Source organism: Ursus americanus, chromosome 25, assembly GCF_024610735.1.
Source record: "Ursus americanus isolate L20-20 chromosome 25, mUrsAme1.1.p, whole genome shotgun sequence".
In the NCBI taxonomy this organism is placed as follows: domain Eukaryota; kingdom Metazoa; phylum Chordata; class Mammalia; order Carnivora; family Ursidae; genus Ursus; species Ursus americanus.
The window spans coordinates 39,722,776-39,793,835 of NC_142151.1; the positions used below are offsets into that span (position 1 = coordinate 39,722,776).

Genomic DNA, 71,060 nt, shown 5'->3' on the forward strand with positions numbered 1-71,060 from the left:
GTGCCAGCCTTAGGTAGTCCTTGTTAAAGAGATCTTCTTCATGAACTACTCAGCTTCCTGGCAATAATTAGCTTTATCCTGGTTTGGAAGGTACTGTTCAAAGCTTGCTCTGTCTTCATTTACCTATCCACTACTTAAGAGGGCTAATGGTCAGAACATTATGAACCAGGTACTTTAGAATACCTCAACTGGTTTACTGAAGTGCTCTTCCTATCTAATGCTACAGAATTATCTTTAAACTTCTTCTGACACTTCTCTCCGCCAGAATACCTTCTTTTATAATAACTATAATGTTTGCACTTATTCTTTCCCTGGACTTCATGCCAACACCGTAATAGCTAACTGCTATCTGGAGAGCTCTGGGAGGAGCAAGAGAACCTTCTAAATACCTTCCTGTACTCTGAGTTCAATATAAAGAATATGCCTTTCATCATTTGGTACCAGGGTATGATATATAAGGTCAGATATCATTTGGTTTTTCTCGTGCAATTAGCTTTTCAATATAAAGAATATGCCTTTCATCATTTGGTACCAGGGCATGATATATAAGGTCAAATATCATTTGGTTTTTCTCATGCAATTAGCTTTTCCTGACATATCTGGAAGACCACAACCAGATAGTACAAGATAGAAGAGATAGTGGATTTTAACCACTTGGACTTCTCGGTCCAGATGACCTTCTTCTTTTGGGTTCAGTCCATTTTTTCCCCTCAATCTCTGCTAAGTCCCCTAAATCCTGACCTTCAGCTACCAACTTCAACAACTGAATAAAGCTGATTATGTTTTGGACGAAGTTCTAGATTTCCAGCAGTACCCTAGCTAATTCCCCTATTTGCATCATTACAATGGGCATAAACCCCCTTGAGAAGCCTATCGGAGGGCCCCAGGTTCTTTTCCAGTACAAACTCAGGATAGTTCAGCTCTCTCCTTTGGAGGAAGGGTCCGGGGTATCCTTTTTCAGTCCCATTAAACCATACCAGCAATGAAAATAATCTCAGAATGAGTTCAAATTCAGATGCTGGCTTAGTTTGGTTACCTGGAGAACGTGTTGGCATCATTTCTTGTTTGACTGTCTAACTTGCTGCTTTGCTCCTGTGATTCCTGGTTCTTAATTCTGCTAAGCTGTGTGATTTACTCCTGACACTTTTCTTAGGTACCCTACCTCGTATGGCAATGTTTAGACCCCTTCCTCACCTCTCTTCCATAGTCACCATACTGTATTTACATGTAGGCTTCATACCCCAACAGCCTGCCCTGAGGAATGCTGCTCAGCCTCCCCGATTAGAGGGAGGAGGGCTGGACATATGTCATATTTCCTAGAACTGCCCAGATGTCAAACACTCTCTCCCATCATCAATTTACCATCAAATTATGCATCCAAATTTTGATATGTAAGATAAGTCAACCATAGCTAGCTAAAATGACCTTTCTAAGTTTTTCAGTTTCCTTAGAAACTGTATGTGAAATTTAAAAGTTGGTTGATAAACAGAAAAGTAGGAAAAAGTGAAATGTATGGTCTTGGAGCTTAGGATTAAAATTAAAGAAAATTCATTTTTAGAGCCCTAATCATTGTTTCATTGTATCATCCATCTCTCGAATACTGAAATATTTGTATCCATTGGTGCCTTACTCTGGAATGGTCCACATGAACACCGCCAAATTCTTATTATCCAGGTTCCATTTTTTTTTACTCCATTTACCCTCAACTAACATATTCATGTCATAAGAAATTGGTGCATTATAATTGCTAATTGGGGTATTGATTTCTTCAAATATATCCCAGGTCCAGGGAAATGTAAACTTCCTGTGAAGCTTTGTTAGTCCCTCTAGATTTTAAACTCCATGAGAGTTTATTATAACTCAGTACCTGGTAGAGTGGCTGGCACATAATGAGTACTCCATATTTGTTGAATGTATGAGTTAAAAATGAATACGATTTCTCAAGATTCTTATTAGGAAGATGTTTACAGCTTTTCTTAATATGATGTGTTTCTTCCACCAGGTATCTCTACTTTGTGTTGGTTTTTACTAGTTTAATTCTCAGAAAATAACATCTTCAAGTGTGGAGATTGCATTAAGATGACCACAAGCAAGGCCTAAGTACTTCTGAGAAAATTCTTCTTTTCTAGGACTCTCACTCCCAACTGACCTAAAGGTTCCCTAGGTGCCTTTTGAGATGATATTTCCTTGATTTGTGCTTATCAAGTTTTCCAGGACTTCCTGGGGATGAGTGACGGCTGGACAGGAAAGGGAATCTAGAGGATCAAGTGTCTTTGGATAAGGCTATGAGTAACAGTGACATTTCCTTGCTTTCACCTAATTAACGTAGACTAATTAATGCAATAATTAATTAAGAACACTTAAAAAAAAAGAACACTTTCAATGAAGTCTTAAGAGTTGGTTTTGGGTAGGAGCCCCTGGCTGTCTCGGTTGGTAGAGCATATGACTCTTGATCTTGGGGTTTTAAGTTTGAGCCCCACCATTGGGTGTAGAGATTACTTAAAAATAAAATCTTAAAAAAAAAGAGTTGATATTGGGTAGAAGAGGTAAGGAATGGATTGCCTCTCAGATTTCAACCTTTATGTTGGAGTTAGAAATTCTAGAATGTTGTGGGAAGCTTTTCTAACTTTTCCAAAACTTTTTAACATCTTTCTTGAGATATAATTCACATATCATAAAATTCACCCATTTAAAATGTATAATGTGGACTTTAGCATTCCAAACTGATTCCTCATAAGTAGCTTACAAGTCACCACTCCATCCTAGCAATAAGTAAAAAGACTGAAAAATTAACAATTCTTCTTGGATCCATAAAGAAAGGGGGAGGACACAGGGCAGACTGCTAGCCCCAAAGCTGGAGAGACAGACAGGCAAGTACAACTCATCACCGCTTACTAGAGCAGACCCATGAGTAGAAGCCTTCTTGGAACCAGTGATGGGGTAGGAAAACCTGAATTGTAATTAACTGATTTCTGGAGACTCAGTGTAGACAATTCTGAGAGTTAAAAACTGCAGGGGGACCCAGTCAAAGGGAGTCACCATAGTATTGTGAGATTTCCTTTCAGGAGCTCAACCACATTCTCACAGTAAATATCAGAGAAAAACCCCTGAGGCTTCCCACAGTGCCAGGAGAAAAGGAACCATTTGAAATACACCAGAGCATTCTTTTCTGGTTAACAGGCCCGACCTTCAGAGGAAACTAATTAACCAGGGCCTTACTTAGTGGGGTATTATCAGGGCCTGACCACCTGAAGGAGAGAAATACCCAACTGCTCACTCTAGCCATTCTGGTCCTGGGAGAAAAACCTGAGAAATGCTTGTGAAGTTCATAGTCTCGGGGCAGAGGCTGAAATCTTTTTTTTTTTTTTTAAGATTTTATTTATTTATTTGACAGAGACAGCCAGCAAGAGAGGGAACACAAGCGGGGGGGGGGGGGGGAGAGGAAGAAGCAGGCTCCTAGCAGAAGAGCCTAATGTGGGGCTCGATCCCAGATTGCTGGGATCACGCCCTGAGCCAAAGGAAGACGCTTAACGACTGCGCCACCCAGGCGCCCCAAGGCTGAAGTCTAATCATAGGACTATAGAATGCATCCTCTCCTCACCACATCTTACCACCCTGTTACTAAAGGCCTATTTACAGCATTTCCTTTCACCCATTACATCATGTCTGGCTATCAAGAAAAAATTAAAAGGCATATAAAAAGGCAAAAAAAACCCACCACAATTTGAAGAGACTGAGCAAACATCAGAACCCAACATAGGGCATTAGCAGACTTGGGATTTTAAACACCTATGAATAATGTGCTACGGACTAATGAATAAAATAGCATACAAAACAGAGGAACGATGTAAGCAGACAGATGGAAATCCTAAGAAAGAGCCCAAAAGAAATACCAGAGATAAAAAAACACTATAATAGAAATGAAGGGGGCACCTGGGTAGCGCAGTCGGGGCACCTGGGTAGCACAGTGGTTAAGTGTCTGCCTTTGGCTCAGGGCGTGATCCCGGTGTTCTGGGATCGAGCCCCACATCAGGCTCCTCCACTGGAAGCCTGCTTCTTCCACTCCCACTCCCTCTGCTTGTGTTCCCTCTCTCACTGGCTGTCTCTCTGTCAAATAAATAAATAAAATCTTTAAAAAAAAAAAAAAGAAATGAAGAATGCCTTTGGTATTAGTACACTGGACATGGCTGAGGAGAGACTGAACTAGAGAATATATCAATACAATTTTCAAAAACCAAAAAGAAAAGAAAAGAAGTACTGAAGAAGACAGAATGTAATATCCAAGGACTGTGGGACAACCACAATAGATGTAACATACACATAATGGAAATACTAAAGGGAGGAAAGAAAGATAAAGGATCAGAAGAGATATTTGAAACAATGATGACTGAGAATTTCTCCAAATTCGTGTCAGACATCAGACCACAGATCCAGAAAGCTCAGAGATATATGCCAAAAATAAAGACAAAACCCTCTACACCTAGGCACATCATTTTCAAATTACAGAAAATCAAAGATAAAGTACCAAAAGAGGCCAGAGGAAAAAACACCTTACCTACAGAACAATAAAGAATTACATCTGACCTCTCCTCAGAAACCATGCAACCAACAAGAGCATGGAGTGAAACATTTGAAATGTCGTGAGAAAAAAATCCCCGACCTAAAATTCTGTATCCTGCAAAATTTTCCTTTAGAAGTGAAGAAATAGACTTTCTCAGACAAATTGAGGGCATTGGTTGCCAGTCGACCTGCCCAGCAAGAATGTTAAAGGAGTTCTGTAGAGAGAAGGAGCATAACATGGGTCAGAAACTTGGGTCTACATAAAGAAAAGAGCATCAGAAACTGAATACATGAAGACAAAGCAAAAATTATTTTTCTTGTTCTTAGTTGATCTAATAGATAATAACTTGTTCAAAATTATAGTGGCAGCAATGTATCCAATTATGTAAACTCATATATATCTGTACAGTTTACCCTTGAACAATTTGGGGGTTAAGGGCACAGGTGAAAATCCTTGTATAACTTTTGATTCCCCCCAAACTTAACTACTGTTGACTGGAAGCCTTACCAATAACAAAAATAGTCAATTGATGTATTTTGTATGTTTTATGTATTATATACTGTATTTTCACAATAAAGTAAACTACAGAAAAGATGATGTTATTAAGAAAAGCATAAGTCAAAGAGAATATATTTACAGGACTGTAAAAAAATCTGCATATACATGGACCTGCACAATTCAAACCAGTGTTGTGCAAGGATGGGCTGTATATACTTATATATGTTTACATATGAGTAAAATGAACGACAGCAACGACACAAGGGAAGGGAAGAAGGAATTAGGATTATTTTGTTATTATAGGTATTTGCACCACCTGTGAAGTGGTATAGTGCTATATGAAAGTGGACTTGAATTAGTTGTGAAAGAAATATTGCAAACTCTAGGGCAACCACTAAAAAAGTAAAAGAATATTACTGATATGCTAGGAAAGGAGTATGTAATCATATAAAATGTTCAGTTAAAACCACAAAAGAAAGAGTGGAAGACAAAAGTAGGAACAAAGAACAAGGGCAACAAATAGAAAACAGGAATGAATATGGTAGATATTAACCCAACTGTATCAATAATCACTTTGAATGTTGTGGTCTAAATGCATCGATTAATAGATTGTCCGAGTGAATCAAAAACATCACCCAACTATATGTTTGTCCGCAAGAAACTGACTATAAATATAAAGATAAGTATAGATTAAAAGTAGAGGGAGAAAAATACATTATGCTAAAGCTAATTTTAAAAAGGCAGTAGTAGCTCTATTAATTTCAGACAGAGCCGACTTCAAAGTAAGGAAAGTTATCAAAGATAAAGAAAGGCATTGCGTAATGATAAAGGGGTCATCTCCAAGAAGATGTATCTGTCCTTAATATGTATGCGCCTAACAATACAGCATCAAACTACCTGAGGACAAAACTGATAGAAGTGAAGGGAGAAAGAGATCCACTATCAGAATTGGAGATTTCAACACTCTTCTTTCCGAAAGGGACGGATTCAGGAGGCAGGGAATAAGTAAAGACAGGGTCGAACTCAGCGACGTCATCCATCAAATGACATAAATGACATCAGCGTTTCCCCAGCAACGGCAGAGCACGTTTTTCTCAAGCTCACAGGGAGCACTCACCAAGATAGACCACGTTCTGGGCCATAAAACACACCTGAACTAAAAGAACGGAAATCCTGCAACGTCTGCTCTCAGACCCCAATGGAATTAAACTAGAAATCAGTAACAACAAGATAACTGGAAAATCCCCAAATATGTGAGGATTAAACAATGCATAAATAACACATAGGTCAAAGAAGAAATCTCAAGAGAAATTTAAAAATATTTTGAACTAAATGAAAATGAAAACACAACTTAGCAAAATTTGTTGGATGCAGTGGGAGCAGTGCTTGAAGGGAAATTTATAGCACTGAATGCATATATACGAAAAGAAGGTCTAAAATCAATAATTGACGTTTCCAACTTGGGAAACTATAAGAGAAGAGTAAATTAAATCCAAAGCAGAAAAAAAAGAGATGATAAGAATTCGACCAGAAATCGGCGCACCTGGGTGGCTCAGTCGGTTGAGCGTCCGACTCTTGATTTCAGCCGAGGTCATGATCTCAGGGTCATGAGGTGGAACCCCGTGTCTGGCTCTGCACTGGGTGTGGAGCCTGCATGAGATTCTCTCTCTCCCTCTCCCTCTGACCTTCCCTCCCCCAAGCGGAAAGAAAAAGAAAAGAATTAGAGCAGAAATCAATAAAATTGAAAAGAAAAAAAAATCAGTGAAGACACAAGATGGTTCTTTGAAAAAAATCAATAAAATCTGTAAGCCTTTAACTAGGCTAACTAAGGAAAAAAGAGAGAGGACATAAATTACTATCAGAAATAAAAGAGGGGACACCACTACAGATTCCAGGGAAATTAAAAGGATAATAAAAGAATACTATGAATAAATCTGTGCCCACAAATTTAATAACCTAAATGAAATGGACCGATTCCTTGAAAGACACAATGTGTCAAAACTCATACAAGAAGAAATAGGTGATCTGAATAGGCCTAAATCTATTAAATAAATTGAATTAATAATAACCTTTCAAAAACGAAAGCACCAGTCCCAGATAGATTCCTGGTGAATTCTGCAAACATTTAAGGAAGAAATTTTGCCAGCATTCTACAATCTCTTTCAGAAGATAAAAGCAGAGAAAATACTTCTAAGTCATTCTATGTGGCCAGCATTACCATAATACCAAAACCAGACAAAGATATTAAAAGAAAAGAATACTGCAGATCAATATCTCTTATGATGTAAATTTATATTTATATCTCTTAAATGTAAAATGCGAAACTATGCAATTCTGGAAGATAACATAGGACAAAACCTAGGTGACCTTGGGGTATGGTGATGCTTTTCAGATACAATACCAAAGATACTATCCATGAAAGAAATAGAGTTGACCCTTGAACAACACAGGTTTGAACTATGGAGGTCCACATATACACAGATTTTTTTTTTAAGATTTTATTTATTTATTTATTTGACAAGAGAGAGAGGAAGCAAGAGAGGGAATACAAGCAGGGGGAGTGGGAGAGCAAGAGGGAGAAGGAGGCTTCCTGCTGAGCAGGGAGCCCAATGCGGGGCTCTATCCCAGGACCCTGGGATCACGACTAGAGCTGAAGGCAGACGCTTAATGACTGAGCCACCCAGGCGCCCCATACACAGATTTTTTATGGTACTGTAAACATACTTACTTTTCCTTATGACTTTCTTAACATTTTCTTTTCTCTAGCTTGCTTTATTTTAAGAATACGGTATACAGTACATACAACATACAAAATATGCGGCAGTCAACTGTTTATGCTATTGGTAAAGCTTCCAGTCAACAGTAAACCGTTAGTACATTTGGCCCTTGAACAACATGGGGCTTAAGGGCACCAACGCTTGTGCAGTTGAAAATCAGCATATTAACTTTTGACTTCCCCGAAAGTTAACTACTAATAGTAGTAACTTTTAACTATGCACAAGTGGACCCATGCAGTTCAAACCCATGCCGTTCGAGCGTGAACTGTAATTAAGTTTTTGGGGAGTCAAAATTTATACACAGATTTTTGCCTGCAAGGGGGTCAGTGCCCCTAAGCCTCATGTTATTCAAGGGCCAACTACAATTGATAAGATCAACTTCATTACAATGAAAGCCTACAATTCAATGGAATATAGTACGTTCATAGGGTTTTGCAGTCATTTTAAGTTTAGGACATTTCCATCACCCACAGAAGAAATCCTGTCCCCATTAGCAGTCACCCCTCACTTCCCCATAGCCCTACACAACTGTTAATCTGCTCTCTGTCTCTATAGATTTGACTATTCTGGACATTTCATATAAATGGTATCATATGGCAGATGGTCTTTTGTGAATAGCTCCTTTCACCTAGCAGCATGTGTTCAAGTTTCATCCCTGTTGCAGCATGTATCAGTACTTCGTTCTTTTTATTGCCAAGTAATATTCTATCGTATGGACACGCCACATTTTATTTACCCCTTCATCATTTGATAGACATTTGGCCTGTTTCCACTTTTTGCCTATTATGAATAAAGCTGCTCTGACCATTGGTGTACACATTTGTGTGTGTGTGTGTGTGTGTGTGTGTGTGTGTATACATATGTTTTCGTTTTCCTTGGGCGTATACCTAGGGGTGGAATTGCTAGGTCATATGGTAACTGTTTAACATGAGGAACTGCCAAACTGTTTTCCATAGTGACTGTATGACTTTATGTTTATACCAGCAATACACAGGGTTCCAGTTTCTCCAGGTCCTCTCCAATACTTGTTTTTTTCCGTTTTTTTGTTTTTGTTCTGTAATAGTCATCCTAATAGGTGCGAAGTGGAATCTCATTGTGGTTTTGATTTTCATTTGCCTAGTGATTAGTGATGTTGAGCATCTCTTCATGTGCTTCTTGGTTATTTGTATATTTTATTTAGAAAAATATCTATTTAAACCCTTGCCCATTTTTTTTGTTTTTTAATATTACAATTTTATTAGATATTTCATTGAAGAGAGTATGTTTTTTAAATTAGCAGACTTTGTTAGAGAAGTTTTCGGCTTATTACAGAAAATTGAGGAGACTGCACAGTTTCCTCTCCCCTGGTCAGTTTCCATTTATTACTATTTGCATCAGTCTGGTGCATTTGTTACAACTGATGAGCCAATATTGATACATTATTATTAACTAAAGTCCATAGTTTACATTAGGGTTCACTGTGTTGTAAGTTCTATGAGTTTTGACAAATACACAATGTCATGTATCCAGCATTATAGCATCATGGAGAGTAGTTTTACTGCTCTAAAAATCCCTTGTGCCCCACCCCTTTGTCACTCCCTCTCTACTCCAAGCCCTTGGCAACCATTGATCATTTTACTATCTCTATAGTTTTACCCTTTCCAGAATGTCATTTAGTTGCAATCATATAGTTAGCCTTTGCAGACTGGCTTCTTTGACTAAGCAATATATATTTAAGTTTCCTCTATGTCCTTTCTTGGCTTCATAGTCATTTCTCTTTATTGCTAAGTAATATTCCATTGAATTGATACACCACAATTTATCCATTCACCTTTTGAGGGACATTTTGGTTGCTTCCAGTTTTTGGCAATTATAAATAAGCTGTTAAGAACATTTATGTGCAGGTTTTTGTGTGGACCTAGTTTTTGGCTCATTTGGGTAAATACTTAGAGGAGTGTGATTGCTGGATCATACAATAAGACTATATTTAGCTTTATAAGAAACTGCCAAACTCTCTTAAAGTGACTGTACCGTTTTGCATTCCCAACAAAAGATGAGGGTTCCTGTTGCTCTGCATTCCTGCCAGCATTTGGTATTGTCAGGTTTTGTTGGCTTGCTTGTTAGACGCTAGCCATTCTAATAACATGTAGTGCTAGCTCAGAGTTTGAATTTGCAGTTCCCAAATGACATATGGTGCTCGGCATCATTTCATGTGATTATTTGCCATCTGTATATCTTCATTGGTGAGGTGTCTGTTCAGACTTTCTGCCCATTTTTAAATTGGGTTATTATCCTTTTATTATTGAATGGCAAGAGTTATTTTTTATATTCTGGATTCCCGTGTCCCTTATCACATATGTGATTTGCAAATATTCTCTCCTGTTCCGTAGGTTGTCTTTTGATGGTAACATTTGCATCACCAAAGTTACTTTTGTGTGTTCCAATGGCTTTGTCTTTATTCTTATTGTTTGCAGGCAGAATATGCAAGGGCAGAAACAAAAGTAAGAGGAGGGGCAGTAGAAGGAGCCAGGAGAGGTGCCTGCGGAGAGGCATTGCCACAAAGCCCTGGGTGAAGAGAAGGAAGAAAGAGGATTGAGGAAAAGGGGCACCTTTAGCTCTGGGAATACTCTGCCCAGGTTTCTGTGGTGGAGGCTGTTTGCTTCGTAGCCCTGTCTTTTCTCTGAGAAAGGTACATACACGTAAAAGGAGTTTTTGAGGTCCCTCTAAAGAAAGTACCAGTGTTCAATGTTCCTCCAGGGCAGGGACTCTATTTCCTTTATCTTTTCATCCCTCAGCACCTAATACAAAACCTGGCACAAAGACTTTCCATAAATGTTTGTTTACAGAGTGAAAGAGGTGAGAGACAATGCATCAGGCCGGAGGGGCGGGTTTATTAGTTGTCGAGCGTGTTTGAATGCAAGGAGTCTCAGTCCCAGCTAGGAAAAAGATGTCTCTGCGGACAACCTGGGAGGCAACTCAGTAATTTCTGATTCCCACTGTGTACAGGAGCTGATGGCTCCCAACACAGAGCTAGGGACCCGAGAACCTTCTGGGAGTGGAGACACTAAGCTGATGCCATCTCTGAGCTGTCCCTGGGAGAAGGAGCGAGGGGAGGAGAAAGGGGAGCGTGAGGAGGCGGAGCCTCCGGGCCGGCACCAGCCAGTGGAGGTTGGGAAGCCTCTTTCCCCTCCCTTGTTGCCTCCACCTGGCTCCTCCCCGCGTTCGCCAAGCTCCCCTCCCCCTTCCCCAAGGACAGTCCGCAAGGAAGCCGTGGCGGAGGAGAGCTAAGACTGAAAGGCAAGGGGGCCCTTGGGTAAAGACCCGGGGGGAAAGCCTAGAGAGAGGTGGGGATGACCGTGCTGGGAGGAGGCGGTGGGGAGGACTGGAAGGAGCGGACGGAAAAAGCAGAGGTGGTATGGCCGAAGAAGCTGGAGGGAAGGGGGGATGGGTAGGGCCGTCGTAAAGAACCCTAGCCCTTTGGCTCATCTCCCTCTGCTTGCACGCACAGCCCCCATCCCTGACAATCAGGGATGGGTGAGTGGAGCTCAGACCTCGTTGCCCTTGGCTGCCCGACTCCTTTCCTGGCACTCATCCAATTCAGATCGGTGCACCTCTGATGTTGCCTCCCTGTATGTCTCCCTCCCGCGTGCTTATCTACACACACGTGACTTTATATTTAGATTTTGTGTCTGTGTATTCTACCTATGTGTCACTGCGAATCTGTAAGGATGCTCATAGATGAGTCTGCGTGCATGCCTGTATCCCGTGCCTCTGTAAGTGGTTTAGAGCCGCAGGAGAGGAATCTGAGCTGTGTCTGCAGGTCAGCACTCCTAACCTTCCCCTCGTTCTGGTGACTTCTCGTCCTCACTGAAGCCGCCAGGGGTCAAAGAGCCCCGTGTGGGTTTGTAAGGGATGAGCTCCCAGAGTGAATGAGAGGAAAAAACTCAAGGGAAATGGGATCAGCACACTCATGTTTTGTTCTTCCGTTCCCAAATTTTTACCTTCCTATTTGCACCAGCTAGTTAGTCTTGCTTTTTTTGAGAACAGCGGATGTTTGGACACTAGGGAACACTCGAGTTAATAGGAGAGTGTCTCTATCCGGGTGTGTTTATTGTCTTCTTTTGCTGTTAGTCGTTACATGCTGTCTGAAGTCCTATTTGTATCTGTATGTGTTAGAAATAGAATAGGAAGCTATGTTTGTATCCAAGCATATTAAATAAAAGTTTCCATATGTCTGTGTGCATTTCGTATTGTTTGTCAGTTCCCTAATGCTTTCAACAAGGATTTATCGAACTGTTTTGTGCATAGACTTCACCACTGGCTTTGGTCAGCTGTGGGAGAGTTTTTAAAAACCGAACATGATCCCTCCCTGGAGGATTGTTCAGTCTAGTTAGGGAAAATGGCTTATAGCAATCATCTGTCCCGGGGTCTGCAAATGCTTTCTGTAAAAGGCCAGATAGGAAATATTTGAGCCTTTGCAGGCTCTCTGGTCTCTGTCACCATAATCTACTGTGTTGTGGTAGCACAGAAGCAGCCACAGGATGATGTATGAAAGAATGAGAGTGGATGGACGCTGAAAGTTGAATTTCATGTAATTTTCACACGTCATGAAATTGTTTTTTTAACCATTTACTTTCTTAGTTTGCCGCTGTATGAAACCATGAAAAGGGCTGGATTTGGTCTGTGTGCTCTATAGTTTGCTAACCCCTGATCTAGTCTGACATTATTTTCAATATATAAGAAGCAATTTAAATACCACATGGGGCGCCTGAGTAGCTCAGCTGGTTAAGCAGCTGACTTTCGATTCCGGCCCGGTCATGATCTCAGGGTCCTGGGATCAAGCCCTGAGATGGTCTCTGCCCTCAGCAGGGAGTCTGCTTCAGGATTCTCCTTCTCCCTCTGTCCCTTTCCATTGTGAGTGTGCTCTCTCTCTCTATCAAATAAATGATAAATTTTAAAAATACCACATAAAGTAGTGATTAAATGCTAAATGAATGATCCAGTACCAGACAATATGTGATGAGAGGAGGTCGAAAAAGAAACTCTTCTTGACCTGTGGTCATCAGTGAGGGCTTAATAGACTTAATATTAGTAAGGTTACAGTTAGGACTGGTCTTAAGTGATGGAGTGGGCTATCGAGGTATGGAAGGGCCAGTGTGGCCTCCTGGACGTGGGACGCAGTGTACCCAAGTACACACGTGGGGAGGGGCAAAGTAATGTTCAGGTGACGATGGAGCGGAAAATGCACAACAGCGAGGGGTGAAGCCCTAGGCAAGGGCTAGATCCTGGCAGCTTTGACTGCCAGTCCAAGTCAGCACGGATTATGTGTGGTGTGTCTGAGAACCTGTGTCCCTTAGTACTACTGTGTGTGTCCGTACGTCTTCATGAGTGTCCCATTGCATGTATTTTATTGCCACGTATGCGGACTTGTGTGTTTATGTGACCTCTGTCTTTATCAGCAGCTCCCCGATTTTCCCAGGTTCACGGCAGAAACAGGAGCTGTGCTTAAAGGTCATCAGCTCCTGTTCAAGCGAATGCATCCTCTCTCCACGGAGGCCCCAGTGTCCGGGGACCTTCCCGTGGAGGTTTGTTTTGTGTCTCTGATAGAGTGGAGAAGGGAAACAAACAGAGGGAGAGCAGCTATGGTGGGCAGTTCGGGTGGAAAGAGGCAGCGAGGATCACAAAGAAGAGAAGGGCAAGGGAGGGTAGAAGGGAGCACAGGATTTGGTAACCATTTTAACTCTGAGAATAAGGAGGAGATACATTTAAAAATTTAGGTTTTAGCCTGGGTAACTGGGAGAATGATGATTCCATTGACATTTTAAGGATATAAAAGTGTGTCTTGCGCGTTCCTGTGAGAGAGAGAAAAAGCCTAGCAGACAAAAATAGGAAGGTGGTCACATGCCATGTGTCCATATCTATGCAAGTGTGGCGATGATTCTGTTCCTCTTCCCACCTGATAGCATGTGTGAGGCGCAAGGCCTGAAGATGAGTCAAGAGATGCTCGGGAGGCAGGGAGTCTGGGAGGACAGGAGAAGCCGTAGAATGTCTTTAACCGTTCCTGAGCCCGCACCACTGATTTGCGCAAGCTCACATGTGCACATAAAACCTCAGACTCCAGTTCCAGCTTAGGCCAGTTGTATGTGCCATACAACTGAACCCTAATCTTCACCGTAACCCAGCCCACCCCCGCTTTTCCACTTTGCTGGCTCTCGGTCTGTGCCCCGAACCTCCTCACTCCTGATGTCTGCAGCAGCCCTTCCCTTCATCAGAGCAAGGAATCCTTGCGGCTAACTTAACTTTCCTCCCTCCTTTCTCGTTTCTGTTTGGTCAACGGCCCTTCCTCTTGACCTTAGCTTGTTCTCCGAATAGGCTCCAATTGAGGTGGGAGGGATTAGGCAGGACCTCTGCAGTGTTGGGTTTGATTACTGTGACATTTCAGCTGGTCACTTTGTGGGGGTGTGGCCCTCTTCTGGAAGAAGTCCAAAGCAGCCAGGCTGTAAAGCCCAGACTTGGCGTAGTGAGAGAGCCTGACTGCAGTGGCTCTCACCAGTCTCACAGAGCCCTTTCCCGAGCACCTCGGTCTACTTGTGTCTTACCGGGTCATTCCCTTGAATTCTAGAGTGGATCATGACCCATGAAGAGCACCATGCAGCCAAAACCCTGGGGATCGGCAAAGCCATCGCCGTGTTAACCTCGGGCGGAGATGCCCAAGGTAAGGAGAAGGCCCTGCGGGGGCGGGGGGGGGGGGACAAAAATCATGGCTGGTGGGCGCTCTGGAGTTTCCTGACTCCCTTCGCCTGTAGAGCAAGACTGTCCTCTTTCATGTCCTCCTGCTGTAGATTCACGCTGGCATCCTGGGCCTTCCCAAAAATCTCTGTCAGGTCTAAGTCCCCAAGTGCTTCTGGATATTGTTTGCTCCAATGTACTCACAACTTCATAAAACTTCTTTCCAGGTTTCTCTGAGGATTTGGGACCATTTGGGTCCTTTGGTACCTAAAAGACGGGTGTTTCCTCAAGCCACATTAGAAAGAGACCACAGAGATAAAATTGTTGAGAAAGCAGTAGATGGATTCCCTTCCAGCACCCTATAGTGGTGCGGAAAGGGAGGGACCCAGAATTGGGATGTGGTGGGTCCTAGAGCGTCTGATGTCTGTAGAGTTCCCACACTGACCAGGGTCCGGCACCTAGCTCCCACGGCGCATTTCCTTCTACTAAGCACAGTTCTGCTTCGTTCTCTGTTTTCTCTGGCCTTTTCTTCCCCTTCCATTCCTTCAGCCCCCGAACAAACAGGAACAGCAGCAGTTAATCCGTACAGACCCATGGGTGGTATGTGGGGGGGTGGGCAGAGAGCAAAGCCAGAGAGAACCCCTTTCTGGGTTGAGTCCCAGAAACCTGGAAGTCAAGAAAATCAGGTATGTGGAAAAATGAAGTGGGAGATAGAGAATGTGTGATTTTCCTTCCTCCTTTGATGGTCTTGTATATTCTAGTTCATAATACCTTAAAGAGAGGCAGAATCTCTTTGAGAGGGACACGAGGACATGGACACTGTGCTGGGACAAAGAGAGAAGGAAAGAGATTTCAGCTAGTCCCCCTTCGCTCTCCTCCGCTCGCCCTAGACTCCTAGACTTTGTGTTAAGCACCCACTTCGTGCAGAGCCCTGTCCTGTATGTTGTGAAGAAGTCGATCTCCTTGGGGAACTTGTAGTTTTAGGAGAGATAGCATCCGTTGCTAGAGTTCTATGTGAGGCTCCGAAATCACAGTAGTCAAGTGCGCCTTAAGCAAGTAGGACCCACTTACATAATGAAATGCTAGGCCTCAGTAGGATTAACCAGGGTAAAGTTCCCAGACAAGGTGGATTTCCAGAAACCGAACTCTTCATCAAATGAATTCTTGCTTCAACAGTGCCTGGTACATAGTAAGGGCTAAATAAACGTATTCCTAGTTAAATGCAAAGGGAATTATTGAGCACCTGTGTAGCAAGCAGGATGGTGGGCACTAAGGATACATCGATGAAAAGGTCACAGGTCACCTTTGCTCTTATGATCCTTCTCATTGGTGTGATTAGTAAATCTAGACTTTAAATATGCTTTTAAACTAACGTTTATTGAATTACACCTGTGGTATATATTATGAACAAGAGAATGCTAGAACAAAGACACTTAGGGAGGAGGGCAGAGAAGTGTGAGTTCAGGAATGGTGGCCAGATTAGGAATGCAGAGCCCTGCTTGAGGCTGACCTGGCTTCTCTTGCTTCTCTGTTCTCTCCTGGAAAGAACCCCATGCTACATGAACTCTGAGTGTTGACCCTAAAACCTTGGCAGGGTGGCCTGTGAAATTGGATTAAGTGTAGCAAGAGCCTGCTAAAAATCCGAGGGAGGTATATGAAGTTGGGAAATTATGAAAAAGAAGAGCTCTCTGGAGAGGGAAAGAGGTAAAAAGAGAGAGAGACAGAGAGAGAGAGAGAATGATCTAGGATTTAATTTGAGTCTAAGAGCAGCAGAGCCCTTCCAGCTTCTAATCCTGAGTAGCGAAACCCTCATTTTAGAGGGACTATCACCTGCTTTAAGGGACGATCGCCCTGCATGGAGGCAAGGGCTAGCATACGCTGATTTCTGAAGGGCCAGCTGGACCGCGGCCTGTGGGATCCTGTGACAGGCGCAGTGTCCCCAGGCAAATATCCCACTGCGAGGCCACATAACATCACAGGTGCATGGGAGTAGTTGGTACAGGATGAAACTAAGAGGGGCAGGGAAGCAAAGTAGAAAACTCAAAGTAGAGCTGAGAGGTCCCAACTGAAGGAGCAGCTCAGAGATAGGCTTAATGATCTTTAGTTCTCCCAGGGAGAGGAGGGCATGGAAATGATTTTCCCCCAGAGGCTGTGGGCCACGTGGGAGAGTGAGGTCGGGCTCTGTAAAATCCAGAGAGGCCACAGCTCTGTCATTCCCTGGGTTCAACAAAGCTCATAACTTCTTAAAGTAGAAGGGAGGCCAGAAATCAGACAGCCTGAGTGCAGAAGCTGGACTGAGTTGATATGAATCCTAATTCCCACTTCAGCCCAGGAATGGCCCCAGCTCTGCTCAGTCATACCACGTTTGGCCTTATGACATTGGTATATTCTGCTGGAAAGGATCTCAGTCGGCTGCTCTAGCCCTCTGTCTTCAGATGGATGCCTGTTTATCCTGTTTGTAAAGGTTTTAAAGGTTTACAGGAACAGGGATTCCATGACCTTTTTGGATTGCTGTTCTAGGACTTGTAATTTTAATTACATATTCAGAAGTGTAATTCAGATCTAACATTTATTTCTCATGTTGGAATTAAAGGTTTTTTTTTTCCTATTTAAAGTTCAGTTAAGGTAGAAAGAAACTTTTTAACATCTGCTTTCAAAAAGGTAGTGACTAAGTCATTTATTAGTTTTTTCTGTCTCATGTCGTAGGGACTCATCATCACCCGTAGCTCTCCCCAAAGCCTCTTCCCTACAGGCTGTAATTAGAAACTCAAAGTACGTGCCTTGATGTTCTCCAGAGCCCCTCCTGGCTGTACCCAGAATACCCCCTGGGTGGTGCCTGTAATCTTATCCTTCGTCTTGCTTCTAAGAAGTCAGACAGCTGCGAATACAGGGTTATTTAGGGCAACATGGAACAGCCAAGGAGAGCCTGGCCAGGACTGGTCTGGGGCCAGAATAGGCCAGTAATGTTAAGTAGGAGAGTACAAAGAATTACTCGGACTCCCTAGTATAAGTTACGCACACATCCCAGTCTGTGATTTCTAGGGAACGGGGGTTTGAGACACAGGTATAGGGGACAAAGGGGTCCTAAAACTTTGTTTCTAGGAAAACAGCTATCCAACTTAGAGGCAGCAAGGATGACCTCTGGAGGTTGATAGGATTGAGGTAAGAAGGTAAAGGGAGGAGAGAAGAGAATCTTCTTTTCTTGTGGGATTTTTCTTCTGCTCAATGGATTTGGATATTTCCTACCTGCCATCTATTGTTTACTTTACACTTAAAACCTTTTAAGTCATTCGTTTTTCTTAAATCTTTTCTCCCCCACCCTTACTCAGGTTGGGAGTGGGGAACAGCATTCCAACCTATACATTTCAGAAGTATGTTTTTTCCTTATCTCTTAAGATAACAAATTCATACTCCAGAACTCCAGGTATCCCATAGAGAATCCCATAGGCCTTGTCAAAGTCTAGAAAATAAACAATAGTTTCATTTCTGTTCTGATCTTACTGACTTATTCCTCCTTCCTAAGTCACTGATGGCTTTTCGTTGACTCTGACTTTGTTCTTTTCATACATACAGGCTTTTCCTAAAGCTTCTGAGAAGCCTGCTCCCATCAAAGATTTTTCCGTTTTGATCCCTTCAATTTGAGGGTGTGAACCTAGACTTGTAGACTTCATGTGGCTTTGCCTCAGTGGGGGCGGAAGTGGGCTTTGACAGCAGTGCTCACCAGGGACCTCTTGTAGGCAAGCCCAGTCTTTCAATTCTTACCTGAGATCAGTTATCGGAAGCATTCGGCCCTGTTCCAGCTCTTGAAACTGTCCTCTTTGGCTTCCAAGATATCACTAAGACCTGGTTTTCCTTCTGTCTTTCTTGCTGCTCCTCCTCAGCCTCCTTCCTGGATCCCATTTTCCCCTGCCCGTTCCTTCAGTATTGGTTTTCCTCCGCGTTCCATTCCTTGCCTTTCCCATTCGAATTCTGTTAATTCTCTTGAGACAGCCTCTTCCAAGTCCATGTGGATGTCCCGCAAGAACTTCAAGCTCAGCATCTCCCAATATGAATGTGTCATCTGCACCCCCACCTGCCCGACTCAAAACCCGCCTCCGCTCAGTTAATCACACCACCGTTGTACCCAGCGCCTGAGTCATTCCTGGGGCTTTTCCATCCTCCTCGCCAGCACCTTGAAATCTAACCACGTAGCTGTGCTTCTGCTTCCTACGTGTCTCCTGTCTGGTGTTCTCTGTTTTTCCCAAATGCCACCCTCCCGGTCCAGGCCCTCATCATTTTTGCCTCGGCTGCCAGGTAGCCATCTTATCCCAGCATCCTCCACGTTGCTGCCACAGTGATCTTTCTGATACGCACAGAGCATCGTGTCTCTACACCCTCAGAATTCTTCAAAGATTCTCCGTCATTTGCAACTTGTTTTTTCTAGGTCACAGACCCTTTTGAGTATCAAATGAAAGCTGTGGACCTTCTCCCAAAAGAAATTCCTGTGCCCAGAAAACTCTTCACACAGTTTCATGGGATTCATGGATTCCCTGAAACCACCACCCATGGGTCCCCAGTCAAACCCTGGCCTACAGAATAGGGGCCACAGTTCCTCGTGTGCCTGCCTACCTGTGTGGCTTCATCTCTCACCGCTGCTGTCTTCCTGTCTCACAGTTCTTCGTAGTACTGAATTTTGTAAAGATTTTGTTTACCTATTTGAGAGAGAGAGAGTGAGTGAGAGAGAGCATGAGCCAGGGGACGGGCAGAGAGAGAGGGGGGAGCAGACTCCCTGAGGAGCAAGGAGCCGGATGTGGGGCTCGATCCCAGGACTCTGGGATCATGACCTGAGCCAAACGCAGATGCTTAACCGACTGAGCCACCTACGTGCCCACCTAAGGTTGTTTCTTGACCCTCACCTTCAATTTGTGCTATTCTCCTGCCTAGAATGCTCTCCCCCAAAGTGTCCACCTGACAAAAAAGATTTATAAGGATATTGTCCTTTAGGTCTCAGGTCAGATGCTGTCCTTTCTGTATAACCTGTCCCGACTTCCTCCTGACAGCTGAGATGCTCCTTGTCGTCGTTCCCACTGTGCTTTGTACAGATCTCCTTCATACACATCCATGTTGTGACCATATTATATTCTTTGCAAGTCTTGAGGACCGTTACCAAGTCCTTTATCTTCGTACACGCAGACTGTATCATTCACTGCTGTTTCCCCAATCCCTATATAGCGCCTGGAGCATGGTAGGTATTCAGTAAATATTTGCTCAATGAGTGAATGGACCTTCGATTTGATTTGGTGCTTATAGCCATCTAATACCAACTTTTGTCAGCCTGCAAAACTCCCCCTCCCCCCCAAAAAACCCCAGACATTCTGGTCTTTTTTATTCTATTCCATTCTGGGTAGTTTGGGATTTTGCAGTAGTTCATGATGGATTTTAGTCTGCTGCTGCAGATTTTTCTAATTACTGGTTTCTCTCGTGCTCACTGGTATATGATATTTCCCTAGGCAGGATTAGGGACCACAGGAATAGATTTTAGGTTGAAACAAAAAAACGGACTGGGGTATCTGAGGGAAGATGGTTAGAATGGTTCACAAGTAATTGATCTATCTTGGCTCTGAGATTCCTCGAGCATCCCTGGGAGCCCCTCCTCCCATTACAAGGTAGGAGGGGGTTACCGTGCTCAAGACCCAGGACTGACCCAGGACCGTCTTCCATCTCTCACCAGGGAGGCTCTGTTTCCTTGGCACAGTTATCAGTAGCATTGGTTCTAATGCAGAGGCCTTTATAGCTTCCGCCGGATGTTGCATGTTGTGCAGGGTAGTTCCTCCACAACACTCATGGGAGAGACGGGTCTCGTCATTGAGTAGCCACTGGAAAGGAATGATACTTCTATGGGAGAAAGGGAAAAGCCTCTCCTCTCTGTTTTATTCCCAATTACTTTTAGTCCTAATTGTTTCTCCCAGTGGGGAGACTGGCTCTGTGACCATGACGTCTTTGAACTTCAGTTTCCAAATCTGTAAAATGGAGGCAACTTCAGGGCTGTGGATGGGATTAAACGAGATGAGGTTTGACAAGCATTTAGCACTGTCTAACACTACAGTAAACATTCAAGATTATGATCCCCGGATTGCCCTGGCAAGGAAAGGTCTTAGGAAAGATGGGGTTTGAGGGGAAGGGAGAGGAATCGGGGATATCTGGAGCTACATAAACACTGAATGTGGTAATTCAGCGTTAGTGGGGAGGCTGGAAGACTTGGAGGAGAGGAGTGTTCTAGATTTGGAGAAAAGCCTAAGAAAAGGACTGAGTCGTGTCTTGTAGTCCAGGTTGCTTTTCTGAGGACTAACCTCTCCCTGTCATCTTTCCTCCCTCCTTGCAGGTATGAATGCTGCTGTCAGGGCTGTGGTTCGAGTTGGTATCTTTACTGGTGCCCGTGTCTTCTTTGTCCATGAGGTTGGTTCTCTACTTTGTTCTCTGCCATTCTTTCTCTGTTTTCTGCTCCTCCCTTCCCACTTCCTCTTTCTTCACCTCCCAGTTACATGCTATGTCTGACCTGTGTCGGCTCCCTGTCTCCATGACTGTCCCCCACCACTTTGGTCTCTGATAATGATGGTGGGACCTAGGGGTCTGCAGACTGGGTCGTCATGGTGCCTGTCCAATTTCAAGGGAGAAGTAACTCTCTCTTCCCCTTACCTCTATCAAGACAAAGAGAGAAGCTGAAATGAGTATTTCACAGAAAATTTGTCCAGAGATAGAGCCTTTGGAAGGAAGAGTCTCGTCAGATTTCTGTAGTTTCCCGAACCTTCTGAGGCTCTAACTCTTCTTCCCCTCTCTCCCTTCCCTCTCATTCTTTGTCTTCTCTTCTTTCTGTAAGGTTTACCTGCCTTTCCCCCAATTTTATCTTTTCAAGTCCCACTTCTCTCCCGCCTTCCCTCCAACGCTTCTCTTTTCCCTCTACTGTTATCAAAGCCATCTGTTATCTAGTTCCCTGGGAGGCAGATTAGAGGACATGGGATGAGCCAGAAGCAAGAGGAATTAGGATGAAATATAGGAAGGACATCCGCCCTTTTGAGATTGTGAGAAACTAGAAGAGGGTATTGAAAAATTGACGTCTTCTTCCTTGGACTATGTTAAATATGACAGTGTCATGGGCATCCAGGAATCAGTAATGGGAGGAGGTGACTTGATTCTCAGAGAACTTCTTCCCAGGATCCTGTCTTAATCGTGGGGGTTTAGGGAGAACTGGACTCGTGGAGGCCGAATGGGTGTATTGTGCCCCACAGGGTTACCAAGGCCTGGTGGATGGCGGAGATCACATCAGGGAGGCCAGCTGGGAGAGCGTTTCGATGATGCTGCAGCTGGTACGTTCCTGAGGACTCCCGTCCCATGTTTGTCCTGTCTTTGTTGCCCCCCTGGTTTGTTGCACTCTGGTTTGGCCTCACGGTTGCCCAAGCCCCACCCCCCCCATGTGAATCGACGTGAAGGGTTCTGTGACAAGAGAGGTGCCATGATTGCCCTTTACCCTTTGAGTTTGAAAACATCACCCTATGTTCCTAGGGTGGCTTGGGGACGGGAATGCGGTCACAGGACAGTTTGCTCTTTATAGAAAGGTCATAGGCAAGACTTGAGGAGCCGGTACGTAAGCAGGACCTGCTCTGGGGTCACGGGGAAGGTCTGGCCATGAAAATAGCCTTACCAGAGGACTGGAGCCAGACCCACAAGTAGAGCTGAAATCTGCCAGTCCTCATGTGATGGTGATAAGGTCACCTGAAACCAGAGTGTTTAAGGGAGGAAGGAACAAATGCAGCATTTTACAGTTTCCAAAAACACCCTGAGATTATGCTGATTGTATCCACAACCCTTTGTGCTACTTTCTCTAAGTCATATACCTATTTTCTGATTTATTGAAAAATCTGCACATTACATTTATATCCGCATACTTTACCTCAATCCTCTACAAATCTATGAGAAGAAATTTTAATGTGCAGTGCTTTGCGGAAGGTTCTTTATAGGCAATAGTGCCTGCAGTAAAGTGGTCTGAGAATGAGCCAGAATTCTCCATCAGTACTCCCAAAAGCATGGATGCCAGTAGTTTATATGATTTGTGAAAACGCTAAGTATACTTACCTCTCTCGGGGTATCTATAAGCCCCTGGGAATACTCGGAGCTATTTTTCCTGTGAATACCTGGGCATTGTGTCTCCTTCCACTAACCACAGATCCTGAGGAGCAAAGAGGAAGGGATTGGCAGTGCCTGGTTACAATTAGAAATCAGTGAGTTCAAGAGGGAAAAAGTACTACCAAGCACATTGGGATGAACTCCTAAGAATAGTTTGGACGCAGTCTGATAAAGTCAGGTCGCTAGGGAGAATTTCCAGGACTGAAGCCAGTGCTATTTCTTACACTTCTAAGAACATGTGAAAGATGGAGACGATTCCAAAAGCCCACAGCATGTATGGATTCCTTTACTCTCCTCGAGGATAATCACTTTGATGACAAAGCCTTCAAGGAAATGGGTTGATCTTAGTCTTCAAAGAGGTGTAGCAGAATACAAGGACTAGCCCTCTGATAGCTCAGCCAGTATCATTTCTCTCTCCCTTAGAAAGAACGAATGCCTTTTAAGGATGTCAGAGCATTTCCTATAAGCCCCGTGGTTATGACAGCCCATCACAGTGTTGGAACAGGGGAAATCTTAGCACGTTGAGCCCAAATTTGGCTGTGTCCTCTGGGGAGCTGACTTCTACCTCTTCCCCACAGGGAGGTACAGTCATTGGAAGTGCCCGGTGCAAGGACTTCCGGGACCGAGAGGGGCGACTGCGAGCCGCCCACAACCTGGTGAAGCGTGGGATTACCAATCTGTGTGTCATTGGGGGTGATGGCAGCCTCACTGGGGCTGACACCTTCCGTTCTGAGTGGAGTGACTTATTGAGTGACCTCCAGAAAGCGGGTGAGACGTTGTTGTCGTAAGTATGGTTTGTGCCCGTGCACACACATCCCTCTCCTCCCGGTGGAGGCAGTCACTCCCAGACACAAACGGGCAGTCTTTGCCCTCCTTGTTCTGCCATTGCTTATGGTTCCCATTGGCTGCAGGTCCTTCTCTCCCCAGTCACCAGCACCTCACCCGATGGCCCCTGGTTTGCTTCTCTTTGTCAGGTAAGATCACAGAGGAGGAGGCTACAAAGTCCAGCTACCTGAACATCGTGGGCTTGGTGGGCTCAATTGACAATGACTTCTGTGGCACCGATATGACCATCGGCACTGATTCCGCCCTACACCGGATCATAGAGATCGTGGACGCCATCACCACTACTGCTCAGAGGTAAGGGGGCAGCATAGGAGGGTGGCAGCTGGGACCGGCTAAAGGGCTGGGGTCTAGAGAAGATGAACGCATTGGAGCTGTAGACTATAATGACCAGTTTTCTGGGGCCGGAACACTGTTTTTAGGGAAGAGTTATCCCTGGAGCCCTGAAATTGCACTGCCATCTAAATGCTGTAGCTTTGCCTCTTGTCACTGTCTAGCCCACTGTCCGTGTGTAGCTCTGAGGGCTTTAATACCCATGGGGTCTCCCAAATGATTCGTGTCCAACCTGAGACCAATCTGGGGAGCCCCAAACCTTAGCCACCCTTTCAGCCGTGTCATAGCGATCCTGGAGGCCACCGTTGCCACTGCTCAGAGAGTGTGAGAACAGGAGGACAGAAGGTAACAGTTTGCCAGGGTAATCCTAGGGGATTCCAGGCCAGTCGAGTCTTCACTTCTTCCCTTCCCTTCCCTTTCTCCTTGCCTTCCTGAGCCCCTGTGCTCCCTGGAACAGAGCCGCAGGACCAACACTTTTGTGTCACTGCTGTGTTTTAGCCACCCTGTGGCTGATGTGTTTCCCCTGGGTCTTCCTGGTCTCACAGGAAGCCTGCTGGAAGGTCTAGCAGCAGAAACGCATCTCCCAGGGACGTTACGTGGGCTGGATGTGGGTGGCGGCTTGATTCTGGCCATAGGGACACTAGGGCCATGTAAGCCCTTCGTCTCTCTCTTGCAGCCACCAGAGGACGTTTGTGTTAGAAGTGATGGGCCGGCACTGTGGGTAAGAGCCCATCTTGACTCATTGATTCTGTAGCTCCAGCAATAGCCTTCTCTTCCCCGGAGAGTCCAAAGAGGTCTCCCGGGGTAGCAGATCTGGACGTGTACATGCCCCTCTTGGCGTGGGCCCCTTTCCCTGCTTCCACCCCCACCCCCTACCTACCGACACGTGCTGGTGTGTGCCTATGTGTATGTGCCCAGGAGCACTCCAGTGTGACAGGACACACAGTGCTCTGAGACTAGAAGCCACTGTGGTAGGTGAGCGTGACTGGAAGGTGCTCCTCAGGGACAGACCCCCACTGAGAAGCTGTCGCAGCGGTGTTCTTACCCTCACCCCAAGAATGAAACCATGGATCCTCAGACCTTTCACCGACTATGGTGACAGGCAGACCTGCTGGGTCCGGGTGAGGCTGTTCGTGGAGTGTGGCTTCTAGCTTCTCCCTCTCATCTTAGATACCTGGCCCTTGTCACCTCCCTCTCCTGTGGGGCTGACTGGGTGTTTATTCCTGAATGTCCGCCAGATGATGACTGGGAGGAACATCTTTGTCGCCGGCTCAGCGAGGTACTGGTACTTTATTTTGCCCTTAAAAAAGCCCTCGCCTATTCCGTTGATGCTGCCCTTCCCATCCTTCCATCCGTTTCCCTCCAGTGACCGCTCTTCTCTTTGCTCTCGACCAGACAAGGACCCGTGGTTCTCGTCTCAACATCATCATTGTGGCTGAGGGTGCGATCGACAAGAACGGGAAACCAATCACCTCCGAGGACATCAAGAACGTTAGTAGGAATGAAGCCAGAGAGGCCTTGGCTACCATCCCCCGCCCCCGCCCCCTCCCGAGTGATTTCTGAGTCTCTCCTTAGTCCTTCTGCACATCTCTCCCAAAGTTTCCTGCCCCTGGGTTTCCAAGGAATCATGACAAGATAAGAGGCTAAGCCATTGGGGTTTATCTTAGTTTCTGCTTGTTTTCGGTCTTTGACTCTGTATCCCTCTCTCTGTCCCTCTTTTGGTCTCTTCAGCTGGTGGTAAAGCGTCTGGGATATGACACCCGGGTCACTGTCTTGGGGCATGTGCAGCGGGGTGGGACACCGTCAGCCTTTGACCGAATCCTGGTGAGTCATGGGGTCCTGGGGCTCTTGCGTCTTAGAACCCACAGCCTGCACAACTGTACTTCACCACGACAGGGGCGCACCCCACTGGCCATGCCGCCCGCCCCCAGCCTCTGGACGGCACCGGCCCTCGCCCCATTCCCGTACATTCACTAATTCTCTTCTGTTGCAAAAACCCATGGGAAACTCTATGCCCCCCAAATGGTGAGCTCCCAGATCTCTGCTTGGAGCATTAATAACATTATTAAGATCTAACCTCAGACACTCAGATTGAACCCTCATCCTACTTTCACTGGAAGAGAGAAGCCATACTCTTCCTTATTTTATCAGTAAGAAGGGAATATTATTAAGCCTCAGTAACCTCCTTGATTACTACAGTGGACATGTTTCACTGGAACCAAATAGAATTCTAATGGCAAGAGGATGAGGAATCATCAAGCTTAGATGAAATCTGAGTAGGGAGGTAAAGCCTAGTAAGTTCTTGGCTATAGTCCTCAAATATGCGGCTCAACCCTGTGATCCGGAAGGGCCCCGAGTGCCCTGGCTCTCCAGGCCGAGTCCAGGTGGGGAGGCCTGAACCAGACTGTCTTTGCTCCCTGGGCTCCTGCAGGGCAGCAGGATGGGTGTGGAAGCCGTGATGGCGCTTTTGGAGGGGACTCCGGACACCCCCGCCTGTGTGGTGAGCCTCTCTGGTAACCAGGCTGTGCGCCTGCCCCTCATGGAGTGTGTCCAGGTGGTAAGTACTGACCTCAGCCCCCTTCTAACAGCCCCAAGCCTGCCTTTGAGCGGGCGCTTACGGGGAAAGAGACCCACCTCCAAGGCCGCGGGACAGGAGCAGATGGAAAGGCAGCACGGTGCAGTCAGTCAGACGGGGCAAGAGCACAGTAGGCTTTGCATAGGAGCGACACCTCTCTGAGCCTCAGCGTCCCCATCTGTACGTGTTCCTAAAGAACGTGAGAGAGGCTACGTCCTGCCGAGTAATGAGCCCCAGTATCGCATAATGGCCAACCTCAAATGCTTTCTCCGGGTCTTCTCTGGAAGAGGAATGCAGTCTCTCTCCAAGCATTATTAAAAGCGGGGATATTATTCAGGTCTGGCTGGCTAACTTATATGTTTCTATGGTTTCTACCTTGAACGTGTTTCTCTGAACCACCGTGAGGTTTCTAACACTCACCCTGAGGGCTGTTAGAAGGAGTGGCGGGGCTGATGCAGTGCCTGGAAAATGTGGCGTGCTCAGGGAATGGCTTGTATGAGGGGACCGGTCCTCTGCTGCCGCGGAGCAGACATTGCGGCTGGGAGCTAAGGGGTCTGGCCGATTCTCAGGGCTGGTCTGCATGCCCGGGGCTGGCTCCCCGTCTCCTGGCCTGCTTCTCTCTGAGACTTGGGAGTCCCAGCACCTACAGCACAGACGAGCTCCAGCCTGGCTTGGAGCGGTGTCTCCAGAAGCCCCAAAGCTAAAGCACTAGCTCACGGAGAAGAAATCGGTGGCTGGGAAACACACGGCAGGGATTAGCCTTCCTTCCCGCCTGGGCTGTCTGCGCCATCTTCTTCTTTTACTCAGTTGAGACGCTGCTTTGTGGTTGTGGCCCCGGATGTGGAACAGAGGAAGAGCACTCCTCCACTCTGGCCATGTTCTAATAAGTAGAGCATTGAATCAGCATTGAATCAGCTCCTTCCTTTGGCTGCTCATGACTCCCCAGATTAAGGAAAAACAAAGAGACTTCTTTCTGTGCCAGTTTGGGGAGCGCAGAACAGGTGGGGTGCCTGGTGGGCAGGGTCCAGTCGTAAGTGCAGAGACAGGCAGAGTCTCCCCATGGGGTAGAAATCCAGCCGCGTAGAGCCCTGCCCTGTAGTCATGACTCTCACTGTGCTCCTCCCTCAGACCAAGGATGTGACCAAGGCCATGAACGACAGGAGGTTCGATGAAGCCATGAAGCTGAGAGGCCGGTGAGGGAATGACCAGAAGCACACTAGCTACAGAAATCAGATACGGAATGAAGCAAAAAAAAAAAAAAAAAAAGGACATAGCTTCAGACCCAAAATAGGAGCTTCTGCCTCTTCCCCTTTTTATTGTCTCTGCAACAGTTTCTTCCTCGGGAGAATGGGTTGTGAGGTGACCAGGAGGCAGAGTACGTCCCAGGGATGCTCTCCCTGGGACTGGCCTTCCGTAGTGTGGTGTTCCTGTGTGTGGATTCCAGCTAGGTTTTCCATTTCTCTAGGCAAAGGGCAGCTTTTCCTGCTGAGCGCAGGGCCTGGGAGAAGAGCACTCAGAGAGGGTTGGATTAATCAGTGACCCCTTTTCAGCCCCTGCTTGGTCCCTTCTATGTCCCAGTTATCTCCTTCGAGGTTTGCCCGGTAGAACGTCACACCACGAGCAAAACTTCAGGCCCCTTGGCTGCTGGCCGTGGGGAGTGGCCTGGAGACACCCCGCTCTCTCTCTACTTTGTACAGGAGCTTCATGAACAACTGGGAGGTATACAAGCTTCTGGCTCATGTCAGACCCCCAGTCACAAAGGCACCGGTGAGTTCTCTGCCCTTGACCCTCTCCTTCTCTCAGCCCCATGTTCTTAGTGCGCCCTGGGTGTCTCAGACCCAAGACCCACATCCAGTTTAGGACTGACAACGTAGCTTGCAAGGAATGGGAAAGAGGCTTATGTATTACTTCCCTTGGGCAGATCTGGGAATAACCACGTCTGAGTGTACTTAAGCCACTTCTTCCGTTGCAGTAGTGGTTCTCAATAGTCAGTGTATATCAGAATCACGTGGGCTGCTTATTAACATGCAGATTGCTGGATCCTTCCCTCAGAGAGGATTTAGGTCCGGGCAGGGGCCAGGAATACGAAGGTTTAACGGCTTAAGATCGGGTGGTCCAAGGATCATACTTTGGAAATGCTGCTCTGGAAGGTTTTATTCATTATGTAACGAACGATGTCTGGGGTCAGGGACAGCAGCTTCGCTTATTGATTTGTGATAAAGATTTTGCTTCCACAGTGAGGGAGCAGGCTGTGCCGGCATTCCTAGGGCAAGGGCTGTGTTGTCCAGAGGCACATGTCCTGATCCTAGGACCATGAGGGACTCGGAGTTGAGCTTCCCTTACTGACCTGTCCCCTTCCTTCTGCCGCGGTTTCTGCCCCCACCTCTGCCACGCTCCCTCTCCGCTTCCTTCTCCCCAGGGTAGCACGCACACGGTGGCCGTGATGAACGTGGGGGCCCCGGCCGCAGGCATGAATGCCGCCGTGCGCTCGACTGTGAGAATTGGCCTCATCCAAGGCAACCGGGTGCTGGTTGTGCATGACGGCTTCGAGGGCCTGGCCAAGGGTCAGGTATGGGGACTAAAAGGACAGAGGGCACATACTGTGGGGCCAAGGAGCAGTCATGGGGAGGATAAGTGTGGCAAGGGTGACCTGTCCGTTCTCCTTCCTGCTGCCCCCACCCCCTTCTGTCGTCTACCTTGCTTTCTCCTCTCAGGGTTTGAGCAGAAGTAAATAATTTGAGGGCAATATGAACAGGCAAGAGCCACTGAAACGAACCCTTTGCAGGCAACATACCTTATTTAATTCTGTATCCCAAAGCCCAGTGCGGTGCCTGGCATAAGTAGGCGCCTAATATTTGTGAATGAGCAATAAGGGTGGAGGAAGTTCGTTGAGGTGGGGAAAAAGCCGATGCCTGGCATTCCTCCTCCAACCCGGGGGTGTTGGGGTGGGCTCAGAACTCGGGAGGTGGTGTCAGTCCACGACGCAGACCTGTGTGACCTTTCCCTGCAGATCGAGGAAGCTGGCTGGAGCTATGTGGGGGGCTGGACTGGCCAAGGCGGTTCCAAACTTGGGACTAAAAGGTAAGGGGCATCATAGGAGCACCTCCCCCTCGTCACCCCTAAAGGTGTCCCTTGAATACGGGTGTCCGTTCATTAGGTCAGCTTCTACAGTGCTGTAGTCTAGAGCTTCGGTCCCCAAGCTCACAGTGGTCTCAATGAGGCCAGGCATGCCCATCCAGACATCTTTTAGCAGCTCTAGCAATTTAAAGCCCCAGGGTGTACCCTTGAACAGTGCTGAGAGGTGGCATAGGGAAGGGAGTACAAGTCAAGAAATTATACATAAAGCACCTTCTAATTCTAGCTTTTCTCTCCCTCAATTTTTTCTCTTCTCCAAATTCCAAATTCCATCACCGCCTTGCCCACTCCTGCCCCACCCCGTTCAACCAGGACTCTCCCCAAGAAGAGCTTTGAGCAGATCAGTGCCAACATCACGAAGTTTAACATTCAGGGCCTTGTCATCATCGGGGGCTTTGAGGTGAGTGCCCTCCCGTTTCCTCCCCTCGGCCCCCCACCTTTCCCTCTCCCCTCACTGTGGCCCTTGCTGCCCTTCTCCTCAGGCTTACACAGGGGGCCTGGAACTGATGGAGGGCAGGAAGCTGTTTGACGAGCTGTGCATCCCGTTTGTGGTCATCCCCGCTACGGTCTCCAACAACGTCCCCGGCTCGGACTTCAGCGTGGGGGCTGACACAGCCCTCAACACTATCTGCACGGTGAGAGCCCACCACACCGCCCAGGCCTCTGGCCGGGACTGTGGTCCCTGGACTGCGTGTGCTCCTAGAAGGGGAGCTCCTTTTTTGGTACCAACCAAGTGAGTGCTTGAAAAGTGCTTCTCGAAGCGCAGGCCTTTACACAGGCCTTATTCGACCGCACATACGGTCATCCTCACCTGGGAGTCTCCAACCTAGAAAGGCGCCAGTACTCTGCATACCAAATGGTGTCTCCTTCCTGAGGGCCCATGGCCTAATTTCCCCACCCTGATAACAGAAAGGATGAGTACAGCTTCCTTCCGAGATGAGGAGTTCCGTAGCCTGGTTGGCCAATGTGCCTGCCATCCCTGAAGGCGAGAACTTGATGAGGCCGAGGGGCCCAGCTGGTCTGGGGAGGAGAGCATTCCAGAGCTGGGTTGTTGCAAGGGCCAGAGAAGTGACAAGAAGCAGACCCCGGACCCTGTCTTTCTAACTATGACGCGCCGTCTTTGCAGACGTGTGACCGCATCAAGCAGTCGGCAGCAGGCACCAAGCGTCGGGTGTTCATCATTGAGACGATGGGTGGCTACTGCGGCTACCTGGCCACCATGGCGGGGCTGGCAGCCGGGGCTGATGCTGCCTACATTTTTGAGGAGCCCTTCACCATTCGGGACCTGCAGGTAGATGGCCACCCGAGCCTGTAATGTAGCTCTCCCTTGTGCCCGTCTGTCCTCACTGCCCCCACAGCAACCTGAGCTGTGAGAGCTCAAGACAAGGACAGCTGCTTGGTCTGTGGGCCCCATGAGGAGGCGGGAGCGGGCAGCACGCAGCCGTTTTCCAACATGACCTCACACATGCCCTCAGCTCCTGTTGTCGGGAGCATCTGTTTTAAAGGATGGCATGTTGGTAAGCCCTTCCCATGTGTTTTTACATTTTGTCTTCAAAACAGACGCGCAAGGGAGATATTATCTCCACGTTACAGACGAGAAAGATTTAGAGAGGTTAAAAGTCTTTTCTGAACTTGTAAGTAGGTGGTTTAACTACAGAGAAAGCCAGTCTTCCTACTGCATCACGCCACCCCTCTGGACTTCCCTTGCTACCAGACTCTTCCACTCCCTGGTTCATTCCTTGTCACTTCTGGGGCTGGGGTGGGGTGGGTGACTTAGACACCTGTTCACAGAGGGACTGTATGATCCTAATTTTCCAAGATCTCAGTTCACTGGAGGAAAGAAAGGCCACAAAGTGGAGGGGCAGCAGGCTGAGGGAACCCCTAATCCAAGAACCCAGCCGACCCCTGCCAGGAATGGAGGGTGGGAGTCTTCCTCCTTGACTCCAACTCAAAGCCCAGATGAAGGAACTGGTTCCTTCCAGGTGAATCACCGCTGCACACACAAGCAAACCATTTAAAGACTGACGCTGAGAGCAAGAGTCAGCCCTCTGAGGGAGGGGAACCAGAAACCCCTGGAAAAGGGACAGGGGGAGCGGGGGAGAGGCGAAACTGGCAGTTGCCGCAGCTGTGTCTGACTTGCCCTCCTCCAGCCCTGCCTGTCTCATGTGCTGTCTTTGATTACATTGCAGTCTGCACTGAACTTCTTAAAAGGATTAAACACAGGATTGTAAACAACTCTCTTCCATGTCCCTCTCCCCTTCTGGAGAGGCCTGGTGGGGAACAAGAGAGCTGTGCACCTGCCCAGCTTTATCCACTCCCTGCTAGGCTTAGGATTTATTCTGTTGTTTTCAGGCGAATGTTGAACATCTGGTGCAAAAGATGAGAACAACTGTGAAGAGGGGCTTGGTGTTAAGGTACCTCATCCACGGCTTGTTCCTAAGTGAAGAGAAAAATTAGTTAGGCTCTGGCTCGAGCCCACGGAATGAATCCGTTTGGGACACACTGAGGAGTTTGGATACAGAGGGAGAGAACCTGAGCCATGGGAGGAGACAGAAAAAGGAAGAACAAAGCTTACAAAAGCAGAAAAGGGTTGGGAGGGAAGGGGAGACAACCAAAGTCACAGGCTTTTGGTCTCTACTTGGCAGGAATGAGAAGTGCAATGAGAATTATACCACTGACTTCATTTTCAACCTGTACTCTGAGGAGGGGAAGGGCATCTTTGACAGCAGGAAGAATGTGCTTGGCCACATGCAGCAGGTAGGGAAGACACCCCTGTCATGCCCTTTACCAGATGGCCATTCCCCCAATAGCCACTGGGTCTCCTGCTGGCCTCCAATCTGCTAGAGGCCATCACTGCCACGATACAGCATGAGGCTGCAATCTTGTACTGTCCTAGGGTCTAAATATCTTTACTCTGGAAATGGCCTTAGAGATGATGTGGTCCATCCTCTTCATTAGGGAAGGGTTTCTCAGCCTCGGCACCATGGCTATTTGGGGCTGGGTAAGTCTTTGTTGCGGGGGGCTGTTCTGTGAACAGTGGGATGCTTTAGTAACATCCCCGGACTCTACCCACTAGAGGCCAGCAGCACCTCCTTCCTGAGTTGTAGCAACTAAAAAAATGCCTTCAGGCATTGCCACACGTCGCCGGGGAGGCAAAATCATCTCCAGTGGAGAACCACTAGTTCAGATGAAGAAAACGAGGCTGAGAGGAGAAACAAATTTTTTCAGGACCACTCATCAAGCCTGGGCGAGAGCCAGTGCTCTTCCCACAACCTGGGGAATGAGTGCAGGCACCTTGCTGGTGTTGGGCTCCATCCCCATGAACTGGGGTTTCCGGGGGAAACGAATTCCTTTCTACCATCCACATTCCATCCCTCTCTCCAGTGGGCCTCACTCACAGATGATACTAGTAGTCTTAGGCCACCCCATCCCCAGTGTCTCCAGCTGATCCTGCTTAAGTACAGACCTTTGACCTTTTGTCTACCCACATATAAATTCCTGATATCTCAAGTTTGAATGAGTTTGCTTATTAGCCGCTGCAGGAATGGGGTACAGTTGGATAAAGTGTGACGATCTATTCCCCACTTTCCACCTACTTTTGCTTAGTTCCGACAAAATCTACGTGATGTTTTACATTATTGTGAGGTGCTACCAAGGACATCCATATTGGTTCACAAGGAACACCTCTGCGTCCCTGACGATGGTGACTGACAAAAGGTGCTAGGCTGAAGAGGGGCAGGGAAGTGACTGAGTGGCCAGTCAGACTAGAAGTAACAGGATCTGGCAGCTGCGGAGCTAGAAGAGGCAGTTGTGAGACCAGTTACCCCCTTATCTAGTTAGTTCCTCTTACGCCTGATAAATGGCCGAATGTGCTGTGCCAGCTCACCCTGGTTCTCAGGATTTCCATTCAGAGTTAGACTTCTGGATTCCTGTTTCTGGCTGTAAACCTGGGGCCCCTTCTCTCCTTTTTCTCTGTATGTTCAGATTATCTCTGCCACTTCATTAGAGTCTTTCCCTCTGTAATTTTAAGACTCTTTTTTCAGGGTGGAAGCCCAACTCCATTTGACAGGAACTTTGCCACTAAGATGGGCGCCAAGGCTATGAACTGGATGTCCGGGAAAATCAAAGAGAGTTACCGTAATGGTAGGTGGGGTAAGAGGGTAAGCCCCCTCCATAGAGGTTGGTTCCCCGTTATTGAGGCTTACTGACCGTCCTTTATTGCAGGGAGGATCTTTGCCAATACGCCAGACTCGGGCTGTGTTCTGGGGATGCGTAAGAGGGCTCTGGTCTTCCAACCAGTGACTGAGCTGAAGGACCAGACGGATTTTGAGTGAGTACATCTACTTCCCTGGTAGTTTCAGGATCTCCTCTTCCCAACCCGTTTGCTGTCTTCAATCCTTTTATCTTAGGACTAATACCTGTAGTTGTACCTATTTCAGATCTTAGCCCTTGCCCTAAAATCCAGCCTCTTCTACTCAACTTCTTTCCATCGGCTTTTGATAGAAGTCAGTTGGGGTGCTAAAAGGTGAAATCTCATTTCTCTGTAGGCACCGCATCCCCAAGGAACAGTGGTGGCTGAAGCTGAGGCCCATCCTCAAAATCCTAGCCAAGTATGAGATTGACTTGGACACCTCAGAGCATGCCCACCTGGAGCATATCAGTCGGAAGCGATCTGGAGAAACTTCTATCTAACCCTCTTTGGAGTGAGGGTCATGGATTGTCTCATCATGGTCAGCTCACCCCCTGATAGATCGAAGTCCACGTATTCCCAAGTGTTTTAGTGCATTTTTCTTTAGGTTTCCTTTTATTCTGCAACTGTAGCCATGACCAGCTCTGGCCAGGGAGCTGGGGCAGTAGGCAGTGAGTAGAAGCTCCTTTTAGGTAGAATTTATCATAACTTCTACCCCAGCTTCATCTGTCACACAAGACTGGGCTCCTCTAGTGCACTGCTAGATTTCAGCTACTCGGTTAGACTTTTCCTGAAAATAAGCTTTATTTATTTCTTTGTGATAACAAAGTCTTGGTTCCTCTACTACTTTTACTGCAGTGACAAGCAATAGCTACACTAATAAATGCCAACTGGTCACTGCAATTTTGGTTCTCCTGTTGTCACTTGCACAAGTAGATGTCATGCTGTCAACCCTAAGGACCAGACTCTGTGCAGACACCTGGAAAAATGCAGCCCATACGATCACCCCACGTACTTCTCTCCACCTCCTAGCTTGTTTCCCACAGCAGCTCTTGGCTCTGTACATAAAGTCCTAGAACATCGTACACTGGTCCTTACCCTCACTCCACACCAGTCCCTCCCGCGTCCTCTGCAGCCATAGGATGCACCGGTCTCTCCTAAGCATGAAGTTGTCTTTCACCTTTTGCTCATATACCTATTTCCCAGGGGTGCTGCTTTCCAGCCATCCCACGATCTCTGCTCCTCTTCAGATAACTCAGGGTTCTTCCTTCTCAACTCTTCCCCTGTACTCCTTCCTAGATGAAAGGCAGACTCCATTTGTGGGGAGACATGCACATTTTGAAAGCCTGGAAAGAGACAGAAATCAGTTGGGGTGGACCTGGGCTTGGTGGGTTGGCTGAAACACTGCTTTTGAAAGTTGTCAGTTCTTATTCCGCTCAGTTTGTGTTCTGTGCCATCACAACAGCTGCTTCGTCCTCATTAGCCAAGTGACCATGTCCTGCAGTTGGTCTTTAGGAGCCTCCAAATTGACAGGATGGCGCCCTGTTGAGGCCAGGCTTAAGCCAGACCCTGGCTCTGAGCACACGCATCCATGTTCCTCCCAACCCAGTTTCCTCACTTGCTTGATGAAGCAGGAAGAGGTTCAAGGTTTTACCAGTGGTGGAGGTCAGATTAGAGCTAATATATCACTTTTGCTCGCTGTCCCAAGTATTACCTCTATACCCTGAAAACAGTTCTAAACAGTAACTGAGAAGGCTTGTCGGGAGTCCAGAATTACAGCAGCCAAATGCTCTTTGTGCAGTTCTTTACGGGGACGAGAAATTAACAATAACTATCAAGCACTGTTATCACTGCATCCTCAAACCAGCTTATGAGGAGGAGTGACAGCCCATTTCAGAGTTACGGCCAACAGGACTCCCAGGGATTAAATAACGTGGAGAAAATAGGAACAGTAGAAATCGCCAAACTTGCTTTTGGAAGTGTTTATTTCTTTTTTTTTCAAGTGAGCAAAAAAACCACCAACAGCAAAAGGGCAAAAGCAGACATAGTTTTTCAAATTAGCTGTGTCAGCAGATTCCAGTCATTTTTATTTGTGGTTCCCAATCAGTTAAAAAAAAATAAAGTTTTTCAGATTTGCATCTGGGTCATCCAAGATCAATAACAACTTGCTCTAGTTTAGGAACATGAAAAGGAAGTATTGTTGACTAAGTATGGTTCACTAAAGCAGTTCTTTTTTGAGTAGGTGGGCCGTCTCAAAAGCAGCTCTTATAAGGCTCTTCCCCCGCACCCTCTGCTCCCCCGATGCCTTGTACAGATCAGTAAAAAGCAAAGTTTCCAAAACAACTGAAAGGAAAATAACTCCCAACTCTGAGCAGAGTGAGCTGCTGTAGGGAAATGAAGACCTGTGGGAAAAGGCAGCCCAGCCCATCTCGTCCGCTGCTGGAGTAAACACCTTCACTGAAGGTGTGCAAACCCCTGCTAAGCCCGCTGGAGCAAACTGGCTTTCACGAAGAGAAAGAACTGCATTAGGAGAAAATTCTTAGGACACTGAGTTCTTAGGACTGCTCAGAACCTGCTCTCTCTTCTATGTGGAAAGCAGCAAGACAATGTTATTTTTGAAATAACGCTGCGGAACTGTAACCCTCAGGCACACCCATGGAAAAGAGGCAAAGACTGCTGTTTCCTTTGATGGTGAGAGAGGGGGCCAGTCCCTTCTGCACGCTCCATGACGTGCCACTCTAGGGAACCATCCATATCATCCAGCCCAACTGTGCATCTGCACACCATTGGAGGTTGTAGTATCTTCATCTTTGGGACACATCCGTTAGCTGGAATTTTCTTAAACTTCTTCACTGACCAGTTACAATGCTTCCAGAGGGATTCTTCGGAAATGGTAATCATGTTCCCAAAGGAAAACTAAACACGCATTCTTTAAATGCTCTTCATCTTCCTAGAGAATTTAGTTGCACTGCTGACTTTTTCCCTAAAGGGGAGGGGAGGGGGAGACCTCTTCTTTTGCAGGGTGCAATATAAAAAGTCAAGTAAGCAATAAACAGAAAACAAAAGTGAGGGATTTTTTTTTTTGTTTGGTTGCTTGGTTTGGGGAAGGGAGATGGTGTGGAGGTTACTGTTGTGACATGTTGCCTCTAAATACAAACCACACAACAGGAACGACTGCTTTTCCTGTTTTCCCAAAGAGACTACTGCAGGAGAAACCTCCCCCAGAGTTGCCTGCGTGACGGTGCAAACGTCTCCTCCAGACTATTCCACAAGTAACAGGTATTCCTTCAGAGAAGCTGGCAGTGGAAGGCCCTTCACTGCGTCTGGCAGATACTGGAGTCCTAAACTCCGGCGCACGGCATAGCGAGAGAGTGTTTTTAGAGTTCCTGGGGCTGAGCACAGGACAGTCAGTTTTTCACACAGCTGCTGGTCTCTGGCCACTTCTCGTGGCATGGTGCCATTCTTCCTTAATTCAAAGTGTCCGACAGCTCTGTGCAGGAGCTCAAAGCAAGAGTCTTCTTTCTCTGTTCCCAGTCCCCTGACTAGCAGAGCCACCAGGCGGGAGATGGGCGTCTGGCCTTTTAGGTTGATGACTCTGACCTCCGCACCATAATCAAGAAGGATGCTGACGCTCTCAAGATTTCCCTTCATGGCGGCCCAGCTGAGCGGGGTATCATTGTTATAATCCAGGGCATTGACAGAGGCCCCACTCTCTAGGAGGGCCCGCACACACTCGGCATTGTTCTTAAAGGCTGCCCAGTGAAGTGGGGTGTCTCGGTTGCCATCCAGTGCATTGGGGTTTGCCCCATACTCCAGGAGGACCTCCACACAAGCCTCATCTTTCTCAGCTGCATAGTGGAGGGCTGTTCGATTGTAACCATCCAGGGCATTCACCTGTGAAGAGGGAGGAACTATATTACAGTAGCTAGACCACTGAGAGGAAGATGGGCGGGCAAAAGCAAGTTGTATGTGTTTATCCATGACCTTTGCTATGTCATGTTCTGAATATGAGCATCAACAATCAATTCCCAGGGAGTCTTGGTGATCAAGAGGAGATATGACAGGAGCTTAGGAGCAAATAGGAAGCGAACGGTCTCAAAACAACCAGCACTCTATTCTGTGCATCGATTAGCTGGCCAGCTTTATTAGGTTTCTGCTATGTTCTCGTTTATTATTCATTAGGATCTCTACCATGGGGGAAGGGGTAAAGAAAGAGAAGATGAAGTCTAAATCCTCCTAACTACTCTGGAAGACATTTATTGGAAAGTAGCTTGAATATATTAGCCAGAATAAAGGTTTTGGATTATCCCAACTCACTATCCTGTGGCTAATGGCAACCAGACTGAAAAATGAAGCCAAACTCTGCCCATGTAGTTTGCCGTGTTCTTTAGCCATAGAGAGAAGCTCAAACTGTGAATCCAATCAGCCCCCTTGCAAATAAACGCTGTGCAGTCACAAGAGAACCTTGATAAAAGCATGTAAAAGGAAGAACACAGGTCTTCCATTACTGGAAAAAAAGCTGACTTGCTAAAAATCAACATTACCTATAATTTCTGAAGGCTACGAAGACTACAAAACCCAAATTTCTAACTAGCATATTATCTTCCCCTCAAGATGCAATAAAAATACCCTGGAATATTTAACTGAGTTCAACTTTCTACTTAGCTAAAAACTTTCTTCCCCCAGGGTATTTTCACCATTGACATTAATCACTGGCTTTCATTTCAGGATCACTCACAAGAGTGATGGGATAGATAACGACAAGTAGAGAACTGCATGGCTGTGTGGAGAGGATGGTGCTGGGGGCTGCCCCCTTAGCCTTACTGACCAAAGTGTCTGCGGCCTGCACACCAGCTTCATGGCATGTCTGATTCCAATTAGCGCCTCAGCATATGCAACTTCCAGGTCGCTTATAGTCAAAACTGCTTATTTACTTATTTAACAAGCACTTCTTCAGCAATTACTACATGCCAGTGTACTAAACACTTGACAACCTTATGAAGAAGATACCATTATCACCTCCATTTTACAGACAGGGAAAGCAAGGCAAAGAAAAATCAAGTAACTTGTTTGAAGTCACAGAGCTGGAAGTGACAGAGCTGGGATTCAAACCTATGAAGTCTGGCTCCAGAGTACATTCTTTTAATCATTCACTACACTATGCTGCTTCCTGCTAATGCCAATATAAATTAATCTATGTTTCTTATATTAAGATACATTAAAAAGAAGATAGGAACAAGACACAATAAATGGAAAATAATTAGTGGGGAGAAATAGCACCAGTAGCCCAATCCTGAGGAATGGATTACCTAATGAAATCTCCCGGTAACGGTGGTATTAAAAGTGCATGTCTGTTAGAGGGTGTCAATGGTTTCCATGTATTCACTTGAGGGGCCTCTGTACTTAGAGCTCCTGGACAGTCAACAGGCAACGAGAGGACTGAACGGAAAGGTAAACAACCCCAGAAGGAAGCCTGGGAGAGAAAGGGGAAATAAAACTCCCTCTTCCTGGAGCCACGGACAACTTAAGAAAGAAAGGCAAAGGAATGAAATCTTTTGGATCATTGCATAGATTTACCATTCCACTGTGCTTTAATATTGGCTATGCCAATGTTACCACAGGCTAGAAGGTGGGAAGAGATGGGAGAAGAGACAAATTTTAAGGAAATGTGAAGCTCAAGCTTTAGTGGATCATTAATGTGACAGTGTTAAAAGCTTTACCTCTGCTCCTTTTTCCAGGAGTAACTCCACACAGTCAGCATCTGACACCATGCAGGCACAGTGCAGGGGCTTCAGTGTGCCATGGGTACAGTTCACATCTGCTCCCTATGGGCAGAAGGAAACTTCGGTCAGTGTGCTCAGCTCTGGCTCACTGCGCAGGACAAGACTCAGAACTGAGTCCAGGAGGAAAGGGCTCTAGCTCTGACCGTACTGTAAACATACTACTGGTCCGAGTTTCCATTCCTATTTCTCAAATAATATCCAAACCAAGGGAATACACTGAAGATGAAGGAAAGCAACTATCAATTCCTTAGATCAAGTTATTAAGTTTTTCTACAAGGTTAACTTGCCAGACGGTCATCTGAACATCACTGAGGACATAACCTCATGTGAAAAAGCAGCGGGAAACTTAGCATCAGGCAGAAAAGCTGGAAAAGCAATCCACTTCCTATTACCATCATGCTCTGAAAAAGTCAGGAAAGCGAGTCTGTTAGACTGAAACCAGGAGAACTGGCATGCTCTTTCTGCCATTCAACAGATGACCATAATTACTAGTAAGGTCATCTTAAGGTTAAGTTTTTGTTTATAAACATCTTCAAAGTAGCCCCTTAGCATTGGCATTCTCTGCTATCTAGCCCCTGCTGGTACTTCTGTTTCAAATCGGACGAAAGGAGATGGGGATCCTACAGGCAGACCAAAGTCACTGAATGACTCAGCAGCAGAGCTAGAATTAGAATGTGACAAACTTCCTACTGCTGAATCCTCTGGTACCGCTTTTGCTGAGAACAATTTAACGCAGTACAATTATTTTTTCTCAAACCTGCACCACCCAACTTCGAAGCAGCAACAGAGCTCCAGGTGGTAAATAAGGATTCCACAGTTGTTGAAAAGAACGTACAAAAGTAAGCATCTGGATGCATTTTCTAGTAATCAAAAAATTATCCTGTAACTTCTCTTCAACAGGAATAATATTCAGAAAAAGATATCAAAGACCAAAGACTGTCTAGAATACTAGTCATATAACAATTGTTGAATAGCAGTGGTTAGACATGTAAGATGTTTTCTTAAGTCAAAAATTACCATGCACTTTAGGGGTTGATATTCCTTATAGAACTAGAAGTGGTAGCTGTTGTCAAGACAGATGGCAAGTGATACCTCTCCGTGTAATTACTATAAACCACAAGGATCTGAAAACCACTTCTGCTTTGCTCGTCTCCTTCCTCCCTTAGTAAAACATGTGGAGAAGACTTTGAGCTTGCTGGATCCCATATGTACCATATCCAGACAGAGATTTTACAAAGAATGTGAGACTAGGATTATCTAGAACATACTTCATGAAGAAAATATCGGATGCACAAAGTGAAAGGGAGCAGGAAAGAGAAGCAAAACACAAGGAAAATGTATTTTCATGGTCGAGCTCATACATGTAAGAGGACTGTAAAAACTCCTTGTGATCTTGTGCTGAGTCTATGCTACAAATCTGTAATCTGTTACGATTCCCCAGGAGCTTTCCCACTTCACCTCCCACAGGACTCTCCGTCAATCCAGCACACTCACCCCTCTGATGAGGTCCTCTACATTATCATGTGGGAAGGAGCGAATGGCAGCGATTGTTCGGATTAAGCGCTCTGAGAGAGAGTATTTGCTCTGAATGCTCTGCATAATATACCACATACTGGAACTCATCAAGGCTCAGAGTATGTTCACATGCTCCAAACTGCCTGAAACAAAGAAGTTTTAGGCATACACAATATCACTGAGCATACCTGTCCCTAGGATTAGGAGTTCTCTGAGGCCTTCCCAATAGTAAAAGTAGCTTTCAAAGAGATCAATGATTAATATTTTTTCTGAATTATAAAGAAACAGATTGTAATAGTTGTTTAGGGAGCTGGGTAAACCTGGATGAAAATGCTCTGACCCTTGGCACCTCAATTCTACGCTCTGAACTAGTCTGGAACAAGATTTCCCCAAGAGCCCCCAAGACCCTCATGGAGCTCTGTGTTTACAAACCAGACTAGGCAAGGAAGGGGATTTTTTTTTTTAAGGCTGAAGATGCCACAAAACATTCTTTCCCTCCTCCAGACTCTGTGGTCTTTACTATCACCATCCTATCACTTTAGCTTACTTGTTATATTTGGCCCTGCAGTATAGTTATGTTCATGTTGTTTCTCCTCTAAATTGAAATCAATTAGAAGGTAAGGTCCCTGTCTTCTATTTTTTTGTTCATGTAAGACCAGCCACAGAATCCCACAAAAAGCAGGTATTTAATAAATACTGGTTGATTGACTAAAGGCTATAGAAGTGATCGATACCTGTGTGAAGAGAGGGAAAAGGCTATGGAAGAAATACATCTATATTAACAATGACGAGGCATCTGTGAAACAGGTTAAAATGTCTTCAGCAAAGAAAAAAATGGGAATTATTTGAGGTGATATTCTAAAATAAAAATCTCAAAAGTATAATTAGTCATGTATATAAATTAGGAAAAATTGCAAAGTTCATACCAATGATACGTATTTGTGGTTGTAGGAAAACAAGCAGATTTAAGAGTGCAAAATGAATTAAAATTTTTAATAATTGGCCATTCATGAAAACTAAGAAATAGATTTGGGTAAATATATGTTCAAACCACAATATGACAGAGAGTTCTAGCATGGAAGAAAATAATGCAATATACTTAAATTTAACTGAAAAAAGTTTTGGCTGCATAAGAGCCATATACTAGTTGGGGAACATTTAAAATTATAGCAAACAAGGTGGAGCATTTTAATGAAAAAGCATATATCAAAAACTGTTGAGAAAATATAGTATGCAGTATCAGCTCTCTAGGCGGAACTGCTTAGGAATATGTGTTCTAATTGAGCTATAAGTTCCTTGAGGGTAAATATAGTGTTATTTTCAATAGTTCCTGGCACATGGCAGGTTCTCAATATTTGTTGAATTAATATAAAGATTTTTACTTTAAATCCTAAAAAATTGACAACTTGCATAATTAAATACGTTATGCATATGATGACCAGTAAGGTAAAAAAAGTAAAATTATTTTGGTCATTTCACACTACATAATTTTTGCTTTTTGTAATGGAGTATCCCCTAATGCATTATGTAATATATTATAAATTTGAGTGGTTTCTATTTTGCTAATCAGTAGCCATTTATCTGTTTAAACTATATATAGTATTAATTAATAGAATGCAAGTTAACAATGTTCAATTCATAAGTATCAATGATTCATATTGGGCATTCTTCTCCCCTATGTTATTATGAAACAAATAAGCTTACACACTTGTTTATGTCTCTCTGAAATTTTCTAGATAGTTTAGACTTGGCATGTGTTTTAATCTAACAGCCACTAAATGTAGAGACAGGGGTCTGTATCTTATACTTCTTTGTTACAAGGGAAAAGGAGAAAAAAGCAGAGATGCATTTGAACCAGAGATTCCAAGAATGGGGGCAGAAGACAGATCATCAAAAGTGGAAGGCTTAGACTGAACTGGTTCTGTTAACTGTTTCCGGACCACGGTAATCTGAAGAAACTAAACCCTGAAATCATTTTCGGAGCACTGTTGGGACTCCAGGCTAAGAACTCCTAACTCAGGACATGACCAGTGGTTCTCTGCTGTTGCATCGAAGCTCCTGTTGTAGAGTGGAACTTCGGGGCACACTGATAACATGCACTGTGGGGATGCGTCAAGGAAATGTAAACTTGACCTATCTCCAGACAGCAGCCCTTGGCGCCGTTTGACCCCAAGTGGCCCCTTTCCTCTACTGGAACTGAAAGCCCTCTCTCCCCCGGTTTTCTTTGACTTGGTATCCAGAGAAAACACAAAGGGGTTTTCTATTGCGATGCTAGAAGCAAAGTGGGAGAGAGGCGACATTCAACACCTTTGGTGCTAGTGAGGCCTCGGCTTCCGCCCAGGCAGCGAGACCCTCAGCCCAGCCAGAGAAGCCCCCCAACCCCACCACACCTGCTGGGGCGAGGTGGAGAGGGGGCGGCTCGCGGCAGCTGCGTCTTGCCGAGGCAAAGAGCCGAAGGGAAAGGGCACGAAATGCGAGGACGTGTGGTGTCACTTCCCTCACGGGATTCCCCAAAGATCGCAGCAACGCCGGCAGGTCTCCCAGAGTGGGGGGTGAAAGAAGGTCGCGCAATCTACGCCGGTGGAGCCCCGAAGGCTAACCAACCCCCGCCTTGATTCCCCCAAGGCCGGAAACCATGTCTCTGCCTCGAGGACTAACGAAACCCGAGCTGGGAATGGATAAAGAGTTACTGGGTGTAGTGCCACGGGTTAAGGAACCTTGCTGCAGGCATTCCCTCAGCTAGGTACGCACTCACCAAACCGCGGGGCTGAGCTGGGTGGTGAAAGCCGCTGTCAAGGCGTGACCCGGAAGCAGAAGTTGTCGTCTCCAGCTGGACCTCTGTTTACAGGATGTGAAGGGTGACTGGGACGGGTGCCTGCGCACCGGCCAATGGCTGCAGGCGGGGTGCGCCTGCGCAGACTCCTGAGGCGGCTTCCGTCCTACCCAGGTAGTTAACAGATCACTCTCTTTGCCCGCCGGAGGCTTTGCGCGCAGGCGCAGTATAGCGCTCTCGGCCGCAGCCCGGGAATTCGGGTCCGCAGCGGTAGGCAAAAAGCTCACCCGGCCGGGCTCTTGGGCCGACTCTATGGGGCCGCGCCTGCGTGGACCAGGCCTGTAGTGGGTCCTTCCGTGCCCTACGCTGCCTCCCATTGTCTCCAACTGAGATAGGGACTGCGCACCTCATTTCGAGATTTCTAAACTCGCTACACTGGCTCAGTTGCTTAGGAGAATAAACTGTTAGCTAGAAGTGTTTTGGGGAAATAAAAGAGACTTCCATCATTATTCATAATATTGGAACGCATATATGCTCTTCTGAACCCTCCTGGATACTGTCCACTCTCCCTCAAAGGGAACTATAAATCACCCAAGAGGTGTAGTAGCCCAAATGTCGAACACTGAAAACGATGTACGTGCTGACAGAACCCTTCCCACCCTGAGAGATGCTGACACCTCTCAGGGAGGTACTTTCCATGCAAAGCATAAACATTCGAAGCCAGCAGCACGTAGTCGTGCAGGTAAAGAGTGGAGCAGCCTACACAAGACGACTGTCAGTGCTGAGATCTACCCGGCAGCCTGTTTAACCAAAAACGTCTGACACCTACTCCCCAAATCGCATTCTAAGCAACATAATCGAATGAGTTTTAGAGGAAAGCAGGGTCCAGGCAGTTCATGAACATCATTGAGGCGATGATCAACTGGAAAAGCTCATGCCTTTTCTGAAGAGTGAGCCTCCTCTGAGTTCCAAACTCAAAAGATTTTTGCCATGCAGGAATGTGTCCCCCACCTCCTGCCACTCTATGGTGAGTCCAATTTTTCAAAAGAAGCTGAAATCCAGATTTTTAGAAAAGTGAATCCTCCCCAATTTCAAATATTGGCAACATTTAAAAAAAAAGAATCATTTTGAAAGCCGGCAACATTCAGCCTGTAAGCCACCAATTCTGTACTCTGGATTAAAGGCTGCTTTGGCCATTGGCAGCTCTATGGAAGAAGGGCTTAGGGACAGCCCTCTGATTGGGATGGAGTCTGGGGAGTAGACTTGAAGCTGTAGCTACATATTAACTACATTGCTTTTAATTCATAGATTTACTTAGGAAAGGTTGAAGAAATTTGAATGATATGTGGAGACTAGACAACTATCCCCCCTACCCCAACTACTGTAAGGCATTTGATCAAATTCAGTGAATGCAAACAGTTTGATCGTGTGCCCATTGCTTCTAAACCAGAAATCTATATTATTCTCTAGGGCCCTAGAGAATGTTAAACCTTCAAACACAAGGGCAAGAGATACCTGTGTTGGTGCTGATCCAAAATGGGGAAGTTCATCCTGTGAATCTAAGTCCTTCCTGGCCACCAGAAGGGAAGATCATAGATAAATCAAGTCACTACATGTCTTGTCAGACCTAACCTTGTTTCGGTCACCCCTGTGTGTGAACTGTGTGACTCACATTAATACCTGAATGGTATATTCTCCCTGGAATCCCCTTGAATCCTATATGGCTGAGGAATTAATGAGGTGAGAGGCAGATGTGTAATAAAGTCCACTGCATGATACAGTGGGCCAAGGTGTGCTAGGTCTCTCTCTCTCTAGACCCAGTAAGATGATGCTCTGCTTGGCACCACCCACAGCTTTCTCTAAGTGGAGCATAAGCTTCAGACAACTGACCTATTGAGGGGTTGGTGACTGCCTCTCTGGCCTTCATTTTATTAAGTCTAGCTCTAGTGAGTCTACCACTCTGTCTTGGAAAATATCACTGCACAAAAGAAGAAGGTCCCCACGTGTCCACAGCAGAAATGATAGGGTCAAAGGATGCAGCAAATGAAAATAGTGCACCTATTTTCCCTGCCTTGGCAGCTTTTGTTCAATGTCGTATGCCACCCAAGTGGAAAGAGAAACCAGAGTACAGAAGTACAGAAGATCTAGCTTTTGTCTTGGCTCTGAGATTGATAGTTACTTCATCCCATTTCTTTGGGCATAAGTTTTCTCATTTGAAAAGTGAGAGCATGGGCTCAAATAATCTCTGAATATCCTTCTATTTCTATAATATTTCTATAATTCTGAATCTATTTAATTCCTAAGCAAGAATTCCCGCTCCCAAAATTTTTACTCTCTCATCAGATAAGAACAACTTTATGGCTATCATAATACTACTGTATTAATGGGACCTGTGAAGCCTTAATTATAAGATGCCAAAGTCTACAAAGTTTCCATTCCATTTTTGCTTCTTCTGGTGCCTCCTTTCTAAAGCAAGGTTAAGACAGTGCCGATTCCAAGCTTCAATTTTTAAATGTTATTTGTATTACATAAATGTTCAAGCATACTGGAAAAAACTAGAGAATGAACTCCTTCTATCCCTCATCCATATTTAACATATTAACATTTTGTCAAATGTTTTAAATCTATTTTTTCTTTGTTGTTTTGTACAGCTTTAGGGTTTCTGAATAAGCTATTCAGACAATATCCACAGTTCCCACAGTCTGGGCAGAATTATTTTCTAAGAAGTTTTGATTTGACATCCTATACGTTTCTAAAAACTTGAGCTATCTCATGTTTATCCGTTTCTTCCTTGAAAAACTATGAATTTTTCCCTGGGTTCTCTATTTTCTCAGAAGTTCTTGACTGGTAAATGTTAGGGTGTATAAAATCTGGGAGACTCCTGACATCTTATAAATAAAGAATGATTAGTCTCCCAGTGAGACTCCCATAGGCCATCTATACAGATTATTTCATAGTGTCTGAAAAATCTACTGCACAATCAAAAGGGCTTCAGATCCATTAATTCACACATTTATCAAACATTTACTGGCACCTACTTTGTTCCAGGCTCTGTGCTTACAGCGCAGGGCAGACAGTGATGGAGAAACACATTCTGTTATTATCAAGGTTAGAGATGGATTTGCAAACAGTCAGTTGCCATTCAGGATAATTATTTCAACAAAGTTTTTACATACAAAGTCAATGTTGAAGAACAGTTCTACTTCACAGTGAGATCAAGAGAATAGAGAGAGAAAGGGCTGTTGAAGGGGTTTCTTGAGGAGCAATTTGTTATGGTGTTCAGTTCCCACTCCCTTCCCACCCAGAGGGAGAGTTAGTGCTGGTGCTGCATCCTTATCCTCGAGCCCAGAGAGGGGCTTCTGTGGGACCAGAGAGGTTGGCAATTGTTTCCCATCGTTGTAAAACACAGAGAACTATACCAGCACTTGCCTATAATTTAAAGGCAGTAGCCACAAAGCAGAGGTGGATGCTTTGGGATCCCAGAACTCCCAGATCCGATAGGGATGACGAATGGATAAATGTTTCCTAGGACCAGATGTGGGCCATATAGAAGACAGTCAGCATGGTGTTGCCTTTGGTTTATTCAAAAGGACTGTCTAGAGGTGTGGAGGGATCCAGTGACCAGAAACTAGAGATGAACAAATATAGGAATCCTAGAATACACAGAGGTTGTCACAGGCAACCACCTGAATCTGTTTAGGCCAAAAGGACTGAAGTGAGAGGTCTCTGATGATAGGATCTCCAAAGAACCTTTAAAAGCACCCTACAAGAAAAAGTCAACTTACATCATCTGCCAGACCCAGGCAGTACAGATCTATCATATGTCCTCAGGGCACCTAGGACACTTTTACACAGCAGGTCAAACAGCAGTTAGCTAGTGGGGGGAGGAGATAAGTTAAAGAAAAAGATGAAGGCAGGCAGCCACCAGCTACAAGAGGCCTTATGTGAGGGAGGGGGAGGAGGAGAAGTCTTAAACTAGTGCCTTAGAATGAGGACTGAAGTATTTGATTACCATCTTGGACTGGAAACATTCTAATTACCAAATCAAGACTCTCTTTCTTGACTTAGAATGACACACTTAAAGGATTGTCAGTTACCAAAGAAGGAAACAAAAAGTCAGGGAATCTGCCTAATTTTCCACTCAGGGAAAATTATAGGGGAAGATCATCCCCTCCATATATCTCTATATCTCTATATCTCTATATCTCTATATCTCTATATCTATCTATCTATCTATCTATCTATCTATCTATCTATCTATCTATCTACCTATCTATCATCCCCTCCATATCTATCTATGTATCTATGTATCTATGTATCTATGTATCTATGTATCTATGTATCTATCTATCTATCTATCTATCTATCTATCTATCTATCTATCTATCTCCGTACCCAGCATGGAGCCTAATGCGGGGCTTGAACTCATGATCCTGAGATCAAGACCTAAGCTGGAATCACGAGTTGGACACTTAACTGACTGAGCCACCCAGGTTCCCCGCCCCTGGGAAATTTTAAAATATGGTAAAAGCCAAAAACTAAAATGGTATTTTGATTACATCCCATGAATTTTGCATTCGACATTCCAGTCCCATGTCTATACATTTTAGTTTGTTATTTGAGATCATCATGCTTTGATATAAGTGAGTTGTTTTTTGCTTGTTTTAAATATGTTGTGTCTCTCATAAGACTTTAAGGTCATTATTTTTTCTTCTCTCCTCTGCTAATTTCAGTTCTGCTCTCAAGAAATGTTCATTAGATAGTGCTGACTGACAGTACAGCTAGTGTTCCTATTTTCAGACCTTGGCACGGACCTGAACTAGAAATTTGATAATGCTGTTTTGCTTGTAATGATTGCTGCCATTACTGTTCAACATGTATTAGTGTCCAGGATCCGGGTAGATGCCATTGAGGTGTCCCAGCTTACAGATCTGGGTGTCTTGCTTTTTGAGCTTTGTGGCTATCTCACAGCCACAGGCTTTTGTGAAACTCCTTTTTTGGAGTGAAAAACTCCTATCTTCACCTGCTGGTTCCAAACCCTTTCCTGATTTTGAGTGCAACCCTCTAGAGTGACCAGGTACTAGAGAAGAGGAATTCTGTCTTGCAACCTCTGTAAGTGGTAACCTGAAGCCTTTCCCAACAGTTCTCTGGCTTCTGGCCAGAACTTATCAATTACTTTTCTGTCTAAAAAGCACTCATCTTTCTTCTGGGGCCACTTAGCTAATGTTGATGCAAAGTTTTCCTGACACCCGTCCTAGAGAAAGGTGACTTAAGAAGTGTTTCCTTCCAAATGAACTCTTCTCTGGTCACCAAAGAGGGGGGGAAAGAACCAAAAGGAGGTTTGTGATACCCTAAGAGCGAAATAGAGAGAGGGGATCAGTCAAAATTAACAAAGTAGGGTGAAAAAATAAGATCTAAGTGTAAGACTAGTTAGGAAAATTAGCTTTGCTTCATTAATATAATAGTGTATTTTCTCTCTACTTTGAATTTCTTCAATTTTTAGGGTTATTGTTTATTGCCTGTCCCTTATTAGAAACAACATAATATGCAAACACTGTAGGGACCAAGTTTCCAGTTCTGATATTAGTTCTAGTAACTTTGCCTGTCTAAGCAAGTTCCATTATCTAAGCACCAATTTACTGATATGTACAACCTGATGAGAGTAACAACACTTACCCCAAGAGTTAGTTTCACAAAACTTAGATCACATTGGTGAAAACTGGTTTTGTAAGCTATATAAATGTTGGTTCTTACCTATGTCATCTTTGTAATATTTTGTATTTGTCTGGTCCTCCCAGTTACACCATAAGCACCTCTAAGGCAGAGATTTCGATTTCCCGCACTCACCCTCCCTCCCCCATAGCACAGTCCCAAACACACAGTAGGTACTGGATACATGCAAATGGAATTGAACTAAAGTGAACCGACCTCCCAAACAGGAATAGTGGAATGCCTCTAGGTACTGGTCCTTGACCCTGACAAAGAAGTGAGAAGTTACATTTAAAAGGAAATTTGAAAAGGAGCTTTGGAAATAGAGCAAAGGAAAAGAAAAAAAGTTCAGAGAAATATAAGCCTTGTGAAGCTTTTTCTACACTTAAACTTTGTCCTAGAGAAAGTAGTTCAGCAGAGAAAAGAACAGTATTAGTGTGCAGCAGGGGTAGTCTCCCAAGACGTGTCATCAGGATTAAACAAGGACTTCTTTCAGAAACTGCTCAAAGGCAGACATGCTCCCAATATTCAAACTCTATTCCTTTTCTTTTTCCTTTTAACTTTCCCCAAGGCTCATGGAAATCTATGAATCGCCACTTCTTGAAAGTTAGCTTTTCGTCAATATTTTATTATTTTTCGGCCTTTAGGTTACCAATATTTTCCAAAATCAGAATAATTTTAAAACATTTTGAGACTTTGTAGAGAAAGAATGCCTAAAGGATTTTTTGGGGGGGAATGCAGTAAAAATACAAATAACAATGTTAATAATAGTATTTAAATTACATGTACATAGATACTGTTTTTCCTAGAACATGGGCAGTTACAGCTAAATCACCTCGCAAACCAAGGCTGAAATAGACAAACTCTAGCAGGAGGGATTTCAATATTGTTCAAGGAAGGGAAATTAACAGAAGAAATGCTCACTTTTCTGGTACCACTGGGTGGTCTAGACTGATGTGGAGAGTTCTACTAGCAAGGAATGACTGGATTCTCTGAATCAATTTCAGGGACTTGAAGCCATCTAACTGTTAATTTGAGAATTTTGTGCTCTCTTGAGGCCCATGCTATTTTTAGCAGGAGAAAGTCTCCCCCTAGAGGGGAAACAGAGAATTTGTTCCTCAGGCTTCTTGCTCAGAATTCAGTAACTTGTTCTTTGTTCGTTCACTCATCATTAATCCATTCATTCAGTAAATATTTATTAAATTCTGTTATTGTGCTGTTCCTTATGATAGATGCTGAAGATACAGCTGAAAATAAGATCAACATGGTCCCTGCCTCCAGGAAAATTGTAGTTAGTGTCAGAAATAAACATTAGGTAAAGAATCACAAAAATAATCACAGTAGTGATAAGTTCTATAAAGGAAAGGTATGAAGGATAATACGACCATTCAATAGAGAGCCTCAATAAGACTGGGAGGTAAAGGAAAACTGCCCTGAGCACGGATTTGGAAAACGAATAGATATAACCAGATCAAAGCTGTCTATCAGAGGTGTGGGGAGTGGGCCCTCCAGCAAATGGTCAAGAGTACTCGAAGACTCTCGGAGGGAAGAGGCTTAGGAAGTTGGAAGAAGAGTATGAGGCCAGAAGCAAAGGGCACAAGTTAAGGCTGGAAAGGTATAGATGCTCCAGATCAGCCAGGGTCTTCGTGGACATATTAAGGATTCTAAACTTTATTCCAAAAGAAGAAGAAGCTATTGATAGGTTTTATACAAGTGACACAATCACATCTGTGTTTTTGAAGGATCACTTTGACTTTCTGATGAATGGATTATAGAAGGAGCAGAGTAAAGATTTAAATAGGAAAGATAGCAATTAAGGGATCTAGGCAAGAAGAGATAGGGACTTGGACTAGGGTGGTGGCCACATAAAGGGAAAGAAGTGAGTGAATTTGAAATATTTTAGGTCAGAATTGATAGGGCTTAGTGATTGACTACAAACTGAAGATGAGGGGGTATAGTTTGCTAATAATGACTCTTAGATTTTTCCTGTATGCTCCTAGATGAATTACAAAGGTAAGAACTTGAGAGGAAGCGCACGCGCGTGCGTGTGTGTGTTGGGGGGGGGGAATCTGATCAAAGATCCGTTTTTAAAATAGTTATTAAGGCTCGTACTAAATGTCAGGCATTGTGGTTGGCACTAGACACTGGAAATTAAAAAGTGGAGGCAATACAGGATTCCTGTCCTTAAGAAACTTTTGACTAATGAAAGGTAATGATAACATTAATGAGTTATTTCAATATTATTCAGCTATGCAGGAATAAATGCCATCCAGTAGAAGCCCAGAAAAGAGACAACTTAGCACAAACTGGGGGCTCAGAGAAAAATTTTTAAAGAAGATTATAACTGAACAAAAACTTGAAGGATTAGAAAAAGTAAATAAGGTAAAGAAAGGTGGAAGTTTTTTTCTTCAGGAAAAAGAAGGAATAGATTACTTAGACCAGCCATCTGCTGAAAAAAATTAAAATATTGAATAGAATATTTTTAAAAAATCTCCCTAAAAATTATCCAAGATGTTTCAAATAGGTTTCTTTAAAGACAACTTCAAAAAGTCTTTAATGAGGGGCGCCTGGGTGGCGCAGTCGTTAAGCCTCTGCCTTCAGCTCAGGGCGTGATCCGCGTGCTCTGGGATCGAGCCCCACATCAGGCTCCTCCGCTATGAGCCTGCTTCTTCCTCTCCCACTCCCCCTGCTTGCGTTCCCTCTCTCGCTGGCTGTCTCTGTCAAATAAATAAATAAAATCTTTAAAAAAAAGTCTTTAATGAAATAAATACAACCTTGAAACCAAAATCTGATAAAGATTGTACAAAAGAGAAAGCTACAGATGAATCTCATTCACGAATATCAATGCAAAAATCCCAAATAAAATATTAGCAAATAGAATCAAACAACATGATATGTCATGACCAAGTGAAAATTGCTTTAGGAATTTAAAGATGGTTCAATGTTAGAAAATACATTAATATATTTATTAATATTATTATATATAAGAAGAAAGGTCTTGCAATTATCTCCATAGATTCTGGAAAAATATCTAAGAAGATTCAAGATGTATTCCTAATAAAAATAATTTTCAAAAGAGGGATAGAAGAGTATTTTCCTAATATCATAAAGCATCTTGCTTACCAATATCTTACTATTTCTATGGGAAAATACTGGAGGCATTCTTGCTAATGTCTGAAACAAAACAATGATGTCCACTCTATTACTATAATATCTAACATGGTGTTGGAGGTATTTGCCACAGCACTGATACAGAGAAAGCAATTAGATGTATGAGAATTGTAGAAAATATAATCATGTGTCTAGAAAATGAAAGTAAAGCAATGGGAAAACGACTGAAAATAAAAAGATAATTCAGTAAGGTAGCAGGATATAAAAGCAATTGACAGAAGTCAGAAGGCTTCATACATACAGGAAAACTTTATAATACTTCCCCAAAACACAAAAGTAAACTTGAACAGATGGAAGACATACCTTAAGTTAATCTGTAAATTTAATATAATTTCTATAAAAATTCTAACAAGTTTTTTGTTTTTTAGTTAAATTGATTCTTTTTTTTTTTCAGTTTGTATTTTTTATTTGAGAGAGAGAGAACGCTCTCTCACCAGCTGAGGGGATGGGCAGAGGCAGACTCCCCACTGAGCAGGGAGCCCAAAGCAGGCTCCACACAGGGCTCAATCCCAGGACCCAGGACCCTGAAGGGAGATGCTTAACCAACTGAGCCACTCAGGCGCCCCTAGATAAATTGATTCTTAAGTTCATATCGAAAAAACGAAACAAGACTTTCCAGGAAAAACCCTGAAAAGAAGAGCAATGGGGAGGGGCCAGTCTTACCAAACATTTAAAATACTATAAAGCCTTCACAATTAAAAGTGTATAACTGGTACATGACTAGATAGTTACACTAATGAAACATAATAGAAATCCAGTAGATAATTTAATATATGATAAAGATATTGCAAAACAATGAAGAAATGGACTTTTAATAAAGGTTGCTGAGACAACTGGGTACCATTTGAACATAGGTAAGATTGGATTCATAGCTTATACTGCACACCATGATAAACTCTGCATGGATTAGTTAATTAAACATAACAAAAATGGAAACCCTAAAAATAAAAAAGAAAACATGGGTAGATTTCTGTATAATCATCACACATGGGAGTGGTGAGGAAAGCATTTCTGTGACTTGAAATCTAGAATCAATAAAAGACAACTTCTATTACATAAACATTTTTTGAAATTGCATGACCCAGATACCACAACTAAGGCCAAAGACAAATGATTCACTGGACAAAATATTTGCGACTTAAACCACAGGAAAAAGTTAATCTCCTTAATATAAAAAGAGAGCCTAGAAATAAAAAGATAAATTCAGTGGAAAAATGAGTATAAGACATAAACATAGTTAAAAATTCATGCCCTTAAAGTAGTAAAACATACTCAACTCGTTAAAAATGAAACCAAAAAAAGAAGCAAATTACATTACATTGAGATAGCATTTCTTACTGTGTTGGCAAAAATCCAAAAGTTTGAGAGCACATTGTTGCCAAAGGTCTGGTAAAAGAGATATACTGATAAGGACCAGTGGAAGTTTAAAATGATATAGCCCTCAAGGAGGGAAATTTGGTGCTATCTAGCAAAATTACAGATAGAGGCAGTCACCTTTAACCCAGTAAGAACATTTTCTAGGAATCTATCCTAAAAGTACATTTGCACAAATTCAGAATGATATATGCACAAGGTTATTCAATGTGGCATTATTTTTAATGGCAAAAGACTATAAATATCCCAAATGCCATTAAGAGAGAGGAACTGAATAGTTAAATAAATTATAGTACACAGTGGACGTAGTCATACAGACATAGGAATATTTCTTTGCATTGCTATAGAATGATTGTCATAATAATATTATGTGAGGCAAGGTGCAGAGCAGTGTATGTGGTAGCTACTTTTTGTACAAAATTAGACATTAAAGAATAATCCAGAAACTAATAAAAATGGTTATTTGTAGGAGGTGGGGATGGGGAACAAGGATCAGTGGGTAGGATTGGAAGAGAGTCCTCTAAGTATACCTTTTTTTGTAGTTTTAACTTTAGAATCATGTAAACTATTTTACATTTTGAAAAAGTAAATTAAATCAAAAAGAGAAAAAAAGAGCTGTCCCTAAAATTGAAAACAAATTAAATAAACCTAAACGTGTGATTGGTAACACAACCCCCCCCCAAAAAAAAGATTTATTTCACATGACTTTTGAACACAGGACTTTGTCATTTCTTAGTGGGATATATCCTAATAACAAAACAAACTTTTACGAAGAATCTTAAACTTCATTCTGTAGTTTTATTGTTAATACCAATACTGGTATTGTGAAACATTTTATGTATATTATAGGATAAAGCAAATAAGTTCAGTGTAAGAAGTGATAAAAATGTAAAATCAAATAAATGAAAAATCAAGTGTTCAAATTAAATATGCAAGCTAGAGGTATTCTGAAGAAGGCAATCATCTCACTGAAGAATATGAACAAGCTGAATGATGTGGAGCTATGGATGAATCTTTGAATGAGGAATCATAGAAGACTGTTCTTCAGTGCCCAAGGCTGATGATTCCCCAGACAACTTCTGTGAAGCTGATGACATATAATATCCTGATACTGAATATGTAAATTGTTCTTAATTCTTGAACATTACACAGTTAAAAGGGACCAGATGCTTAGAAGATAGGGGATATCATCATCTATGACGAAAACTGTTTCAAGTCACAATTTAAAACCTTTAAATATTTTAGCTTCTGTTCAAGGGAAGTGTGAAGAGAACATTTTTCACAGATGGTCTCCATGTACAAAAAAGGGGAGGGGGCATTTAACAAACTATTCTCTGGACAGCCTGCAAGCATTAATGTGCCTCTGAGTAAAAGATAGTCTTCACACTATACCTGTTTGGAAAAGAAATGAGGATGTGCATTATAGAATTTCACCAGCGCGTTTGATGGCATTTTCAAGAACTTGTATTTTCTCTACTTAAAAGAATTAAGGCCTTTATCTAAAGTGCTACCATTCTCTGAGCACCCAGATTTTCAACTGTTTAGTGAAAATGAAGTTTAAGATTCAGAAGACAATGTTACTCTTGGAAATACTTCATAAAGTTAAGTAATTTCTCTTACATTTTTATAAGAATTATTATTACTTTTTGCTTGGAATAAAAAAAGAAGCTAACTAAAGGCAGACTTTAGGCTGCATTATAGAAATGTTTAAAAAATTATGGGTTGTATTTGTTGGTTTAAATGTCAACTGTGGGAAAATATTCAGATTCAGGGTTTGGGTACTGCTTTGAAGGCCTTTTATTCAGAGAAATTGATAGCAAATATAGCAGAAAGTGGGCCCACTTAGAATTCCATCTAACCAGACAAGAAATAGTATCATTGTTTATTGTAATTGAAAGAATTTCTACAAGTGTGAAAGAAATGGAAAGCTTCAGGACCTTGTTGCAAAATATTCATTAAAGAAATGAGTTGAGGGGTGTCTGGGTGGCTCAGTCTGTTAGGCATCTGCCTTCAGCCCAGGTTATGATCTCGGGGTCCTGGGATTGAGCCCCGCATCGGGCTCCCTGCTCAGTGGGGAATCTGCTCCTCTCTCTCCCTCCCCCCCCCACGCTCTGTCTGTCTGTCTGTCTCTCATAAATAAATAAATAAATAAATAAATAAATAAATAAATAAAATCTTTAAAAAGAAGAAAAAAAATGAGTTTAAATGTACCTGTCTCTGGACATGTCCATGGAGGCCAAAGAGTGGAATAGTAAGACAGTTTGAAGTCAAACCTCTTACATAAAGTCACTTCTTATTAAAGGAGAATTATATTGTTTAAGTAAATAGTTTTATTCTGTGACTTATTGAATTTAAATATGTAAAATATTATTGTGAGTCAAGTAATATCTTGATAACATGGCACAAATTTTAAAGTTTAATACTGAACAAAATCATGATTATCAAATTTAAAATATTTTTAAATTTTCACAGGAGGAAAGATAGCAAATTATAGACTGTAGAAGAAAAGATTAGAGAACTTGAAGACCTAGAAATAGGAACTTGTAAAAATGAAGTACAGAGAGAAAAAAGGCTGAAAAAGAAAGGATCAGGGCTAAAATGATCTATGAAATATACCCAGCAGCTTAACACACATGCAACTGAAGTTTCAGGAGTTGGGAAGCTAAAAATATATTCAAAAATAAGTGGCTAAAAAATTTCCAAATTTGAAGCTCATGAAATCTAGGCAGAATAAACAAAGAAAACATGCCAAGGCATGTCCTAATCAAACTGCTAAAATCCAAGGGTAAAAAAAAAATTTTCTAAAAGTAGCCAGATAAAAAAGACGTATTACACATAGAGCAAGGATTGGCAAACTATGGCCCATGGGACAATGGCCCACCGGCTTGTTTAGGTAAATCAAGTTAGTTTGAACACAGCCCCACTCATTTATGTATTAGCTAGGGCTGCCTAGTGCTCCATTGGCAGAGTTGAGTAGTTGCAACAGTCTAAAAGGCTTTTATGGTTTGCAAAGCCTAGAAGATTTATTATCTGGCCCTTTCCAGAAAACTTTACCATTCTGTTATAGAGGAACAAAGAAAATAATGCCAGCAGATTTCTTATTAAAGCTATGCAAGGCAGAAGACAAGGTCAACCCAGAAGTTTTTGCTTAGCAAAAATATCTTTCAAAAACAAAGGGAAAATAAAGACTATTTTAAACAAACAAAAGACGAAATGTTAAAAGGAAGCTCTTCAGGCAGAAGAAAAAAAAACATGAAAATTTGGATCAACACAAAGGAATAGTGAGTGTGAGAAGTGGTAAAATGTAGATAAAATATAAAAATATTTTTCCTACGTATTAGTCTCTTGAAAAGATAAACAACTAAAGTAAAAATAAAAAAAACGCACTTGAGATTTTAGCATATGTAGAAGTAATATATACCATAACAAAAACACAAAGGATTTAAGGGAGGAAATGAAAAATGTTACACTATTTGAAAGTGGGCTGTGATAAACTGAAGTGTATATTATAAACTCTCTAGCTCCACTGTCCAATACGGTAGCTACTTGCTATATGTAGCTATTTAAATTAAAATTAAAATTTGAGAAAATTAAAAATTTAGTTCCTTAGTCATACTAGCCCCACTTAAAATATTCAGTATCCATATGTGGATAGTGGCCACCATACTGAGCAGTGCAAATTAGAACAATTCCATCATCACAGAAAATTCTTTTGGAAAGAACTGTTCTAAAGCAATACTAACACCAACAGGGCAAAAGAAAGAAAAGAGAAAAGAGGAAGAGCTAATAAGTCAGTACTGGAGGTAAAATGGAATCATTTTAAAATTCAATTAATGTAAACACTGGAATGGAAATAAGGAAAAGAAACAGAACAGATGGGACAAACAAAACAAATAGCAATATGATAGATTGAAAACCAATCTTACCAATAATTATAATAAATGTAAGTAGTCTAAATATCCCAATTAAATGGTAGAGATGGTCAGGTTAGATAAAAAGTAAGACCCAAGCATATTCTAAATATAGAGGCATGAATATGACAGAAGGAGAAAAGTGGAGAAGATATGCCAGGCAAACACTAATTTAAAAAAAGCTGAAATGGCTTCATTAACATCTGACTAAATAAATATTAGAGTAATGGATATTACCAGGAATAAGGAAAAGTCATTTCATACTGATAAAGTGGTCAATTCAGCAAAAGGACATAATAATCCTAAATTGTCAAACACCTAATAAAGAGTTTCAAAATATAGGAAGCAAAATCTAACAGAAATGAGAAATAGATAAATCTACAAATACAGTTTAAATCCAAATATTAATCTTATTGATATTAAATATTAGACTAAATGCTTCAGACAAAAGACAAAGGCTGCCAAAATGGATAAAAAGCAAAAATCTGACTATATGCTATCAACCAGAAATATATTAAAACTTAAGGAAACAGGCTGAAAGTAGATGGATGGAAAGGGATACATCATGCACCCCATTCAAAAGAAAGCAGGTGCAGCTATATTAATGTCAGTCAAAATTTAAGACAAAAGCATAATTGTGAAGAAGAAGATCACCGAATAATGCAGATGATTCAATTAACTAGAAGTTATGACAATTAAAAAATTAGATTACACTTATAGCATCAGAATATATAAAAAAATTATTAGAAAGATAAATTCACAAATATAGTAGATTATAATAACCCCTTGTTACTAATTTTTATGTAGGTAGAAAAATCACAGATATAGAAAATTTTTATAAACAGCTTATACATTTGTTTAAAAATTTGTACTAATGGATATATCTAAAACTTGCAACCAACAAATGCGAAAGACATATTCTTTCATTATATATATGTAATGATTATAAATAAAAACTTGCCTATTAGGCAAATTTCAACAAATTTTGAAAAGTTGATATTGAACAGGAGGTATTCTTCAACTACAATGAATTTAAGGTATTAATCAATAACAAAAAGACAATCAGAAAATTCTCATGTTTGGAAATTAAGAAATATGTATTTATTCAACGAATATTTAATGCCTGCTTACTATGAGCCAGGCACTGTTCTAGGCACTGGGATTATATCAGAGAGAAGGTAATAATTAGAAGTCTCACATACCAAGTGTTGGAGAGAATATGGAGTAACGAGAACTTCTGTCGTGCTAATGGAGTATAAATTATTACAACCACTTTTGAAAGCAATTTGGTATTTTCTAGTGGAGCTGAAGATAAGCATACCCTATGATCAGCAAGTTCATCCATATGTATAAACTTTAGAAAACTACTTTAGAAAAGCTTGTTATGTGTACCATGACACATTTACTAGAATATTCATAGCAGTATTTGCTAGTAATAGCCTAAATCTGAAAACGACTGAACTGTCTATCAACAGTAGAATGCAACTGTAAATACAGATATTTATGCATTGCAGTATGTTCATATAACAGAATACAGTAGAACAATGAAAATGAATGAAGCACAGGTACCTCCCAAAACACTGATGACTTTTACAAATTTAATGTTGTGAAAAAGAAGCAGGACATAAAACACTAAAAAATAAATTGTGTGATTCCATTCATATAAAGTTCAAGAGAATAAAGTCCTTGTGATTCCATCCATATAATGTTCAAAAACAGGCAAAATCACACTATATTGTTTAGGGATGTGTAAATATGTGATAAACTATATAGAAAAGTGAAAAATTATTATCATGACTATCAAGATAGTGGGTACCCATAGGAAGGAAAGAGTTTGACTCCAGCGTGGCAGTGAGGGACTTTCGGGAGGGGAGGGAAGATGATTGCAGTATCTGTTTCCTAGATAGTGATCTATTGCCTTTGTTCATTAAATTGTACATGTATATTTACTTGTATGTATTTGTGTTATATTTCACAACAGATAAAGGTCCAAAAATAAAGGGGAAAAAAAACCCCAAGAAAGGCATTAAACATAGAGGACAGTGTGAATAAATGTAGGGTGGCATGAAAGTGTGCTGGGTGCATGGAAACTACAAGCAGATTTATGCATCTGGAAGGTAAAAAGTGGAGCAGAAAGTGGTGAAAAAAAATGAGGTTGGAAGCTATGGAAGCCTTTGGAACATTTAAGCTGAGCTGTGATAAGGCTCAAATCTGAATTTTGGGTAGATTCCTCTAACTGCTATGGGGGAGAAGGATGCACAGGGAGCAGAGAGAAGGGAAGGAGCAGAGGAAAGGCTGAGAGAAAGGAGCTATTACAATCCTCTGGGCATGAGATAGCAAGGGCCTGAAGTATAGTACTGCTTATAGAAATGGAGAGGAGGGGGGCGCCTGGGTGGCACAGGGGTTAAGCGTCTGCCTTCAGCTCAGGGCTTGATCCCGGCGTTCTGGGATCAAGCCCCACATCAGGCGCCTCCGCTATGAGCCTGCTTCTTCCTCTCCCACTCCCCCTGCTTGTGTTCCCTCTCTCGCTGGCTGTCTCTATCTCTGTTGAATAAATAAGTAAAATCTTAAAAAAAAAAAAAGAAATGGAGAGGAGGAAATGGATTAGAGAAGTATCTGTGTACATTCTTGTAATTTTCCTATTTTGAAAAACACAGTCACTTCAGGGCTCTTCTACCTTTGGGTTTGTGGTTAAAACGTGGATAGTATGGTGCCAAAATATGACAGAGCTAGTCTCAAGCATATATAAATCTATTTCTTTCCAAGCTAAACTCAGACAAGTAAGACTCTCCCAGTTTTCAAGTTCTCTGAGCAATTGAGGTTCCTTCATCTCAGATATCCATCACTCTCAAGAAGCCCTTTAGGTAGTATAGACATTTTAACAATGTTTGTACTTCCGATCCATGAGCATGGAATGTTTTTCCATTTCTTTGTGTCATCTCCTATTTCTTTCATTAGTGTTTTATAGTTTTCAGAGTACAGGTCTTTCACCTATTTGGTTAGGTTTATTCCTGGGTATCTTATGGGTTTTGGTGCAATTGTAAATGGGGTCAATTACTTGATTTCTCTTTCTGCTGCTTCATTGTTGGCATATAGAAATGCAACTGATTTCTGTACATTGATTTTGTATCCTGCGACTTTAGTGAATTCATGTGTCAGTTCTAGCAATTTTTTTGGTGGAGTCTTTTGGGTTTCCTATACAGAGGATCATGTTGTCTGCAAATAGTGGAAGTTTGACTCCTGCCTTGCCAATTTGGATGCTTTTATTTCTTTTTGTTGTCTGACTGATGAAGCTAGGACTTCCAGTACTATGTTAAATGATAGTCATGACAGTGGACATTCCTGTCTTATTCCTGACAATGGAGGAAAAGCTATCAGTTTTTCTTCAATGAGGATGATATTAGCTGTGGGTCTTTCATACATGGCCTTTATGATGTTGAAGTATGTTCCCTCTAGCCCTACTTTGTTGATGACTTTTATAAAAAATGGATGCTGTACTTTGTCAAATGATTTTTATCGCATCTATTGAGAGGATCATATGGTTCTTATCCTTTTATTAATGTACTGTATCATGTTGATTGATTTGCAAATATTGAACCACCCTTAAGGCCGAGGAATAAATCACACTTGATTGTGGTGAATAGTTCTTTTAATGTACTTTTGGATTTGATTTGCTAGAATCTCGTTGAGAATTTTTGCATCCATGTTCATCAGGGATATTGGCTTATAATTCCCCCCTTTAGTGGGATCCTTGTCTGGTTTTGGAATCAAGGTAATCCTAGCCTCATAGAATCTACACATTTAATGCAATCCCTATCAAACTACCACCAGCATTTTTCACAGAGCTAGAACAAACAATCCAAAAATGTGTATGGAACCACAAAAGACCCTGAATAGCCAAAGCAATCTTGAAAAAGAAAAGCAAAGCTGGAGACATCACAATTCTGGACTTCAAGGTATATTACAAAGCTGTAGGCATCAAATATGGTACTCACACAAAAACAGACTCAGATACTGGAACAGAATAGAGAACCCAGAAATGGGCCCACAGATATATGGTCAACTAATCTTCAACAAAGCAGGAAAGAATATCCTGGGGAAAAGACAGTCTATTCAATAAATAGTGTTGAGAAAACTGGACAGCAACATGCAGAAGAATGAAAACGGACCACTTTCTTACACCATACACAAAAATAGACTCAAAATGGATGAAAGACCTAAATGTGAGACAGGAAACCATCAAAATCCTAGAGGAGAACACAGGTAGCAACCTCTTTGATCTTGGCTGTAGCAATTTCTTACTAGACAGGAGGCACAGGAAACAAAAGCAAAAATGAACTATTGGGACCACTCTTCAAGATAAAAAGCTTCTGCACAGCAAAGGAAACAATCAACAAAACTAAAAGGCAAGCTACAGAATGGGAGAAGATATTTGCAAATGACATATCAGATAAAGGGTTAGTATCCAAAATCTATAAAGAATTTATCAAACTCAACACCCCAAAAATAGATAATCCAGTTAAGAAATGGGCAGAAGACATGAATAGACATTTTTCCAAAGAAGACATACAGATAACTACCAGACACATGAAAAGATACTCAACATCACTCACCAGGGAAATACAAATCAAAACCATGATGAGATACTACCTCACACCTATCAGAATGGCTAAAAAAATTAATAACACAGGAAACAACAGATGTTGGTGAGGATGTAGACAAAGGGGAACCCCATTACACTGTTGGGGGGAATGCAAACTGGTGCAGCCACTCTGGAAAACATAATGGAGGCTCCTTAAAAAGTTAAAAATAGAACTACCCTAGGACCCAACAATTGCATTAGTAGGTATTTACTCAAAGGGTACAAAAATACTGATTTGAAGGGGCACATGCATCCTGATGTTTATAGCATCATTATCAACAATAGCCAATTTATGGAAAGACGCCAAATGTCCATTGACTGATGAAAGGATAAAGATGATGTGGTCTATATATACAATGGAATATTAGCCAACAAAAAGAATGTAATCTTGCTATTTGCAACAACATGGATGGAGCTAGAGTGTATTATGCTAAGCAAAATTAGTCAGAGAAAGACAAATACCACATGATTTCACTCATATGTCGAATTTAAGAAACAAAACAAGATGAACACATTGGGGAAGGAAAAAAAAAAGAGGGAGGCAAACCATAAGAGACTCTTAACCATAGAGAACAAACTGAGGGTTGCTGGAGGGGCTGGGGGGATGGGCCAAATGGGTGATGGAGATTAAGGAGGACACTTGTGATGAGCACTGGGTGTTACACATAAGTGATGAATCACTAAATTCTACTTCTAAAACCAATAATACCCTATATGTGAACTAGCTAGAATTTAAGTAAAAACTTGAAACATGGAAAAAAAAAAAAGAAGCAGCCCTTTAAAAATTTGACTTACATGCATCATCCACCTTTTGCCCTCACAGTGCATCAGGGAATGATGCTGCTGTCTATCCTCTGTGCTATCCTTCTTTCTTGCCTTTCTTTCTCTCTCACATCTCTGTTGATTATTTCCTTTCTTTCATTAGACGTTAGATTCAAATTATACCCCAGCATCACCTCCATGCTCCATCTCTAAAGAACCTTTCTCCATAATCACCGTTTCCAATGAAGAGAATTTTCCCCCAAACACTAATAAAAGTCCAAAAGTGTGAAGCAGAGGGGACTCAGGTCTCACAGACCTCATTACAATTAAACACCAGGAATTCCAATGTTCTAATCATGTGAAATTGTGGGCAGTTTATTATCTATCACACCTGGAGGGGCCTTGGATGGTACTCATTGTTCTGCAGAGCTGCAAAAGCCACTAATGCCATTGGTAAGAGGGAACTGATTTTTTTTCATTGTTTACATTCAGGTTTTTTTTCTTTTATTAACATACAATTTATTATTTGTTTCAGGGGTACAGTCTTAAACAGTCTTAAACAATTCACAGCACTCACGATAGCACATACCCTCCCCATTGTCCATCACCCAGCCACCCCATCCCTCCCACCCCCCTCCACTCCAGCAACCCTCAGTTTGTTTCCTGAGATTAAGAGTCTCTTATGGTTTGTCTCCCTCTCTTGCTTCGTCTTGTTTCATTTTTTCCTCTCTTCCCCTACGATCCTCCGCCTTGTTTCTCAAATTGCACATATCAGTGAGATCATATGCTAATTATCTTTCTCTGATTGACTTATTTCGCTTAGCCTGATACCCTCTAGTTCCATCCATGTCATTGCAAATGGCAAGATTTCATTTTTTGATGGCTACATAATATTCCATTATATATATATATATATATATATATATATATATATATATATATATCACATCTTCTTTATCTATTCATCTGTTGCTGGACATCTAGGCTCTTTCCACAGTTTGGCTATTGTGGACATTGCTGCTATTAACATTGGGGTGCATGTGTACCTTCAGATCATTACATTTGTATCTTTTGGGTAGATACCCAGTAGTGCAATTGCTGGGTCACAACGTAGCTCTATTTCCAAGTTTTTGAGGAAACTCCGTACTGTTCTCCAGAGTGGCTGCACCAGCTTGCATTCCCACTAACAGTGTAGGAGTGTTCCCCTTTCTCCAAATCCTCGCCAATATGTCATTTCCTGACCTTTTAATTTTAGCCATTCTGACTGGTGTGAGGTGGTATCTCATTGTAGTTTTGGTTGGTATTTCCCTGATGCTGAGTGATGTTGAGCATTTTTTCCATGTATCTGTTGGCCACGTGGATGTCTTCTTTGGAGAAATGCCTGTTCATGTCTTCTGCCCATTTCTTGATTGGATTATTTATTTTTTGGGTGTTGAGTTTGGCAAGTTCTTTATAGATTTTGGATACTAGCCCTTTATCTGATATGTCATTTGCAAATATCTTCTCCCATTCTGTCAGTTGTCTTTGGTTTTGTTGACTGTTTACTTTGCTGTGCAAAAGCCTTTTATCTCGATGAAGTCCCAATAGTTCATTTTTGCCCTTGTCTTTGCCCTTGTCTTTGGCGATGTGTCTAGGAAGAAGTTGCTGCAGCTGAGGTCGAAGAGGTTGCTGCCTGCATTATCTTCAAGGATTTTGATGGATGTCTGTCTCATATTTAGGTCTTTCATCCATTTTGAGTCTATTTTTGTGTGTGGTCAAGGAAATGGTCCGGTTTCATTCTTTGCATGTGGTTGTCCCATTTTCCCAACACCATTTGTTGAAGAGACTATCCTTTTTCCATCGGACATTCTTTCCTGCTTTTTTGATGATTAGTTGACCATAGAGTTGAGGATCCATTTCTGGGCTCTCTATTCTGTTCCATTGATGTATGTGTCTGTTTTTGTGCGAGTACCATACTGTCTTGATGATTACAGCTTTGTAATAGAGCCTGAAGTCTGGAAATGTGATGCCCCAGCTTTGCTTTTCTTTTTCAACAATCCTCTGACTATTTGGGTTCTTTTCGGGTTCCATACAAATTTTAGGATTATTTGTTCCATTTCTGTGAAAAAAGTTGATAATATTTTGATAGGGATTGCATTAAATGTGTAGATTGCTCTAGCTAGCATAGACATTTTCACAATATTTGTTCTTCCACTCCACGAGCACGGAATGTTTTCTTTGTGTCTTCCTCAATCTCTTTCATGAGCATTCTATAGTTTTCTGAGTACAGATTCTTTGCCTCTTTGGTCAGATTTATTCCTAGGTATCTTATGGTTTTGGGTGCAATTGTAAATGGGATCGACTCCTTAATTTCTCTTTCTTCTTTCTCATTGTTGGTGTATAGAAATGCAACTGATTTCTGTGCATTGATTTTATATCCTGCCACTTTACTGAATTCCTGTATGAGTTCTAGCAGTTTTGGGGTGGAATCTTTTGGGTTTTCCACATAAAGTATCATATCATCTGCAAAGAGTGAGAGTTTGACTTCTTCTTTGTCAATTAGGATGCCTTCTATTTCTTTTTTGTTGTCTAATTGCTGAAGTTAGGACTTCTAGTACTATGTTGAATAGCAGTGGTGATAGTGGACATCCCTGCCATGTTCTTGACCTTAGGGGAAAAGCTCTCAGTTCTTCCCCATTGAGAATGATATTTGCTGTGGGTTTTTCAGAGATGGCTTTTATGATATTGAGGTATGTACCCTCTATCCCTACACTGTGGAGAGTTTTAATCAAGAAAGGATGCTGTACTTTGTCAAACGCTTTTTCTGCATCTATTGAGAGGATCATATGGTTCTTTTTTTTTTTTTTAAAGATTTTATTTATTTGACAGAGATAGAGACAGCCAGCGAGAGAGGGAACACAAGCAGGGGGAGTGGGAGAGGAAGAAGCAGGCCCATAGCAGAAGAGCCCGATGTGGGGCTCGATCCCAGATCGCCGGGATCATGCCCTGAGCCGAAGGCAGACGCTTAACCGCTGTGCCACCCAGGCGCCCCGAGAAGATCATATGGTTCTTGTCTTTCTTTTATTAATGTAGTGTATCACATTGATTGATTTGTGCATGTTGAACCACTCTTGCAGCCCAGGAATAAACCCCACTTGCTTGTGGTGAATAATCCTTTTAATGTACCAAACATTTAAAGAAGAATTAATACCTCTTCTTCTGAAATGGTTCCAAAAAATAGAAATGGAAGGAAAACTTCCAAACTCACTTTATGAGGCCAGTATTACCTTGATCCCCAAACCAGACAAAGACCCCATCAAAACGGAGGATTACAGACCAATATCCCTGATGAACATGGATGCAAAAATTCTCACCAAGATACTAGCCAATAGGATCCAACAGGGAGTTGGTTTTTAATAATATAAGAAGCAACTGGGAGCAGGTGTGTGATATTGTGATGGATGAGCTGGGATGAATAGGAGAATGGATATGTGACTCAGGATCACACTTTGAGGTGAACCGAGTCCCAGTTCAGTGCATTCATTCTGGCAATCACCAGTCAAGTCACAGAAAATTGCCCTCTGCTTCTTAGAGACCCAGACAACACTGTTGAGAATAGCAAGGTCTTATGAAATAGTTCTACTAAGGTTGTTTATAGACTAACCTCAATTTCTGGAATATTGTTTTTCTGATCCATGTTTAATGTTTTTTTGAAGATTTTATTTGTTTTGATATAAAGAGAGCATGAGTGGGGGAGGAGCAGAGGGAGAGGGAGAAGCAGGCTCTCCGCCAAGCAGGGAACCTGATGCTGGGCTGGACTAGGGACTTCAGGGACTCCAGGATCATGACCTGAGCTGAAGGCAGATGCTTAACTGACTTAGCCACCCAGGTGCCCCTGATGTTTGGTTTTAATTTGGTTTTACTATCCTAGAAAGACTTATGCTTGGATCTCCTTTGCTATGTATCTGATCAATATGGAAAATTTTTGTTTTTGTTTGGTTTGGTTTTAGAACTGAAGTAGAGAAGGCACAAGCAAGGGACAGAAAGCAAAAGTCAGTTTTATTACAGTAAAAAGTACCCTGAGCTAAAATTGCCCTAAATTATTAATCTACCAGCTCAGGAACTCAAAGGGAAGAGAAACACTAGCTTTTAAAGCACAGTAAACTTTCTTTTTTTTTTTTTTTAAAGATTTTATTTATTTATGTAACAGAGAGACAGCCAGCGAGAGAGGGAACACAGCAGGCGAGTGAGAGAGGAAGAAGCAGGCTCCCAGCGGAGGAGCTCGATCCCGGAATACCGGGATCACGCCCTGAGCCGAAGGCAGACGCTTTAACGACTGCGCTACCCAGGCGCCCCGCACAGTAAACTTTCTATTCATAATACCCTTCTCATCTACCAATCTTATAACCAATAGCAGGGTATTTTTTTTTTTGAGCCTGTCTCTAGTAGATTAAGAATATAAATCAGGAGTTCTCCCTGACATACAGGATGGGGATACAGGCTTGACATAATCACATTCTCAAACAACATTGAGGGGAGGGGAGAGCATGCAGTTCTCTGACCTTGACTTCTGACTAAAACTTAGCTCCACTACCTTTGAGACTTTGATGGGGAAAGTGGTAGAATATACCACTGGGAGTTCAACTGGGTGGGCAGGTTTCATTTGGTTCTTGTCTTTCTTTTATTAATATAGTATATCACATTGATTGATTTGTGCATGTTGAACCACCCTTGCAGCCCAGGAATAAACCCCATTTCAAAGCCATAAGCACTTTCCTGTTTTGCAAGAGGTAGATACTTCCGTGTGTCTTATAGGAAGTATTCCTTTGTTAAAAGAAAAAGCCACTAAAAGGGTTATTCGTGTGAACATAAGCTATAAATCACTAAAGTAGATGGATGAAACCAAAGAAGCTATGCTGCTCTCCAAGATAAGGCAGAGTTGGAGCTCTGCAGGCTACATGTTCTTAAGGGAGATGTTTCTTTTCCTAGATATAGATTCAGGCTTCATTCATTCATCTATTCAACAAATATTTATTGAGCACCTACTATGTGCCAAGCACTAATCTAGGAGCTGGAGATATCACAGTGAACAAAACCAAACCTCTGCCCTAATGGATCTTATACCGTATTTGACAGTGAAAGACAACAAACAAATGAACAAACAAATAAAATATAGTATAACAGATGTTAACTGCTGTGGAGAAGAGTAAAGCAAGTAAAGGGACTGGAAAGTTCTAGAGTAAAGGGGATCCTTGTGCATTAAAGAAAACAAAGCAGGCATTGTGCCTATAAATTGTGAACTTATGGTTGACCACAGAAGATGGAACTGTTTTCATATAAGGCTTTTTATTTTTTTTTTAATTTTTAAAAAGATTTTATTTATTTGACAGAGAGAGACACCAAGAGGGGGAACACAAGCAGGGGGAGTGTGAGAGAAAGAAGCAGGCTTCCCACTGAGCAGGGAGCCCAATGAGGGGCTTGATTCCAGGACCACGAGATCATGACCTGAGCCAAAGGCAGCCGCTTAGTGGCTGAGCCACCCAGGCGTCCCTCATGTAAGACTTCAAAACAGGGGCTCCTGGATCTGGGTGAAAAAGTTGGGGAAAAGACCCTTCTCCTCACTTCTGCCTAAGATCCAGCACTGCTGAAGTACTTTGAAGATATGGATCGCCTTTTGGGGACCCAGTCTGTGCAACCATCATGAATACTAGTGTAGCCCCCATTTGTGTGTATTGACTAGAAGCGTAGCGCACTCTCACAGTGGCTGATAAACTGTAGCTGGCAGCGCCTTGCTTATCCTTGGGATAACACCTCATAGCAAAAGGGAAGTGGTAAAAACTACTTTTGGTAGTATTTTTAGGGTGTCTAAGAGGTATGGAGAGAACGTAACTAGATATATTAGTAAGAGTAAGCCCTACAAAATTTTGTATGAATTATCTAGAATACCTCAGACTTCCTCAAGATATGACAGGTGAGAAAAGGCCTGGAAGTTTGCATAAGTCAGTATAAAGGAACACTGAATTTCTAAAAAATCCTCTAAATGAAAGGGCAGACATACCAGAGTCCGTACCCTGCCCAGATACTTGGACACAATTTCCTCCAAATAGGACCGATACTGTGGGAGAGGCAATTTGCCAAGCAAAATTGTCCCATGGCACCCAAAATTCAGAGTGTTCTCCGGTGCTAAAGCATTATCAGTGCCGGATGAGGGCTGTGACTTGGGGCCAAACCAGTCCCTGAGCTGTTGACAACTTTCTGGGGGCAGAAAATATATAAAAAGGATGGGGGCACCTGGGTGGCACAGCGGTTAAGCGTCTGCCTTCGGCTCAGGGCGTGACCCCAGCGTTATGGGATCGAGCCCCACATCAGGCTCCTCTGCTATGAGCCTGCTTCTTCCTCTCCCACTCCCCCTGCTTGTGTTCCCTCTCTCGCTGGCTGTCTCTATCTCTGTCAAATAAATAAATAAATAAATAAATAAATAAATAAATAAATAAATCTTTGGAAAAAAAATAAAAAAGGATGGAAGGTCCATGAGGCCCTGTACCAAGCATCATGGTTGGCTCCAGAGCTCCAAATGATAGTCTGTGGCCAACTACCCAGCAAGCCTTGGGCTGGAGCTAGCCCTGTCCAAGCGGCACAAGATAAATGACTGAATGTACAGTGAAGGGAAAGGCCTCTGCAAGTGTTGACACAAAAGCAGTTGTTGCAGTGGCTAATGTGGAAAGGGGAGATAGAGTGAACGCCAGCACAACAGGTTTAATTGGAATGACAGGTGATTTTCAGTGGAAATTCAGACTGCATAAGAAGGAATTCTCGCTTTGAATAAAGTTAATACGGAAGAGAAAGAAGTGTGTGTGTGTGGTGGGGGAGATGCCTTTTCTAAGTCTCCTAAAAATAGTTTGAGGGCACAGAGCAAGCAACTGAAAGTCTTGCTCAGGCTTAGGTAAGGGTGTGTGTGTGTGTGTGTGTGTGTGTGTGCATGTGCGTGTGCGTGTGTGTGTGTGTGTGTGTGACCTCATGGCCATGTCTATGACAATAGAGCTCTTGAGACTTTGGACATTTGGACACCCTCTCCAGCCAGAGGCTCATAATGCAAACTACCATGTCCATGTCTCTGTATAAGAGTAGAGGAAATGAGGGGCACCTGGGTGGCTCAGTCGGTTAAGCATCTGCCTTCGGCTCAGGTCATGGTCCCGGGGTCCTGGGATCCAGCCCCACGTGGGGCTCCCTGCTCAGCAGGAGAATCTGCTTCTCCCTCTCCCTCTGCCCCTGCTCCTGTGTGCTCTGTCTTGCTTACTCTTTCTCTCTCAAATAAATAAATAAAACCTTTAAAAAACAGAGTAGAGGAAATGAGCAAAACAGTCTGTCTGTAATACCAGACAAACCACCCTTCCATGATGAAACTATTTAGTCTTTGTGACAGATCAAACCTACAAGAATGAGTACACTCAGTCTTTCTTGCCCTCTAGGAAGAGACCCCTGTCATTGAGAGCTTGTGCTCTGGGTACCTGTACAGAATGGAGGGCAAAATCAAAGGAGCTGAAACAAGGACAAGGAGTTCCTTCTCACGGAAGAGAAAAAGAATACATCCAAGAGGTGAAGTAAGCAGGGGAGTGAGAAAGCAAGGGCCAGGCTTGAGAGAAAGTTTGGGGGTGTCTGCAG

General features: G+C 43.1%; 2 protein-coding genes and 1 pseudogene across 5 annotated transcripts; 2 read left to right on the forward strand and 1 right to left on the reverse strand.

The window, feature by feature from the left end:
• The first annotated feature begins 10,978 nt into the window (after nucleotides 1-10,978).
• PFKM (phosphofructokinase, muscle) lies at nucleotides 10,979-34,682 on the forward strand. Of its 2 annotated transcripts, none has more exons than XM_045801172.2 (23): nucleotides 10,979-11,112; nucleotides 14,438-14,530; nucleotides 20,906-20,979; nucleotides 21,810-21,887; nucleotides 23,283-23,472; nucleotides 23,679-23,844; nucleotides 24,557-24,601; nucleotides 25,051-25,159; nucleotides 25,276-25,371; nucleotides 25,612-25,704; nucleotides 26,312-26,437; nucleotides 27,584-27,648; nucleotides 28,153-28,222; nucleotides 28,875-29,024; nucleotides 29,466-29,536; nucleotides 29,903-29,990; nucleotides 30,073-30,225; nucleotides 30,717-30,881; nucleotides 31,943-32,004; nucleotides 32,236-32,347; nucleotides 33,634-33,733; nucleotides 33,815-33,920; nucleotides 34,138-34,682. In XM_045801172.2, the coding sequence occupies exons 2-23, from the start codon at nucleotides 14,446-14,448 to the stop codon at nucleotides 34,280-34,282; spliced, it is 2,349 nt and encodes a 782-aa protein (XP_045657128.1). In that variant the 5' UTR covers nucleotides 10,979-11,112; nucleotides 14,438-14,445; the 3' UTR covers nucleotides 34,283-34,682. The 2 variants fall into 2 exon arrangements, with proteins under 2 accessions (XP_045657128.1, XP_045657130.1); XM_045801174.2 differs by having other exon boundaries at nucleotides 11,077-11,128.
• A 1,064-nt stretch (nucleotides 34,683-35,746) lies between these two features.
• ASB8 (ankyrin repeat and SOCS box containing 8) lies at nucleotides 35,747-43,973 on the reverse strand. Of its 3 annotated transcripts, none has more exons than XM_045801181.2 (4): nucleotides 43,833-43,973; nucleotides 41,057-41,216; nucleotides 39,500-39,604; nucleotides 35,747-37,673 (listed from the first exon to the last, which is right to left on the reverse strand). In XM_045801181.2, exons 2-4 carry the CDS (start codon nucleotides 41,183-41,185, stop codon nucleotides 37,041-37,043), a joined length of 867 nt encoding a protein of 288 aa, XP_045657137.1. In that variant the 5' UTR covers nucleotides 41,186-41,216; nucleotides 43,833-43,973; the 3' UTR covers nucleotides 35,747-37,040. The 3 variants fall into 3 exon arrangements, with proteins under 3 accessions (XP_045657137.1, XP_045657136.1, XP_045657139.1); XM_045801180.2 differs by having other exon boundaries at nucleotides 41,057-41,220; nucleotides 43,833-43,936; XM_045801183.2 differs by lacking the exon at nucleotides 41,057-41,216 and having other exon boundaries at nucleotides 43,833-43,933.
• Nucleotides 43,974-44,517: 544 nt separating this feature from the next.
• LOC123794586 (ERO1-like protein alpha pseudogene) lies at nucleotides 44,518-56,063 on the forward strand (annotated as a pseudogene).
• The last annotated feature ends 14,997 nt before the right edge of the window (nucleotides 56,064-71,060 follow it).

Coding starts and splice junctions, on each gene's coding strand:
- PFKM (XM_045801172.2), top strand. CDS start 14,446: ATGACCCATGAAGAGCACCATGCAGCCAAAACCCTGGGGATCGGCAAA. Junction 25,160..25,275: donor TTTGTCGCCGGCTCAGCGAG/GTACTGGTACTT, acceptor GCTCTCGACCAG/ACAAGGACCCGTGGTTCTCG. Junction 33,734..33,814: donor CAAAGAGAGTTACCGTAATG/GTAGGTGGGGTA, acceptor CCTTTATTGCAG/GGAGGATCTTTGCCAATACG.
- ASB8 (XM_045801181.2), bottom strand. CDS start 41,185: ATGAGTTCCAGTATGTGGTATATTATGCAGAGCATTCAGAGCAAATAC. Junction 39,605..41,056: donor TAGAGGACCTCATCAGAGGG/GTGAGTGTGCTG, acceptor TTCTGCCCATAG/GGAGCAGATGTGAACTGTAC. Junction 37,674..39,499: donor TCCTGGAAAAAGGAGCAGAG/GTAAAGCTTTTA, acceptor CCCTCTTCACAG/GTGAATGCCCTGGATGGTTA.